Here is a 72089-nt window from a genome sequence, read left to right as displayed (position 1 = left end):
AAAACAGAGATGACACAAAACGGCCTGAGGTTACAATGGTCGGGCCCTGGACGGCAGCCCAGTTCTAAATTAGTGTTGCTGAATCTGAAAGCATTAACCGTTTAATTAAAGCATTTGGTGACTAGTAGAGGACCAGACCCCTTCACAACGGGATGGATTTGGAATTATTTGTTACTATTTTTGGCCTGGTTGTACTTGGGTGTCAATACTACGCTTCAATAAACTCACTTTCACTTGTTTTTCATTGTGCAGGGTCAACAAATCAGTACAACATAAAAGGGTTGAGGGATAGTAGTCAACCTGAGTAAATACGGTGGGTAATACATGTTCCTCATAAGATATAACTTACGTTTGGTTCACACCTGCCACGAACCCTATAGACTATAATGGGGTCCGCCTGCAACTGAAATGGGGGACGGTATCCCCAAATGGTCACCGAGCGTACATGTGAACCTAGCCTTAAAGATCCCAGGCGTCATATCGTGCCTAGGTATGATGACTTTGTGTGTATATAGCTATAGCTCGATGATCCCCTCAAAGTAGGACAAAAGGAAAACCAACACCAAGCCAAGGTTCGCAAAGTTGTTTGATTTGGCCCAATTTGATCTTTACTATGGGTACACCACTGAGCTTTGGTATTTTGTATTAATGTATTAATTATACATCTACAGTATCCCTCATGTGAACCAATGATGTAAATGGGACAGTCCGGCCACTATATAGGCCACGGTGGCAACTGCTTCATACATAATGTATAATATGAGCACAAGAAGTGGCTACGCACAACCAAATCATGTGGTGGGCACCTGTTGACTTCAGGGATCAGATATTTATGGCATATGCTAAGGACAGGCCATAAAAATGAAGTCCTGGCCAACCCCTTTAATTTTTAAATCAAATTTTTATACTGATGACCTATACTTATAGGTTATCTCAGTATGTGATCTGTCAGGGTCCGGCACTCTATTCACTCATATGGAGCTTCCAGGAACCCAATTTCCAGAAGCCTCATAGCAGTTAATTGAGCATTGGTCATACACACCAGCACCTTTTTCACATGGAGTACAGAGGGGGACTTTCGGGTCACTTTCTCTTGATTGCTTATGGTCCCAACGGATGCACCTCCAGTGATCTGACATTTATCCCCTATGCTGTGGACAGGGCATAAGAGTCTGTAATGATAAAACCCTTTTAAGGGAGGGACTTTTCCAGGGCTAACGTGCGCCACAAGTCCCCACTATGTGCTAATGTGGGGACATCTTGGCTCAACAGATTTATTATAACTCACATTTTCCAGTGTGAATTAGAATGTATATCTACACCAATTCTTCCCTGGCATAGATTTCCATTCTGGGGCATGGACAGTTGACAGATTTATAAAGAGCCCATATCTTCTTCATAAATCTCCTTTGCCTGCGCCAATTGGGCTCTTTATTAAGACTGGTGTACAATATGCCAGTCTTATAAATTTACCCAGTATTTAGCAATGCAGTCATACAACTGTATCCTCACTGTGGGACTATGAAGGAAGATTTTGCAACTGGTGCTCTGAAGCTGTAGTAGGATTAAAGTTACACAAAAGACTTAGATATATCAATGATCCTCTTAAACCTTACAAAATAAGAGTTACAAGAACATTAATCTCTCAGGGATTTATAGATAGATGCTATTATAAAGTGGTCATATAACATCTTTTATAAGCCCAAATCCTTTGAATCTACTGTATAAGACTTCAGTAAGCCATTGCATGCAGTAAATAGCACCTTGGAAATATTTGCCCCTTCTAGTAACCTTTTGCCATGGCTGGCACTGTTATAGGGAGCACTGTGACTTTCTTGTTTGCACTGTTATAGGGAGCCCTGTGGCTTTTTTGCTTGCACTGTTATTAGGACTACCGTGGCTTTCTTGCTTGCACTCTTATTGGGAGCACTGTGAAGTGATACAGAGCACTTAGCCAACCTCAATATGAAGCCTATGGTTCTCTTGCTGAAGCGTTATTAATGGCATCACACACTAGCTTGCACTGTATGGTGGTCCTGCAGCTGGGACCTATGAGATCTTGTTATCAGGATGGTATCTCATGGTGCAACTGTTTAATAGTTAATATCTATGTATGTAACCCCCCATCACCCAACACACACCCCTTGCCAAAATCCTGTGTATGCCCCAGTTACAGAATTAACAACAGACATGTACAATTATATAACTGTATACACATGTGGTGATATTATATACAGCTGACAGACTACAATAGGTCACGCAAAAACAACATGCAACTGATAGACTGACAATACAATATAACATACAAGCATCGAAACACAAATGTGGATAACAACATAAGGTTAAGATAATTCTGCCCACAGGGAGCTCACAATCTGGACATACACATGGAAGGAAAACACATGGTATTATCAGCTGAGAGATTGGTAAAAATCCAGAAACCTGAAGCTGAAGAGGTGTCAGGTGCAATTCTGTGTGATCAGGATCCTCCAGGGAAAGATGAAGAGAACAGGATGTCAGATGGGTTCAGAGTCATTAAATGCTTGTTAGTCAAGAGGACTGTGCCATATAGCATGCGAGATCTAATAAGTACATAGCAAGTCACACAATGTACCGCAATACTGCTCAACGCATAGGTTACACTGACGGACGGATCAATTTCTGTATAATATGGTAGGTCTAGAGAAGCGAAACAGCGAAGAAGTGTCACAAAATGACGTGATTTAGCTGTAAAGACAATGGGAGGAACATAACACATGCTAGAGGATAGATTACGATAGATAGATAGATAGATAGATAGATAGATAGATAGATAGATAGACAGACAGCAGTTAGTTTTGGTGCCTGATGTGCTATTTAGGCTCTGTAATGTCCGAAGGGCGGAGTCAGGCAGGGGGTGTGATTCAGAGCTCCAATAAGAGGCAGCCAGTGTCAGAGCTCAGAATCACACCCCTTGTCTGCTCCTGTCTGACTTCACCCTCCTGACAGTACAGAGACTAAATAGCATATCAGGCACCAAAACTAACAGCACTGATTGTTCAGAAACGGTGGGGACTACTGAAAAGATTCCAACTGTGCCAGAATCAGTGGAGCAGCCGCTATTAAATAATGTTAAGAATTGGACTTGGTGGTGGTGAAAGATTCTATTTAAGTCCTCAATGTTGTTGCTGGCTCTGTGCCTTTTATGAGACATATCATAGCAGCTCCTTCTCCTGCTCTCCTCTCCCTTCCACTCTCTAGCTTAATCCTTAATTATGAATTTAATTATGAATTTAATACACATCTTTGTCACTTTTCCAAAAAGTCAGGTCACCGTTTAGAAACGATTCTGCCTCGTGAAATACACAGAAGGAAGTCGAGAAGTGATGTCATGCCTTCCTCACATGTATACACAAGATAATATACAACGTCTGCAACTGTACACTGGGATTTCCATAGACACTGTATGTACAACCTTTGTCCTCTTCAGTAAGGAGCGGTGCAGTCAATAAGTAGTCACGCACAATACTAGGTTACACTTAAAATATTTATTGTTGGCTTTGAAGAATACAGAGACTGAGGCACAACGTAAGTGTGAACAGCACATATATGACAATATCCGCAGAGACACAAAGCATTCATTTCCATACTGTGAAGGCTAATGGAAAGCAATACAGTTGTGTAACTATACATATATACTGTATGGCAATTGTGGTGTGAACAATAATACAATTAGAGATTTACATACTTAAGATTCACAGAACAGGCAATTATTCTTATATACAGTAGAATAAACATATATATATATATATATATATATATATATATATATAGTATATATATTCTGTATGGCAATTGTGGTGTGAGTAATAATACAATTAGAGATTTATATACTAAAATTCACAGAAAAAAAAAATATATTTTATATACAAATAAAATAAACAGAGTATAAAGTATAGTTTATATATATTCTGAAACATATTGAGTTAAATTTTGTATACATCATTTTACCTGCCATGAATAGGGTCTTATGGGTGCTGAATTATCATATTCTGGTTGGTCGTCTATTTCCTCTAGGGAATAGTAAAATAGCAGTTTCTACTGACACCTAAGAATGATAACTTTGGTACTCACCTTTTAAAAACATGACAAAAATTAGAAAATCATTGGAAGCAGAAAATATTTTTGTACAATTTTTTTTACTCATGGTTGCTAACAGGGGCACATGCAGCAATTTTTCAACGGATCTGTAAGTGCCAAAATTCTTTAGTATTACAGAGCCTGGACTGATAAAATTCAGTCTACCTTACTGTGTCAGTATATACTGTATACACTACTTATTAAACTCGATCAGGGTAGTTTCACATTACTGGTTTTATGTCCGTTGTTTGGACATTAAAGTTTCCAGATTGACACACAGAATGAGTGTAAAACTAGCCTGCAGTGACATCACAGCCCAAGAGAAAAAATATGATGATGTCATCATGCAGATAAAATGAACACATGATATCACAGCACAGGGATAATACACAATTAACAATCCTTCCATTGTCCATAACTGCACTTTATATCCGAGAATGGAATGGGCCCTTTAGTTGTTGGGCCCCATAGCAGCTTCTCCGCCTGCTACTCCGGTCATTGACCATTATGTACTGTAAAGCCATCCCTGCGAACCCTTCATTCTCATCTGTATCATGTCGCCATAACTCTGCATATTAAAGTTAGGGTCACTTGAATCAAATGGTGTTTTCCCCCTTATGAATCGTTGGCTCTATTGTTGAGATATCGGCTTTTTTGTCAATATGCAAATGAGGTGTTTGGAGCAACAAGGGTGTTGCTTCAAGGAGTTAAACAGTCTGTTTCTGCATATTGATAAAACCAGTGATATCTCAGCAATGGAGGCAGGCATTCACAGGGGGAAACACCATTTGATTCAGGTGACCCTAACCTATCTGTAGGGCTAGGTTGATATGCCACGTTCTTATGACTGGTTCCCTTTAAGATCCCCTTAGTGGTATGTCTATACAGGGAATTTAAAGCACTAAACATTTTTCAGGCTACATTCACATCTGCATTGCAATGGAGTCAAAAATCGCAATTTAAAAGAATGGGCACCCAATGGATCCCATTATAGTCAATGGGATCTGTTGGGCACTGTTGGTGTCCACTATTTTAGAAGTCCGTATGTCCATTGTTCCTCCGATAGATGAGAACAATGGACACAGCGGTGAAGATTTGAACATAGCATCAGACTCGATCAATGATCACAAGTCTACATCTGTGCTTGGTGACCGTTCTGGGATTCTGTCCCCTATTCCGCTTGAAAAATTTGCTTGTAGGATTTTTCTCTCTACATTTTTCGAGTGGAAACGGGACGGAAACCCAGTGGACTCCATTATAGTTTATGAGGTCCGTGGGTAAGCACTTTTTATGCAGATTGGGTTTCCATTATCAGGTCCCCAAGCAAACCCAAAGAATGGAAATCCCAAGACAGGTGTGAACCTAGCGTCATATCAGCTAAGTGCAGACGTGGTATTCCTTACTTTTATTACCGTCATGCCAATAACAATTCCTCACATTTTAACCACTGCACACTTGTAGAACCTGTTTATCTATTTTATATCTATGAGTAAAGTTCTGCAGGTTGTTTAGTGGACAGTGGTGAAATAAATAGGGACAGCAATGGTGCAGGAAAATAACAAATTTTACTGAGAGTCCAACAGCAACAGTTCTCCTCTGGCACGGAGGTGGGGTCATACACACAAACTCCACATTACCAGGACTTCAATGGACCTAGATGGGAGCATGTATGTTCTACTAGATGGTAAATCTAGCCTTTCATATGACACCTCACATTACACAAAATTGTTTATACACATAAGATACAATGGTGGAAAACTAAACATAAAGCACATTTTTATAATAAAGTACATTTTTACAATTTGCTATACAGTGAACATAAGAAAAAGTTATATTTGGCACAGAAAGTTTATTATTGAGAGTCCCTTATACAAGGCTATAAAAGGCATAAGAAATTTTATAAGGATACATGCACACAATCAGGATTACATGAAGATCGCAGTGTAGAATATCCGCACTATAAACCATTAGCATTATAGACAATGAGAAATTCTATTTCACATGCACATGATCAGGGGTGTAACGATCATGGTTGCAGGGAGTGCAACCGTGACCGGGCCCAGCAAGGTACATGGTCCAAGGCTAGCTGGAGATGGCCAGGGCCCAATACCACTGTGACAACAGTTGGGGAAAGCCTGGACCGCTATACAAATTGTAAATGAAAAGGGGCCCCGGCATGGGGGAAGGGGGGCACTGCTGGGCATGTAATACTGTGTAGGGAGGACACTGCTGGGCATACAATACTGTGTAGGGGGGCACTGTTGGACATATAATACTGTGTAGGGGGGATACTGTTGGGTATATAATACTGTGTAGGGGGGCAATGCTGGGCATGTAATACTGTGGGGGGGCACTGCTGGGCATATAATACTGTGCGGGAGTCACTGCTGGGCATATAATAATGGGGGACAGTGGTGGGCATATAATAATGTGGGGGCATTGCTGGGTATGTAATACTCTGGGGGGGGCACTGCTGGGCTTATAATACTGTGGTGGGGGCACTGCTGGGCACATAATACTTTGTGTGGGTCACTGCTGGGCATATAATACTGTGGTGGGGGCACTGCTGGGCACATAATACTTTGTGGGGGTCACTGCTGGGCATATAATACTTGGGGGACACTGGTGGGCTTGTAATAGTGTGGGGGGACACTGCTGGGCAGCACTGTGGGGCCACCACTGGGGGAAGGGGGGGCGCTGGGGGGGGGGGGTGGAGGGGATAAAAGTTTGCACCCGGACTGACAAGACACTTGTAAAGCCACTGCGCATGATGCAGATTTCTTTTCCATGTAGAAAATGGTCTATAGTTCAGATTTTAAAGTTAACAGCATCTCAATTTATGTATTTTTCTGGCACAAAAAAATGGCTGAAAAATTCACATGTCAAAATCTGCAACGAAATCCAGACGAGCAGCTGATACAGAATTTCTGTGTGAATTTCCACATATATGCAGTATTTCCATATATATGTAGATTTCCCGCATGGGAATCCAGTTTGTGTGCGTGTATCCTTAGGGTATATTAACACTGAGCTATTTGGTCAGGCAGAAAAAAAAAAATCTTCAGCAATTTGAAGTGGATTTTGATGTTGATTCTGAAAAACCAAAATCTCAAATTTCAATGAAAATTTCAGGCAAAATTCACCTGAAAACCACGCATGATGCTTCTATTGTTTATATACACCTGCAGCTACAGTCATCAGGCTGGTATATACAGTATGCCAGTATATCTCTACCCAAGTAGAGGAAAAAAATATATTAAAAAAAGAAAATAAAGAAATATAAGAGACCAAAATATAATTTACATAACAGGGGCCTGTCATTAAAATACATACTTCTATCTACAGCCAGTATGCTATAGAGCAGGAGGAGCTGAGCAGATATATAGGTTTTATTCATTTTTTCTGCTCATTCTAGGAGTCCAATGGGCGGTCATTGACAGCTGTCTCTCTATGCACACTGATGCAGAGAACGCTAACAATCAATGAGTAGGACCGCACAATAGACTCCTATGGGTAAATTCACATGGAAGAATCAGCAGAGTCTGCGAATTAGAAGCTGCAGCAGAAAGCCCTGTTATTGCCATCCCATCACGGCTAGTCCGCGGCCAAATACGGCAGAGGAAAAAGAGTAAGGCCGGATTCACACAGGGTATTTTGGTCTGGACATTGAAGCAGAGGCCGCCTTAGTTTCCGGACCATAAAACTGGTAGCTGCGACTGGATGTCGGTGCACTTCACTGGCATCCAGTCGCGCACTCCGCCCTGAATTAGGCCCAATGAATGAGCCTAGTCAGGAGGAGGGCGTGTCTTCATGCAGATTTGCGAGGCGAATGAGCTTGTCGCTCCTTTTTTCTGGGAGCCGAAATAAACAAATTGATGACCGGCTCCCATTGATTTCAATGGGAGCCATCTTTTTGGTCAGGATTTTGAGGCGGATACGGCCTCAAAATCCTGACCAAAATACCCCGTGTGAACTCAGCCTAATTATTCTTCATTTTCCATCGTGTGAACTTACCCTTAGCCCACAACCATCAGGAATTTAAACTAAGTCATATTCTTTATCAGTCCATATATCATTTTACTCAACCCCTCCTATGGTATAAAATGCCATTTACAGACAACACTGAATATTTAACATGCTGGGGCTCCTTTAATACAATGTACATACCATAGATAATAAAATAAATCACAGGACCGTCTGTGTATGTAATGTAAAACTAAAAGCAAATCATGTCAAGTATAATTCCTTTTATAAATTGTGTCGGCATTCCCTCATAGTGAGATGTTTATGACTACATGGCACATTAATAGCCCCATTCAATGTCTGCAGGGCAGGATCGGAAGGCCCCATTTACACTTTAATATGCTACACCATAACCAGAAATTAAAATCCCATTGACTATATAGAAGCTGGGGCCCCATTTTTCTGGTATAGCGCTGAAAAGATCTGGCAAAGACATAAAGGCACATGATAACATTCTGGGTGTTGGTAGTCACCACTAGGAGGAGTTTGGGAGTTTACTTCATACCCTGTTACTTTTTAGCCTAAGGTCTCGCATGCTGCGTTTTGCAGTATAAGCAAAGTGAATAAGATTTTGGTTAACCTTATCCACACATTGCACGAAAAAAAATGTTGCAGAAAAATATATAAGAACTTCCTGTATATTTCCCATTCCTATTGTAGCCATTTTGGACTTTGGTTAAAAAAAAACGCAGCAAAATCTGCAACAAAAAATTCTACATTTGCGCAACTTGGGCCTCAGCCTACATAAGGAGGAAAAAAGCAGCAAAAATGCAATGAAAACCTCTGCTGAAAAAAATTGGCTGCATTTTCACAATTTTTTTTGGCTGCGGTTTGGTACTTGGGGCTTTGCATTGCCGCCGCGTTTCTTCCTGCAGCGCCTTTTTGCTGCAGAATGCTATATGGAACTGTAGCTTAAGGCTGGGGCCCCACGTGTCGGAAATGCTGCGATTTACCCACGGCGGAACTGTCACACAAAATTGCGGTGTTTTATAGTAAGTGCAATGTGGATGGGATTCTTGCGAATTCCATGCCCACTTTGCGGTAAAAACCACGGTGCGGACATTCCAAGATTTCTAAAACCGGCACGGTTTTGGAAAGCACAGCGTGTGAATTATAGCTACGGAAATGCTGGCGGTTTCCCCATAAACATAATTGTAACAGAAAGTCAACGGAGGAAAACTCTGCAAACCACTGTGGGAAGAACCGCAATGCGTTGCCGCTGCGGTTTTTCCTGCAGCGCTTTATTGCTGCGGGATGTTCCTTGGGGCCTTAGCCTCAAGGGGTTTTCCCGGCTTGAAATGTAGTTTTGATACTGATGTCTGACACCTGGATCCTGCACAGATCAGCTGTTCCAGCAGCTGGTGCAGTGGACGGGGAGCACGTGCAGGTTGCTCCTATTCAAGACATAGGAGTGGCGCAGCAGCCCCCTCCACTGCATAGTGGTGGTTTTATGGAATTGCAGTGTTATTCCTATTACTTGAATAGGAGCAGCCTGCATACACTCCCTGCCTACTGTACCAGCTTCCAGCCTCCGAGGCTGCTGAACAGCTGATCTGTGAGGGGTCACCTAGTCATAGTCATATAAAATTTTGCCAATTTTATTAAATGTATGAAAATGTCTAGTTTTATGAACCCTAGCTATGCACGGGAAAACTGATCTCCAACAATATTAATAAATAAATTAAATAGTATAGAATTTTGGATTCTGGTGATGACGGTCGGGCATGCACATTGTTCCTTACATTATATTATATACAGTAATTGTACAATCTGTGTAATAGACTCATTGTAGTAAAGTATCATCCCATTGGCAATGGCTTTATAATATCTCAGCGTGCTGGGCTCTAGGAAGCACTGTCACTTTTTCTTTCTTTGAACAGAAAGCATGTTTTTTCTTTACGGGATAGGTGGGGAATTCGGAAGGGATGGGCGGCATCATCCCCTACCTTCTCTTTGCAGGACGAATTCCTCCTTGGTATTGAATGCTCTCCCTAGAACGAAACATTTAAGTAAAGTAAAAAAATATAATAATAAATGAATAAATAAATTGTAGATGTATAATATCAGCAGAAAGGTGAGGTCAAAGCTTAAAATCTCCTCTTTGGATGCAACGCTACTATAAGGACATTGTAGTCATGTCTTCACACCACCAAGCACACGGAGGAAACTCAAATCTCATCCACATACTGCCGAAATTTTTTTTTGGGGGGGGGTAATATCTGCAGCAAATTTGGAACTAAATCAATGACAAAATTTTCTGGAGTATTGCAGTTTAATTGCAGCAAAATTTGCATCAGGTATTTTCCTTCCCATGTAGACATACCCTAAGGCCGGGTTTGCACCGGATTTTTTAGCCCAGATTTTGACGCAGAATACGCATCAAAATCTGGCTCAAAAAAAACACCTCCAATTGAATTCAAGCGACATACCCTTTTTTCAGGCACAACACTCCCTCCCGTCTAGGACCACTCATTTGGCACTGTATGCACTGCACCGGCATCCAGTCGCGGATAGCCATTTTTTGGACCGGATTCTGAGGCGGCCTCCGTGTCAAAATCCGGTCCAAGAAACTCCTGTGTTAACCCGGCCTAATAAAGAACATGATGCAACATTTATCAGGAGCTGCTACTTCAGTTAAAGGGCAAAAAGGCCCCACCTAGCGAGCCAAAATGGAATTAATGGGATTAGCCAGAATTTGGTCCAGTTTGCAGGTAATGTAAAATGCTGTGTTTTTGCAATGTGGGGCGCTGGCCTGATGCTTCCCCCAGTCATCGACCTACCTCTATGAACACTATATAGGTCACACAGAACTAAAAAAACAGCAGCATATACAGACAGGTTGAGCGTTTTTTCTTTGGACTTTCTTATATACAGACAGACCCTGGTCAGACAGAAACCCTGGATAACAGGTAAGGCTGAGTTTACATCTGCGTCATTGCAGTGACCGTCGAAAATAATCTGACAAAAAGTGCTGCAAGTCCAACTTTTTCATCCTGGGGGTGTCAGTTTAAAGGAACAAAAACCCGACAGATCCCATCATAATCAATGGAATCTACCGAGCCCCATGTGTCTGTGTTCTGTTCCCGATAGACCATAACAATGGACAATGGGGCTCATATTTGAACATAGCATAAGTTTAGGGGAGAACTATATGATTATGTATGAGTCAGTGTATTGCACTGCATAGCAATGTTTATATGAATACTATGTAACATTATTACTATTGTATGGCACTAATTCGGCACTGTATGACCATATCTGGGTGCATTTTTTAACTAGACATATTGTGACACTATCCAGACACCATTGGCCCATATATCTGGGCACTACATTTTTTTTAGATTTTTGTAAATTGGCTGCATATATGAATTAGACAGTGAGACAGATAGATACAATAATAATACATAAAAAAAATAATTTCCTAATATAACGCCAAGCAATGTACAGTATATAGGACATATTATAAATGAATGTCTCTGACACACTAACATTTCCAATCTAAACAAATTGTGACAGCGCCCACTTGTGTCCATTGTACATACAGCAGTATCTTTTACCAAACCTAGGTACTTTAGATTAATTCTAGCTATCTCTCTAAGGGTCCGTTCACACAGAGTTAACGCGCGCACATTTTAGCATAATACGCATGTATAGAATACACGTGTAAAAATAACACTCTCATTGACTTCAATGAAAATTTTTACACATGTAAAAAACGCGCCACAAAATGCGCCCGTTTTACACGTGTAAAAAATGGCATTGAAGTCAATGGGAGTCTGATTTTTACACGTGTATTTTTTACACGTGTATTTAGCCATAATCAGCTCGCATTTACTCCATGTGAATGGCCCCTAACAATTAGGCCCCGTTCCCACGGAGTAACCCGCTGCTCATTCTGACACGTAAACACGTGTCAGAGTGAGCACTTCAAAACAGAATCCCATTGAAATCAATGGGAGGCTTTTTAACCCATTGATTTCAATGTGTTATGCACGTTAAACAGAACCCATTGAAGTCATAGGGATTTTGTTTTGAAGTGCTCACTCTGACACGTGTTTACGTGTCAGAATGAGCGGCGCGTTACTCCGTGGGAACGGGGCCTAATAATTCTAATGGAGATGAACTTCTGCTTCATAAATTTCCAACATGCTTTGTTTCAGACAATAAGCAATAATATACATAATTTCCATGGTTTGTGGTTTATGCTTTTCATTTTATTCACCTTGCAATGCCCGGAGTATATTAGCAAACAGTTACATATGGAGATCTCTACAACATTGCTATCTCTTATTAACATTACAAATCTCACCAAACCCCCCAGACAGCAATACCAAAGCTCATACATAGTCATCTAAAAATTAAAAAAATAATCTAAAAACGGTTGCATTCACTTGTTTGTTTCTCTGTTCCATTATAGGAACAGAAAAATGTAAATCTGGATAGTGATGGATCTGTCATTAGATGGACTCAAGGAATCCCAATGAACCCCACTTATTATAATAAGGTCCATCAAGTACCCTTTATGTGGGTGAAATGGGGTGCATGCAGAAGTTTTTCGTTCACTATTTGTGATGAAATCTGTGACAGAGGCTCTTACTTGTCCTGACCCAATGACAACTGTATATAAACCATATCCGGACACTGTATGGGACTACTGAGACACTTGTATGGCACGAGTTAGAGGCGCTTAGTCTTTCACCCATCCAGAATGATTGAAAACATTCTCTGTACTAGTTTCATCAGCAAAGGTCGAGTCAAAGGCATCAGGCAGAAGCTAATAAATCTATTACCAGGAAAACGACATGCTGAAACAAGAACGGGTAAGTTGAAGTGTCACTATATGGGACTTTTAGGGCAACTGTGTATCGCTACATGGCACTATTCATAGGTCCTCCATCCATACAAAGTGATTGACACCATTCTTTACAGTGTAGTCAGCAACTCCAACACTTTACATAGGCCCTACTCCACTGATTCCAGCACAGTTATTTTTTTCTGTAGCCCCCACTATTCCTGAGCAATCAGCTTCAGTGCCTGATATGCTAACTAGGCTACCTACTCTTAAAGGGACAGTCCTAGCCTGGAGCAGACAGGCAGGATCTGACCACCTGACAGTAGGGAGTCAAATTAGCATATTGGGTGTTAAAACTGACAGCACTGATTGCTCAGGAATGGTGGGGATTAGAGAAATAATTCCAACTGCACTGGAATCAATGGAGCAACAACTATTGAAGGATCCAAAGATCCAGAGTTAGTGGAGGTCCTCCTGGAGAGATTGTTCTCATGCCAATGAAGATCTAGATGAGATAGTCTAATTCTTAGTCTATCACTTTGGGGTATTGGGATATTCTGGACCTATTGGAGTTTTGTGAAGCCTCCCTACACAAGTTGCGAGCTGATTTTGTATGGGAATGTCACATTCGGTCAGATATTTACCCTGCAGCATACACTACAATGTGACAGGTATCGCTACAGGTTATATATCCAGACATGGTACGGCATAGCCAGATATTGTATGACATTATGTTGACTTCCAAGAAGTATAGTCCTGTTTTGCCCTTGGAGGGTGGAGTACATGGACCGGGAGAAGTACATCTAGGGGCCATCAATGTAAAGGTGGATTCTTACAACAAATTATCAGTACTTACCAGAGAGGTGGAGCGCTTGGTCCGAAAGCGCAGCTGCTTATCAAACGATTCTGAGAATTCTTGTATAGAATTTGACCGTTTTTTCTGTCCCTTGCTCTCAGGCACTGAGGCTTCAACTGAGAATATTTTACTTAACTTGGAGTGGTTGTTGCTTTTGGTGTCTTTATCCCCATGAGGCTCCTTGTATCCCTTCAAGTATACAGGAGATGGTGCCTTGGAAGTCGAGTGAAATCTGGCCACATGCATGGCAGAGAGCTGAGCCTGGAAAAAAGAGGATGAAACTTTAGCATCCATAAATCAGATATAACCAGTTCAGGCCACCAGGGCAGAAGACCTTGCTCTATTGTGCCTGCCCAGATGCACTGAAGCTGGCGGAGAGACGCTAGTCAACCATAAAAGGTGCAAAGTCCTCCAAAAGGGCTACTGCTAAGGACGTTGCTGTTCTATTCATGTGAAACTGGTTTAGACTGTTTTGCACCGTTCTGACACTGGCTAGTTGCCCTCCTCATCTTTGTACTGGACATTGAGTATTTGCTATCCCATTTCTGCTCTGGGTTTCTAGAAGATGGAGAATTTTAGTGATTTCTAGGAACCCTGAGTTTTTAACTTTCTGTCGAGTTCAGACCTTAGCTAGTCTTAGATGAGGAAGTTAAATTGTGGAGGAGTACCATCAGGACAGGTTCCCTAGGTGGAGTTAGGATAGGCCATCAATATTCGACTAGGGAGGAGTCTGAACTCCAGCCAGGACTTCTGCAAATCACTACAATAAAGGGATCCTTGCATTTTACTTCCTGGGGCAGTTACAGGGATTTCCACTACCAAGAAATTTTGACGAAATTCTAAAATAATAAAGGTGCTAAAAATTACAACATTTAAGTCATATGATTCTAGTAACTAATAACATTAATATCTGTAGGATAGGAATGACCCAAATGGCCTCTTCTTGTCAAGCTTCAGCACTGGATGTGTTTCTTCAGTATTATTAGCCGGATTACTTAGTATGATATATTGGACTGTAACTTCCTCATCTAAGACTAGCTAAGGTCTGAACCAGCGCTGCACCTCCCATGAGGCGACCTGAAGCGACCGCTTCAGGCGGCGCTATGCCAGGGCCCCAGGGAGGGCGGCATTTTTGCTTACCTAAGCCCGTCCAGGACAAGCTGTCCTGGACTGGCTTAGCACCGAGCAGTGGATTGGGGAGGCCGCTGGCCTTTTTAGGAGGGGGGGGTCTATGACCAGCCACAATATTAATGTATAGAATCTCCCATAAAATAGTGCAAAAAAAAAAAGATTTAAAAAAAAATTAAAAATAAAAGTTCTAAATCCCTCCTTTCCCTAGAATACATACAAAAGTAGAAAATTACTGTGACACACACACACACACATTAGGTATCCCTGTGTCTGACAGTGCCCGGTCTACTGAATATAGGGGATCTGAAGTGCTCCTCTTCTGTCGGGAAGGGGTTCATAGGAGCACTGCAGATACCCTATATTCAGCCAGACTGAATTCCACGTGGGTTAAGAAAAACAGTCCTCAAGCTCAGGGAAGAGGCAGACAGACAACCAAAACACCCCCTCCTCTTCCCCATCACCCAGCAACTACTGCACCCAAAAACTCCGACCATTTTAATTTTTTAAATTTTCCAGTAGCTGCTGCATTTCCCCCCCTTGGCTTATACTCGAGTCAATAAGTTTTCCCAGTTTTTTGTGGTAAATTTAGGAGCCTCGGCTTATATTCGGGTCGGCTTATACTCGAGTATATACAGTACTATCTCTTCTGTATGTCAGTAGTGATACAGATTCCTCTTGAATATATGTAAGTGTCCCTCTCTTGGTCTTCCAGCTTATAGACCCTTCAGTACCTGCCAGGCTCTGCCATTCACTCTAGTCACTTACTAGGGACCTCCTTTAAACTTGTGCCTCTGTTACTTGCTAACTCTTTGGTTTGGGACCTGGTCACTTGCTGTTCCCCAGGTTGGATTTGAATGGCACGCAGGTGACTTTGCATCACACTGACACTGGGAAAAGCCTTCGATTCAACACAAGGTCCTCTTATCTTCAAGGGACTAGAACTTGTATTCTCTGCTCTGTGTAGTAGTGGATTACACTACACCTGTGGTACAACAGAACCATCTACTGACCAACAATGGTACTGCGCCTTAACAGATTAATACAGTAACATTACTATAAATCACAATATATACTTGTTTACTGTCTATCCTCCAAGAGAAACAGAAACATGGATATATACATATATACAAGACCTTCCCATAAAGCTATCACATTGCTCAGTAACATAACAACTCTCACATGACGACCTACTTGTATTGATAAAACCAGAGACATTAACTCCAATTCACTGAACTGCAATCCAGTTCACTGGGACCTATAGGGGCATTATACATCATAAGGGCCGTCCATCATGTTCAACCCAGGAGAGGCACTTAAAGAGACTGTGTACATTTTGAGGTGGATGGTCCTCTACCACCTTACAGCTGGAGCTGGAGAGAAGTCTGTATAGGCTTCCCTCACGCCTTGCTCTTGGGCAGTTTTGCAGTTTATGGGAGCCTTCACACAGAGTAAACATGCTTGTATTTTTGCAAAATACACATGTAAAAATACACATGTAAAAATAAGACTCCCATTGACTTCAATGATATTTTACAGGCGTATTTTTACAGGTGTAAAAAATATCATTGAAGTCAATGGGAGTCTTAGGGAGCATTCACACGGTGTAACGTGCCGCGAGATTTGGCACGTGTACGCCGCGTGACCCTTTGCGTGCCGTACACGCTCCCATTCATTTCAATGGGAGCGGGGAGCGTATGCGCCGCGCTAGTTTGCGGCCGTGCATTTATTCACGGCCGCAAACTAGCGCGGCGCATACGCTCCCCGCTCCCATTGAAATGAATGGGAGCGTGTACGGCACGCAAAGGGTCACGCGGCGTACACGTGCCAAATCTCGCGGCACGTTACACCGTGTGAATGCTCCCTTATTTTTACACATGTATTTTTACATGTGTATTTTGCAAAAATACAAGCATGTTTACTCTGTGTGAAGGCTCCCTATGAGTGCAAATTTAGACTTTGAGGAGAATTTTCATGGAGTCTCAAAGCAATTGACTAAGCCTCGCTAAGCTCTGGCCAAGCCTAGCTCTAGATTTTTGGATCTACACTTATGGTAACTTGGGTGTTGTAGGTTGAGAGGAGAGAAAGTGCACTTTCGTAATAAAACAGGGTACAAGTTCTGCTCTCCTTAAAGAGTAATATCTCTGACCCCAGACAGTTTTATGTGAAAATCTTCCAATATTGGAAGTGTTTGTAACCTGTTGTACCTACTGACTAAAGTAAATAACTGAAAGTTTTATTGCAAACTACTCCTGTCACCTGCCTAGTCACCCCTAACATCATACGCCAGGAGACATCACATAGAATGTGCCCCAGGGAAATAACAATGACCATCACCAGCACTGCTGTCCCCCATTACTCTGTCAGCCATGGGAATATAGGAGAACGAGTAGAGTGAAGCTACACCACTAAAAACACTAGTAACTCCCCACTACCCTGACACTACCTGTACCCCTTGTTTGCTGCACATGTAATTTTTTTTACACTTAAAACTATGTTGCTTATATCTATTTTTACATGTGCATGCCCAAAAAACAATGGCCATACATGCATGGCTAGGGTTTCATCATACCTCCCAACTTTTTAAGAACTGAAAGAGGGGCAAAGTGTGCGGCGCTACGCGCGCCGCAGCGAATTCAGCCCCGCCCGCTTTATGTTGACTCCGCCCATTCTCATTCATTTTTCATGTGCCCCAACACTGTATAATCCTCCTACAGTCACCCGTAAATTATATGTCCCCCCTCCATCTCTCCCCCAGTTTCATGTCCCCCCATCTCTGTCCCCAGTTTCATGTCCCCCCTCCATCTCTGCCCCCAGATTCATGTCCCCCCATCTCTGCCCCCAGAATCATGTCCCCCCATCTCTGCCCCCAGATTCATGTCCCCCCCATCTCTGCCCCCAGATTCGTGCCGTTCCCCCCTTCATCTGCCCCCAGTTTCATGGACCCCCTTCATTATGTTCCACCTCAAAAAACCACTTATACTCACTTTTTCCTTGCTCCCCCGCCGCTCTCTCCACAGTTTCACTCACAGAGTTGTAAGCGCGATGTGACATCATCACATCGTGCTTACACAGCCACTAGTTGGAGCGCCGCGGCAAAGCAAGGAGCTAAGCTGTGACAGCTCCTTGCTTTAGTCGCAAATGTATTCAACTCAGATCGGCGTCCTCTGGACGTAGATCTAAGTTGAAATCGGCACATACAGTACCTCCCGCCGCTGCGGCAAAGCAAGGAGCTGAGCTGTGACAGCTCCTTGTTTTAGGCTTAGTTCACACGTGAAAAAAGCCTAGCTAATTTTGTCACTGATTTTTCAGCGTCGCTTTTTTTGGACACTGTTTTTTGCATTGGACGCTGTTTTTGACACTGTTTTTGACGCTTTTTCGGTTGCTGTTTTTTTGAAGCTTTTTTTTTTGCACTACAAAAAAGTACATGATAAAAAAAAACGCTAGTTTCAGTCGCTGTTTTTGCCAAAACAGCTGCAAAAATAAGCGACCAAAAACCGCTAGCGGTTTTTTCAGCGCCCCATAGACTCCAATTTATTTTTTCAGGCGTTAAATGCCTGAAGAAAGGTCATGTCGCTTCTTTTTCTGTTAGCAAGATAGCAGAAAAAAAAAGCTAGCAATTCACATAGGGCTACATTTTATGGAGGCTGATTTGGCCGCGAAATCAGCTGTCAAAATCAGCGTCCATGTCCCCATGTAAACTAGCCCTTAGTCGCGTATGTATTCAACTCAGATCTGTGTCCTCTGGACGCAGATCTGAGTTGAAATTGGCACATACCTCCCACCGTCCGGGACCACGGGACAGGACACCGAAATTGTGAATGTCTCACGGAAATTGGGACGGTTGGGAGGTATGGCTTCATTATGATTAGATGGCAAGTTCAACCATTCTAAAACAAGGGTCTACCTAGCAAAGGTGCAGCCAATGTGGGTACTGTAGGGTGCTAGGAGATGTCCCATACTGGCCTACATACAGTATAATTTCTCACAGTATCCCCCCCACACACTATAGTATCCCATAGTGACCTCACCACACAGTATAATGGAACCTTAAGTGTTAATTACAAATATTTCAAAACTTATGGGTTTGTCTGAATCCGAAATTGGGGGCCTTCAAATCCCATAGTATAATAAACAGAGATGATCATAAAAACATAAAAAATAGGCCTAAAAAACAAATGGCTGACTCATAGAATTAAATAGGATCCACGTAGACCTATCCCAGCCAGCTAAAAATTCCATACTTCAGTCTTATTACCTTGTTTCCTACTATATACATATATATGTATAGAGAGAAAGAGGGATAAATATAAATATATAATATAGTACATGCATACGTTACAGGGTTAATCTATCTAGATGCGCCCAGTAAACCGCAGCTCTCATGAAACAATGGCATGATTTTAATCTGATAAATTGTATTCTCTTACTTTCAAAGCCTAAGTATAATACATAGGAAGAAAGAACCGAAGAATGAACCGAGATCCCATTGGTGCTGTAAGTGGAGCACCACAAGATTTACAGATTATCCTCTTTACAGATGACACTAAACTGTAGAGTGATAGAAATGCAGAATGTAATTTTTGTTCTGCAGGATTTAGTGCACTGGGACATGGCATTCTGTCATAATATCTCAGCGATATAGAAGCTTAATAGCACTAACACAGAGAATGCTTTCTCCAGGAAGACTGCCTGATAACATTGTCACATTACGGGAATGTAACAAATGCAAATTTTGGACGGACTATCGGGGTAATTATTGTGGTATCACAGTCACTAATCCCTTAAACTTCTCAGTTTCCAATCAAAGCCACATTAAACTGACTGGTCATTTAGGCATCTTCTCTGTCATTTGGATACTGTAGGTCAATTTACTGTATTTTGTCTCAGATTTATTTTGTTTTTTGGGTGGTGTTAATTTTTTTCTAAATGATTTTTAAAGGGAATCTGTCAGGATAATTTAGGCAAATCTGTCATGGTGGTTTCCTTAGGAACCAGGGTTTAAGTGTCCCAAATCGCCCTGTTATAACAGAATCTGTGGTCACATTAAAATTTAAAAAAAAACTTTATACTCATCTATCACCTGTACTCCTTGTGTTGCCTCAGTTCTTCAGTGAAGCCATCTTGGATTCAGTGCACATGTGCTGGGCCTTTGGCGCATGCGCGGTGAAGTCAAGGTGTACATCTCCTGTTTCACTGAACTGGCACCAAGAGCACCAAAGATATATCCAATGAGATGTATCAGGCTCACCTCTAGGTAAGTATAAAGCTTTTTTATTCTAATGCGGGGTTATAACAAGATGATTTGGGATACTATACCCCTGGTCCATAAGGATTTGTCCTAAACCACCCTAACATGCTCCTTTTAAAGCAGATCTGCCATCTTAACACGCTGGGCTAGTAGCCACATGGCTAAAAAAAATTGTTGTGTCCTTTGGCTGCAGTAGACACATAAGGATTAACTTACTATTTATTCTACGCCAAAAATTGCTGCAGATAGGCGTAGTTGATCTTTCTGCAACCACTTTCAAGTGGTGTGAGGATGACTTGACCCAACAAATTTACTAGAACTCACACCAAAAATTTGAGTGAGTTATACCTAAAAGCTATGCCAGTCCCTGACTGATGTAGATTTTAATTCTGGCTCACAGAAACCTCTTAATAATTCAGGCACATCTTGCACCAGAGGAATTAAGACTAGTTTATGAGTCTCATTCATAAGGAAAGAATTTCCAACACTTCTACAAACCTCCATCACCTGACAGCTGAGTGGAGAAGCAGGGGTGTAGCGATAGAGGGTACAGCGGTGGCAGTCACTACCAGGCCCTGGACTCTGAGGGGGACCCAAAGGTTCCAATGGAAGGTAAAATATACCACTATTCTAAATAGCACAAGGTAGGTAAAGCCCCATTACAAATTTTGCGCTGAGGCCCAGGATTCACCTCCGTAGAGAATGATGTGGATTGCTCTTACGGTATCACAAAAACTTCTTCTAAACCCCTTATAGGCTGTGGTAGAGGTGGTGTGCCAATTGCCAATTATTATTTTGTAGGCTTTGATGTCAGCACAGCCCACATGACCAGTTACAGGCCTCAATGTTGACACAGAGCATATGACATCAATCAAGCCAGAAGAGGACCATGAGGGACCTTCATATTCTGCAAGGATGCCCAAGAAAAGTGAGGCAACATGGTTCAGGCTGAAGAAGCTTGGACCAAAACAATTCCGAGAGCCGAACCTTACAACTATTTGTCAAAAAGAATGCAAAATTGCACTTTCATACAAAAAAACATGCATTCACCTTGCCACTGACCAGCCCTACAGCAGCGTATAAGTGGTGGCAGACTGTCTTTAAGCAGAGTGATCCACTTTAATCACTGTTTATTTACATTGCGGATTGGTACTGTAGACCTCGCCATGTAAATGTCAAACTTGCAGATTTTGCAGAAGGTTTGTTCTGTGGCAAATTCTTGGAAAATTTTTCACTGCTAAATTAACATCTTGTCTGGATGTTAGACAGAAGCACTGACTTAGGTGAAGTTCACATCTGTGGTAGAGACTCCGCTGCAGAAACCACCAGAAATTGGCCGACAGAAAAGACCTGCAGTCAATGGAGTCCATGGGTAACTGCTATTTTAGTGGTCCGGCTCTCCATCTTTCAGGTCCTCCAGTGGACCCAAATGACAAAGAACCCGGATGTGAGCCTAGCCTCAGTTGTTTTGTAGCAGTGGAGTCCTTGGTTATCCATACAAGAGTAACATGAACATGGAGTTTATTCTTCTTCCCATGTTTCCATGGGCTTTCCTGTGCACCCTCACACTCCAAAAACAAACATACTGGTTAAAAGAAATTAACAATGGGGATAAAGGCCAAGCGATGACTATATTGATAAATAAGCAAATACTTCTTGTTGTTCTATCTCCAGTACTATAGAATGGCAGACATCTTGCTATCACATTGACATTAGAAGTGAAGCTGCGTTTCTGTTAGGGGATGTGAGTGGCTTTATCAGATATAGATGTGGACATGACTATTGAAGCCCACTCTGTCTATGCTACACAATTGGTACTCTGGGCTTGGCTCACTTTCGCCTTCTCTGACCCAGCCAAGGAATACACTCTACTCACAAAGGCACATTGTCAACAGTTCTTACTGAAGTGTTTGGCATTACATAGGTTAATGTTAGTTGCTCAGTAGCACGAAACAGTCAGGATCAACTTCAGAAGTGCACTCAGGAATAGTGCAGAAGTGCACTCAGGAATAGTGCACAGAGCAACTGCTGAGTTCTCACAGAGGTTTGTGCTCAACACCAACAATGACCACTTCTCAAGCTCACAATGGATTCACCAAACTAGTCTTCGGCTCAGCTCCGGCATCGCACCGCACTGAATGGATGCAAAGATGGATCAGTACCAGGTAAGGTCTGAGCAGAAGACCTGGAGGCACAGGGTAACCTCAGGAAAATGAGGGCCCTCCTTGTCCGATGGGACTAAGTGGCGTCAAGTCGTAGTGCACCGAGAGAGACACTGCCCACTACACAGTCAATGGCACAACCAGATATCTCCTGTTTGGTAAGACATTGTATCGCCCTCTTCCCAGCAGGTAGACAAAGTAAGTACACAATTGAAATGACAGTATAACATCGTACAATGCAATAAGTCATCAATATATTCAGTACAATACACATAATAATATGTACAATAAGACACATACAGTACAAGCATATTATACAACACAGCTGCATAGACCAATCTTGGGCAAGGACCTAAACTGATCTCCCACTTAAGGCCATTTTCTGACAGGTATTGCCCCTACCACCTCACATGCCAATGGCTTATTGTATGTTGTTTAAAAGTAGCCCAAATATATTGTAGCCTCCTTATACCAAATACTAAATAATCCATTATGGCCCCTGTATGTCTCACTACACCATATTTTTAATTCAGTTTCCCATTGATTGTAAATGGTTTATATAGTAGATAGACAAGAAGTAATTTTTGGATTCTGACCAATGAAATTTATACTAAAACCTATTCCAAACAGAAATAAATCCAAATAAAATAATTAGAAAATTACTTTATTTTACAGTTATTATTATCATTATTATTATTGACTCAAGTAACAATTTTACCCAAAATTATTTAAAACTTTTATTGTAACTCAGGGCTTATTGGACCTAATACAAAATCTATAACCGGGTCCTGCAAGTATGACATCATGTATAGTGCTTGTTTCCTTATATGAGGCAAAGGGACATTTTGGATCTCCCCAGACTCCAAGGCCCAGTAGCCACTGGAAAGATCATTCACGATGGCCAATGGCAGACAAAAATGGGATCTATAAGGGTGCGTTCAGACGGAGTAACGTGCCGCGTGACCTGGCACGTATACGTCGTGTGAGGTTTTGAGCACCGTATACGCTCCCATTGATTTCAATGGGAGCCTGGATCGTATACGCCGCGTTATTTTGTGGCCGTGATTTTGCGGCCGCAAAATCACGGCCACAAAATAACATGGCGTATATGAGACTAACTCCCATTGAAATCAATGGGAGTGTATACGGCGGTCAAAATCTCACACGGCGTATACGTGCCAGGTCGCACGGCACGTTACTCTGTGTGAATGCACCAGGTTGGAAAATTTCATCCATGGTTGATCGAAACTACACGTGTGTGTCATGATCTGCCGAATTTAGACAACCATTTGCCACTTTGAGCTAGCCCATAGAGTCATTGAGGATTGATCACCCAAGTATCAGCTTATGAACTTTAGGACTTTTTGATTCGTACACCATTCATATTGTCACCAGGAGTTCAAGTTAATGGTTCATAAAGATGAAAAAAAAAGATAATAATAATATAAAGTGTGTCCTAAATCCTATATAAATCCTAGGTGCCACGTGATAACCTTTCACATCAAATTTATGAATTCTTATAACTTTCCCTAAACTTCAAAAGTAAATTGTATATGAAAATTCCTATAGGTTCCCTTGGATAATGGTGTTTTACCAAAAGGTTTATATAACACCCAATTCAGCCTCCCCCCTATACGATTATTTTGTCCATTATTAATCCAACTACAGCTCTTTGTATCAAAAACTGCTTTGTGTGAATGTGACCGTATTCTCAGGACATTTAGTGATCCTTTACATATATTTATCCTCTACTTTATAAAAGTTAGACACAACATACCGGGCAAGGAAGCGATGCTCTCCTCTCTGACAGTGCACGGGATTGTCTTTTCCTATGGCTCCTGAGATCTTTCTCACTTTCTTCGATTCCATTATGCCCCCAGAAGCTACTCATCCATTTGGCAAAGAGAATGTCATCATCGTCTTCCTCGTATTCCATGTAAGACAGTCCCAAATCTGGGATTCTCCCGCCGGTGCCGTGAAAAGCCAGGGCAAGTTGTTGAGTGTTTCTGTCAACTACAGAGCAGCTATAGCTAGTGAAAGGTTTAGATCATTTCAAGCCGCCCCCCTCTTAAGCTGACTTTAAGGAAGGGAAAAAAAAAAACAACAAAGCAGCAGTTCAAGCCACGGTTTTTTATATAAGCCAATCCCTTGTAATCTATTTATCAGAGGGGAAGGGAGAGGTCTTTTAATCTTTCCATTACATTGATTCCAAAGTCACACAGCCTAAAGGGTGCTAAATGCAAGTGGCACTGTGTTGTCCGGCTCCCCTGCTGTCTATTGCATCTATCTGTCAATAGCTGTCAGGTCCAGCAGACAAGAACATGCCTTCTAGGTACAGTATGTGCTATGATTTCAATAAGGCAGCAGCTATGAAAATTGGAATGGACATATTGACAATGGCCAGAAACTGGCAGACTTGTTATGGAAGTTTAACAGGCGCAGATGAGTTCTCGGCCAGGGTGACAGCTATTACTGGAGCGGCTGCTATGGGGCTCAGAGGCCTTTTCCCTGCCCTATCCGGACCAGCATATTATATCACTGAATGCTAAAGTAATTGATGCTGCACAGTTTGTTCGCTCTGTATGTGAAAAATAACTTATGTGAGTGTCTGAGTGACAATTCACACTAGATATGTGCATAGTGCAATTTATAGATGTGACTAGAGATGAGTGAAATGAACAATTGGCTGCCATGACATGCATTGTGGTAAATTGTTATACTTTGGGGTCTCTTCAGACCCCAGAGTATAGTGGGGAGGCCCAGGAGACGTGAAAAATAAAAATAATAATAATTTATATTAACCTTCCCTCACCTCTTTAAGTCTTCCTCGTAGCGTCCAGTGCTCTCCCGGTGCCATTATGCGCCCATGGGCACACCAAGTGTCCACCTATTATAGATTCACTTCTGCTTCTATCTGTATTTGTCTGAAATGAACCCCTGAGCCAGCCGAAGCGGAAGCAAAACTAATCTTGGGAGGGTCGTCCATCTGTAGATGTCACTACATTATCCTATACTTATATATTGGAGAAAGGCATAGGCATTGCAAATATGTTCCTTCCCTTTGCAATGACGAATTAATATGAAACAAATAACATAGTACTATAGTACCATATGCAAGCCCATCCCCAGAAGGAAGGAAATTGTCTCTATAGTGAGGGGTAGTTGTCCTGTAAGTCAGTGTCCTACCGATAGACCAACTAGTAACCTGCTCTTAGGGGCAAGAACCCCAAAGCAGCTGTTTCCTTGCGGTGTTGAAGTCCTGGGCTTGAATCCAGCCAAAAGCAACATCTGCAAGGAGTTAGTATGGTCTCCCGGTGTTGGTGTGGGTTTCCTCTGGGTACTCCAGTTTTCTCCTACAGTCCAAAGACTTACTGCTTGGGAATTTAGATTGTGAGCCCTGCTTGGGACAGAGAATATGAATCCCTAGTCACGTTCCAAGGCTCTCACTATAGCATTGGGGTTTCCCTTCTTTGGGTCCACTTGGGGACCTTAAAAACAGAAACCCAATGTGCCTAAAAAGTGGTTATCTGTTCCCACGGACCCCATAGACTATAATGAGGTCTGCCAGGTTTCCACCTGAAATCGGTGGAGAAAGAGGTCCTGCTCGCCGGACTTTTCTCTCCGTATATATTACGCGAAATGGGGAACGGAGTCCCCCAACAGTAGTGTGAACCCACCCTTACAGACTTTTACATACGTCAGATTGTTCACAGGTTTATAAATAAAACTGTAGAGAATGTGACTACTGCCACTTTCAATAGTATACATAGAAGTACACAAATTTGGCAACAAGTGTTCGAGCTATGTGTTCAGATTATAATCTGTATTCATAACTATGTTTTACGATAGAGGTTTATATGCCTAGTAACACCATACAGCGAGAACTAGCAGCTCATAAAACATATGAGGGATTGTCCTCCTGCCTCTTACATTCTCTCTTCTTGTTATTATAACCGTAAAAATGACAAACATTACATGACTGGGGTGGAATTTACAAGGAATTGTGAGCTAAATAGATGATCCCAGGAATATAAAACATCTGGACTAATGTCTGACGCTCCAAAACTTCTTCCTGTGCAAGAGAATTTACAGTGCACATTCAGTGTATACACCAGAAGACTATAGCAATAAGTACGACCCTGTTATAAATCTCATTAAGAGATGTCTTTATACTAAAAAGTATAGTCTACTAGCATAAAAAAGTAAACCACAACATGGCCAACCATACTGTATTAATAGTTTACTTTTGCAATTTAACAAAATTTCCCTTTGCATTCCATCACGTCTTTTTGGTACACTTGCAGACAGTTTTGCAAGGAATTCAACAGGGAGGTTGTTCCAAACATCTTGGAGAACTAAGCTCAGATCCTCTGTAGATATAGGCTTGCTCCAATTCACTTCTTTTTCTTAATTGACAAAATAAATTATTCCTACTTCCTGAAACTATTCTTATTTTACAGCATTTTTCCACACGTGCCTAAAACTTTTACACAGTATTGTATGCCAAAAGCACCTCTGACTCCTTTGCCAGTTGCTAATGTCCCCTGAGAACAAAAGGATCAGGCATGTTGCAAATGAAATGTTTCCTCCGAATTTGATGGGTTTTGCCAACATTAAGGCTTGAGGGCCCATGTTGCATAAACGCAACTTTTTTTGTTTCAGATTTTGCTGTGGTTTTTTAAGCCAAAGCCAAGAGTGGATTAAGCAGAAGGTAGAAGTATAAGAGCTGCCTATACATCTCCCATTTCTTTGTAGCCATTGATTCCACATCGTGGGGCTTTAGCCTAAAGGGGTTTTTCAGCTTCATCGAATTGATAGCCTATCCTAACAATATCCTCCACCAATCTGATATTGATGTCCTATCCTGAGGAATTGCAATTTAGTAACACAGTAAGTACATAATAATAATAATAATAATAATAATAATAATAATAATAATAATAATAATAATAACTAGAGATGAGCGAGTAGGTATTGGATCGAATACTATGGTATTCGAAATATTTGTACTCGATCGAATACTACTAGCTTATTCACAGTAAATATTCAATTCAGAGCCAGCGTTGACTGGCCGAATGCTATACAGTGTATAGCATTCGGCAAATCAATGCTGGTTCTGCAGCAGACTCGTCTTTGCTAGTCAGGAGAGTTGGCAGCTTGCTGTTACGAGGGAGCTGACTTTTTCTCATAGGAATAAATTGACCAGCGTTGATTGGCCAGTGTACAGCATTCGGCCAATCGACGCTGGTTTTACTGGAGGCTCATCTGTGAGGAGGCGGAGTCTAAGATCGGACCACAGCAGTCTCCATTGTGGTCCGATTTTAGACTCCGCTTGCTCCCAGACGAGCCTCCGGCAGAAGCAGCGTTGATTGGCCGAATGCTGTACACTGGCCAATCAACGCTGGTCAATTCAGTCCTATGAGAAAAAGTAAGCTCCCTCATAACAGCAAGCTGCCAGCTCTCCCAACTAGCAAGGACGAGCCTGCTGCAGAACCAGCGTTGATTTGCTGCAGGCTCGTCTTTGCTAGCCGAGAGAGCTGGTAGCTTGCGGTTACGAGGGATCTTACTTTTAATCAGCGCAACTGCAAGCGCTGTGCAGTTAAAGCGCACGGACCCCATAGACTATAATGGGGCCTGTTCACTTTAACTGCACAGCGCTCCTCCTAAACACTCTCCTCCTGCTATTTGTGGACTTGGTGACTCTCCTTTAGTCGAATAGTGGTTTCCCCTGAAACAAGCATTTTTTCCCATAGACTATAAATGGGATTCGATATTCGATTGAGTAGTCGAATATTGAGGCTCTACTCGAAACGAATATCGAATCTCGAATATTTCACTGTTCGCTCATCTCTAATAATAATAATAATAATAATAATAATGTGCTAATATTACGCACATAATAATAACATCATTCTAGTACTGAGTTTAGCCTGAGCTGCAGGTTACATGTGACCCAGTATCACAATTCGGCCTTCGTACGGTCTAGTATCAGCTGGAATTCTATCACATACAGAGTGCCACATAAACAGTGATAAAAGATATGCTTGTTGGCACTTCTCATGCCATACTGGAATGCAAGGGCCAATATCAGTGTGTGACCTCATGTGTGAACAAAACACAACTCATCTATATAGTTCTTAAAATAACTTGTGTTATTACTTAAGTTATGACTATATTCTTATTCAGAAGTATAAAAGATCTCTAGCATGTACCCAATGTCTTAGCTATAGAGGTCACTGCAGCTGCAACCTACCAGGTCTCTAGGTGGGGGGAAGGAGGATTACTTCCCACACTACTGCTGATGGGCAGAGTGATAGAAAGGCCTTACACAGTCCTTTCTAGCCTTTCTTTGCACCCATCTCTATGACCAATACAGATTGAAATTGGGAAGTGACAACCAGGCCATGGAAGTAAAGGGAATAACCACTGGAGACAGATATGACGCTTTAACCTTTCCATTACCGCATACCAGTATCAACATTAAAGGGATCCTATCATCGGATACAATTTTTTTCTAACACGTAGGAATAGCCTTAAGAAAGGCTATTATTCTCCTACCTTTAGATGTCTTCTCTGCGCTGCCGTTCCGTAGAAATGCGGGTTTTCTTTGATATGCAAATGATATTCTCTCGCAGCACTGGGGATGGTCCTCAGCACTCAAACAGCACTGGTGGCGTCCCCAATGCTGCGAGAGAAATCTCCAGGGCCGCCTCCATTTTCATCTGGAACGGCCTCTCCCTGTGTCTTCTTCCGTCCTGGGTTTCAATCTTCTAGGCATGCGCAGTCTGAAAAGACCCCCGAGTATAATAATAGCAGCAGTGGGATCGCGGCTGGGGCTCGGGCCTACTCACTGCCAGCCTCCGCGGCCTATAGTATAAGGTGACGCGGGTGTCGGCAGTGAGCAGGCCCAGGGACAAACAAACATTAAGTTCTCATACCGACCTCGCACTGCTGCTCCCGCAACTGCTCATCTTCTCCCATGGCTGCTTGTCTTATCCCGCAGCTGCTCCTGCGTCTCAGCGTAGGGGGCGTGATGACGCCGCCTGTGCTGAAACGCAGTAAGACGTCATCGACATACGCCAGGTGCGGGCATGAGCTAACGTGGCCATGTCACCCGGCGTGTGTTGTAGCCAGGGGAGGAGGCCGGGACTGGAGCGGAGGCCCGCTGCAGCGAGTCAATACAGTCGAGGCAATTACCATATTGACTCGAGTGGTAATTTCACTGGTCCGCAGTAAAAGACATCTGTGGGAGGCCGCTGGAACAGCGCTGCTGCCGATAGGTGGTCGGTGAGGCAGCACTGTCTCCAGGGCCGCCTTAAAATGTTTCCAAGGCAGAGAAGATGCTCTGGAAACATCTTGGGGCGATCCTGGAAGCAGCGCTGCCTCACCACTCACCTATCGCTGCTCCAGCGGCCTCCCACATGTTTTTCACTGCGGACCAGTCATGTGACATTTTCAATTACCATATTGATGCGAGTATAAGCCGAGGAGCACTTTTTCAGCACAAAAACTGTGTTGAAAAACTCGGCTTAGACTCGAGTATATACGGTAATTTAAATTAATTTATTAATTTAATCCCCTGCTTGTTCTTGAGTTAGGAGTCCAGTGGGCGGTCCATCCAAGTGATTGACAGTCTTCTTTACATCAGAGTGCATACAGAGATAGCTGTCAATCGCTAGCGACTGAAAACTTAACAAATCTGAAACATAACTGATATCTTACAGATTTGAAAGGATGTGCATTATATCATTATGTGGGTAGCAAATTGTCACAAGTCCAGACCACATCCCAAATCTGCAGTGCGTGACTTCAGCATACTGCTTCTAAGGCCAGGGCCCCATGGGACGTAAACGCCGCGATTTGCCCGCAGTGGAGACGCTGCGGGAAAAGTCGCAGTGTTTTACAGTGCAAGCAAAAGGGATGGGATTCATGTGAATTCTTCCACTTTGCGGAAGAAATTGCAGCGCGGACATGCTGCGATTTGCAAAGCCGTTGCAGCTTTGCAAATCACAGCATTTCAATTATATCTACGGAAACACCGGCGACTTTCCCGTAGATATAATATTAAGAGAAAGTCCGCAGAGGAAAACTCTGAACTTTCTGCTAAAAGCGCTGCGGAAAGAACCGCAGTGCGCTGCGATTACGGCCCGTGGGGCCTTAGCCTAAGAAAGTGTTCTCACGTAGGAATTTGACACTGAATTAGTCATGCAGAAAATTTCTGCTTCAAGAATTTGAAGCAGATTTTTTCTGCTTGTCACAAACTGATGAGGATTTTGACACTGAATTTGAAGCAGAATTTGGAGATGAGTGCCACAGTATTTTGCCTTTATTGGGAAAGGCCAAATTCTAAGTTCCACAAGAAGATTTTGACAAATTCGGTTAGTTTGCACAGAGGAAATTTTCCTTGCTGAGAATTCAGCTTCAGGAATTTCTGTGTCAAATTCTGCACCTATCAGGCTGGTATTTTCTGCCTTCCATTCGCTTCATTGGCAGTTATCTGCTTAAAGATTGAGTATAAGGGTAAGGTCACACAGGGTTTTTTGGACAGGATTTTAATACGGAATCCACCTCAGAATCCGGCTCAAAAAACTGCCTCTCACTGACTTCAATGGGAGCTCACATCTTTTTTCTGCGAGTGGGCAGCAAGCTGTCTTTTCTTGCCATGGATTCCGTGGCTGAATCAGACGCGGGCGTCCTCGGCACGACACACCCTCCCGACTAGGTCCATTCATTTGGGCCTAATCCAAAGTGGAATGCCACTACTGTCAGAATGCCACAACAGTCGCGGCTAGCTGCAGGAGGCGTTTTTTGGACCGGATTCTGAGGCGGATTCCCGTGTGAATTTATCAATTTTTCCGATGGCTGAAAAAATATTGTCAAATGAATGAAAATTGGTTTCAGGCAGAATTTGAAGCTGATTTTGAAGTGGAATGCACCTCATATTCAGTGCCAAGTTCCTCAACATGAACATACCCATTCTGCGTCCTAACCCGTATCAGATTCCGCTCCAATGGAAAAGGTGTATTTTCTTTTTTTTTTTTTTTTTTTTAAATGTAGATTGTGAGCCCCACATAGAGCTCACAATGTACATTTTCTCCCTATCAGTATGTCTTTTTTGGAATATGGGATGGAAATCCATGCAAACACAGGGAGAACATACAAACTCCTTGCAGATGGAACTAAAATATATATTTTTAAAATTTTGTGTTCCACTATTTCTCTAAAATATTGTCTGCTCCATTTCTAAATAAAAGACCCCAATGTCTCCACGTTTCTCCTCCACACGCACCTCATTTTAGTTTTGAGCATTCCTTATAGTCTTGCTGGTCCTCACTTTGCAGATGTAGTAACACTGGAGTCTTGTACCTTGGAGCTGTTACTGAGTACACTGGTGCGATCTGATTTCTGTGACACTGGAGTCCGGGCCTCAGACATGTTCTGTTTATTCTAGCTGACAGCGACAGTCTATTTTTGTCCGCCACTTTCTAACCCACATCTGAGAGGCCTTTTGTGAATGGGAAAGTATCTATGCTTCATATGGATTTCTGGAAACATATCAATTAAAATAAAAATGCTAATTATTGTAAATGCAAATCCATACATTCCTTTATAATATAGAGGTTAGGTAGGGGGTGTATCACTAACTAGGGACAATATTCCAGCTCCCAATTTGAGGTGCAAATAGACAAGTCTGATTGGCTGGAAGGCAGTACATGGTCACAGCCACAGCGAATTGGGCAGAGAGACCCTTTAGGACATAGAGGTAAACAAACCCATTATGTAAGGTGTGCAGATGTACAGGGTTCTTGCAGGGAAGGGGGATTATAATGGTAGCTACTAGTAGGTTACACGTTAGGCTACAGCATGGTTGCCAACAGCCCTAAATTTGTTTTTTCAGTAAGAATACTGACAAATGTGGTCTCTCCAACCCAACAGAGGCACTCCCAACTGGGTGGAGTGGTACCAAGGCCACAGTTTAAGAGGAGTCTACCACAATCTGAACCATATTCAAGTGCCACCACCATGTTACAGAGCACAGTACAGTGATAAATAAGATACCTTTGCTGTATAAGTCACGTATGTAGATTTGGAGAAAAACAACTCTGAATTTCATGCAAATGATGCAGTTGGTGCACTGGGGGCGGGCCTTCAAATCCTGGAGCACTGCACTTGCTGATCAAGTAGGATCATGGCATCATGTGCAGAGGGCGGCAGGAGATGAAAGGGGCCTGAGTGGAAAGAGCAGTGATCCAGGGTAAGGCCTGGTTTAACCCTTTCATCCAGCCCCCTTTCCACCCCAAATCCCATTCCTGTGGTACCCCATCCTCTCTCTCATTTTAATATTGCAGGAGAGCTATGACACAGCAAGAACTGTAATACCACCATGGCTCAAAGTAAAGTAACAAATAGGTGGTATAAATGTAGACTACGCAAGATGCACCAGATTTATCATCCAACATCAACCACCGTGGGACATTGTAAGACAGTCTAGAACCAGTTTAAACTAACTACCGATACTAGTGCATCTTAATAAATTAGAATATCATCAAAAAGTTATTTTTTTTTAAGTAATTCAATTGAAAAAATGAAACCAGTATATTATATTATCATTACAAACAGAGGGAACTTTTTCACTTGTTTCTTTCTGTTAATGTTGATGACTATGGCTTACAGCCAAGGAAAACCCAAAAGTCATTATCTCAGAAAATTAGAACATTATATAAGACCAACTATAAAAAAAAATATTTAACACAGATATGTTGGCCAAATGAAAAGTCTGTCAATCAAGCCCAGTGATACTGTGGTTATTAAACCAGGTCTTGGTGCTTTTGGCGGTGTGGACAGGGGCCAAGTCCTGTTGGAAAATGAAATTTCCATCTCCAAAAAGCTTGTGGGCAGAGGGGAGGATGAAGTGCTTTATAATTTCCTTGTAGACGGCTGCGCTGACTTTGGTCTTGATAAAACATAGTGGATCTATACCAGCAGATGACATGGCTCCCCAAACCATCAGTGATGGTGGAAACTTCACAGTAGTAAAGAATAAAAATTGTGTGGAAACCACCCTGGAAGTCCTTTCAGTAAATCATAACAAAAAATAGGAAAAGAACTGTCGTGAACGTTACTTTATTTCAGGTACGTAACCTAGGGCATAAAATTAACACTAAAAACAGCTATTGAGCGCTGTAATGTATATACATATGCGGGGTTGTGGTTTTCCGAACAATGGCCTTAGGTCATAGTATCATATGGGATATATTAAAAGTTATACCCCATGTTTGACCTGCATTATGTATATCTACCACATATTAACCCCTAGGGGAACTGACAATGAACGTAGGTGATTGCAGCTGACCTCAGATCGCATCCCCTGTTCCCCTTTCTTGCGCTCACAAAAATAGTAAACCCAGTAGCTGTTATGGCAAGGGTTACCTGGTACAGCAAGTGTGAATAGGGGTATTAATGGAGGAAAGAAAAATCCCCTTATTATAGCCCCCCAAATGAGGACTAAAGCTACCAACACTCCATCTGGGGTGGCTAGTAATAAACTGTGGGTGATTCCCTCCTCCGATCTCAATCAATGCATGATGCCTAAATAGCAACTATGTTGCAACACAGCTGTTTGCCACATGTATACTGCCTGCACGCATAAGACCTTATACCCTTACACACTATTGCGGAAAGTCTATCCCTCAAACTACCCCATCTAGCCCTACGCGTTTCACTAATCTAGATATCTCATCAGGGGCTCCAAGTAAAGATAGAGGACAGAATTAGACAGGCAGCAGGTGACCACCGTCTAGTGTCATCTACTCGCTGTCGGTGCAGGTACCATAATGACCGCAAGGCGCGGCCGATACTTGTGCGCTTGATATACCTAGCGCTGAATCGAAAGTCTGCCCATCCAGGGGCGTGGCCACTGCGAGATCAGCCAATCACAGGCCCTACCATCCAACCGCATTATCGGGCCCTAGTGCCGTCTCGTCTCATCCAGTGTCCAGACCCCCGTGCGAACATAGTTGACAAGAGAATACGGCGGTAAGTATAGAAGAGGACGAGGATTACAAACAATCCTGTCAACAGATGATTCGGGGTAACTTCAAGATTAATGAAGGGGTTTTATCTCCTGTATCGTGGTGAATCTGACTCTATTAACTTGTCATATATTTGGCAGTCTCTACCAACGCTTCTTAGCATTGCAAATCTTGTCTTAGTTGCTGCATGTAACATAGAGTGCATTAGTATAAATGCATCTCGTGCTGGAACTGCCATCAATCACCATATGAACCTGCATCATATTGCGGGCCTTTCATTCATTGTAGATATCACCGCTTCTCCATTGACACTGCCACCCCTCCCGGCTATCACCCAACAAAACCGCACCATGTGATTCCGGTACTATGTTATACTTCTCTATGGTACATAACGGTGAACAGGTCTACTAATTATGTTGTGCACACTCAATCATAGAGGCATATTATTCAGTACGAACTGGAATATCCAGCTCACTGTTTGTATTTCTCTATTTACATAAGCGTGTATCATCATTATCCCAATACTGCATATTAATGCCGCAGCATATGAGTCAGTCCACCACCTGATTTTGGCATTAATATGCCTGGTGCTATGACCTGCTTATTAAATATTCCGGGAAGTGACCATATGGATTCGCAGCTCATCACTGGTCTAAGGGTGCATTCACAATGAGCATACGCTCAGCTTATTCTGAACGTAAAACATGTTCAGAATGAGCGCGTACAAAGCAGATCCCATTCATTTCTATGGGAGACGGCATATGTGTGCTCCCCAGTGAAATGAATGGGCTGCTTTTTTCCCTATTCCTTTCAAAGTCCATAACTTTTTGGTAATATTCTAAGTTATTGAAATGCACTAGTATATATTAGTAAATCTGAGCCAATGTTTTTGGGGCTCCATCTCTATTCATCAGAGAAGATTGTGATCTGAACGAATGCCAGGGTTTTTGTGTATATTTGTGTGGCAGATGGAAGAAGACAATAGCAAGAGATTTAATAAGAAGATGTAATCCCAGCAATACACAAAGTCCTCATTTTACATCCTGATCGGAAGCTAATCTCACATCTCATCAGAACTGGAACATAATCTACACTGATAATACACCAAACTACAACAAAACACATCCTGCTTACAATGAAGGAGACAGGATTATCTATAAAGTGGTGTATGATATACAGGGAGTTTATATCAATGTACTTATACTTGTTGCAACCAGTGTGTCCAGATACTGTGAATTGCCTGATCAGCAATTTTGGTGTTTTGTTTATCTAAATCCGTTCAGCCATTCCAAAGATATAAGCCCTTATAGTGTTGATGTAAATTAGGGTATACTAGCCAAGTGGGCAACACCACTACATAACATAGAGGCCGCAGTGTTACTGCCCACTTGTCTAGTATATCCTAATTTGCATCAACAATAACAGGGCTTATATCTTTGGAATGGCTGCCCAGATTAGGATAAACAAAACACCAAAATGCTCAGGGTGACAGCGCCGATCAGATGATGTATGTCAGTAGACTTAGACTTGTGGTGACAGGTCCTCTTTTGGTATGTAAGTTGCAGAACAAATTGAGCTCCTTATTATGAAGTCACACACGTGGGTCACAGACTATATCAGCTGTCGTTCTGGTGCTTGCGTATTATTTCTATTTAGCCAATCAGTAAGGTCGGACAGGCGCCATCTGCATACGCTTCATATGGCCGTACATGTGTGTGTTAGTGGCTTACATTAAGTGGATTGTAAATGTCACAACTAGTGTACAAAGCAGAGCAGATACCTTTAAAGCAATGTTACGCAACTGGACAGCTCCATAAATCTACTTAGCCATAGCTTCAACAGGATTACATATGGTCAGGCTGTCTTAGAGTGTATGTGTCATTAATACAGAATCTACTATTATGTAATGCTAATATACAGACAATAATACACTAAGCAAGCAGTAATATACACCCAGCACAATGCCTAAAGAGTCAGTTATGTACTGAGTCCCTACACATGTTTCTACCTTGATATACAGATAATGGTGGTAAGAATCTGGGCTGAATAATGCAAAGAGATTGCAAAAATTGTTACAGACTATAGCTACACCCCTAGACACAGCCTGCAAAAGCTGCATGGATAGACATATTGTACACTTATTGCAAAAATTTGCAATATATTCATATGCTGATGGTTTTTTTTTTACACATATAGGCCATGGCAGTTATATGCAGTTTCACCCTTAGGGTGCATGCACACTACGTAACGCCGGGCGTGTATGAGAGCCGTACACGCCGGCATTACAGCAGACTGCCGAACACTTCCCATTCACTTCAATGGGAGCGCTCGTAACAGCGGGGTTTACGAGCGCTCCCATTGAAGTGAATGGGAAGTGTTCGGCAGCCCTGCTGTAACGCCGGCGTGTACGGCTCTCATACACGCCCGGCGTTACGTAGTGTGCATGCACCCTTAGGTAGTTTATGCAATTGTCTCTCTTAACTGTCTCCATATTTCTCTTTGTTTGTTTCCTCTTGTCCTTCCATCCATCTACATACTGTATTTGTCCAAAACGATGCTCCTTTGTACCAATCAAAGTGGTCTTCATGAATCCTAGTCTCTCGGATACAGGATGTCCCTCACATCTACATAATCTTCCGACTTAAGGCTGAGGCTTCGTGTTGCAAGAACACAGCTTTTTTTGTTGCAGATTTTGCGGCATTTTTTTGAGCCAAACCCAAGGCACGTGTCATCAGCCATCTGGGTGCACTCATCACTGTGGAAGGCACGATGGATCAACACAAGTATGCATCTATCCTTGCGGACCATGTTCACCCCTACATGCGAATTGAAATCTGAAATTAATGACCTATGCTAAAGATAAGTCATCAATGTCCTAATATCCAAAACTTTTTTAACCAAAACAACAGAATAACCTCAGTAATATACAATACATCTCCCACTATAATAAAACTTACATTGAAAAATTGTGGCAAATACTTTGTCTTTAGCTAGGTTCACACTTGCGCTGTGCTCTTTGTCATTGGGGTCCGCTGGTGAACCCCAATGATGGAGAGCCTTTCTGCTAAATCAGCGGGTAACCAAGGACACCAACAGACCCCCATATACTATAATGGCAGAGAGAAAAGTCTTTTGTGGAATCTCCAAGACACCGACACTATGATAATATTTGTACTTATGGAAATGTCCATCAGGTACCCCATCATGATAGGATCCTGTTATCAATTATTACCATCTTGTCAGTCCCTGAGATTATATTAGAGATGACAACAGGTAAATATGCCAACATAAAAGCTGAAAGCCATATGTTATGTTTAATGTACTTACTATTTCTACCATTGTCACCTCACAATCCAATCTGCTTTACAGATTAAATTGTTAATCCAGGACAGCACATGCAGCAAAACCTGCGTATTGTGTCTCTGCTTGGAACAAGATTACATATAGTCAATGGTATCAGTAGTATACAATAGTATCTAGGAAAAGATCTGTCGTTGTGTAACTTTCTGGTTTTGTATTACTCAATATATATCAATAAGTGCAATAGTAAAAGTGAAATAGAGAAGTAAGGCCTCATGCACACGAACAAGTGCGCAGGCCGAGGCACTTCCAAGGGGAGTCCGATGCTCGGTTCCTATCCTGCTCTATGAAATTGCAACAGAACCCCCCTCAATGGGGAACAGAAGGCATTTAGGTGATACTCGGATTCTGCTAAAAAAGAAGCACCAAATATCCTGCATCTGCACCATTGGTATCCTGCAATGCTGCTACATTCAGGAACAAATGTGACATGGACAAAGGTTGTCACATAAATCGGATGCATGATATATATAGAGAGAGACTATATTGCCATGAGTGAAATTGTCTATTGTTGAAACTAGCCTTAAAGGGAACCTGTCACGAGATTTGGGACCACTGAACCACCAGCAAATCTTTATGTAGATGGGGTCTCAAACCAGCCACTATTAATTTCATGTGCTTCTTTCGAGGTGGATTGTCCTCAACTTCAATGGTGCAATCCACAGACGCAGGGGCCCCCAGAGATGGGTGTGGACTCTTCTCCAGCAAGGTAAATGGTACTAAACTTTAAAACAAAGCGGCAGATGAAACTGATATTGTCAGGTTTGGAACTCTAAAAACCAGGGGCATAAGGATATGCTACTCAGGTGGCCCCAAACCTGGTTCACGTTTTCCTTTCAAGATGGCCATACACATTAGATTAATTTTGACCAATTTTGACAGGAGATGTTTATAGAAGCGTCCGAACCCTTCCAGGATAACAAAATACCAGCTGGGTATTGGACTTCTGGAAATAAAATGAAAAAACCTCTTTTGTATTGAATTTTGTCAGCTACATGCGCTCTCTTGTTCCCTTGTTCTCCACCTCTGGCTGGTGCAGCAAACTGGGGCTCACTAATGATCTCATCCACAAGTAGGGTCTTGCGTGTCTTGCTGCCTCTCTGCCTGTCTCTCCTGCACACCACTACAGCATTGCAGTCGCTACATTGTTTCAGAACCTGCCATTACAGTCCCAGCCAACTATAGCATGGGCACGGATGGCAATAAAACAGGGCTATTTAGGACACTAAACCCTTGGTACAAATGGACCTGTTGGTGGTTTAGTATCCTAAATTGCCCTGACAGGTATCTCCAGGAATAAATACATTATAAAAGAAAACCTGAAGACTCCACGTTGCGAAAAAAAAATGCTTTTTTTTTTTGTTGCAGACTTTACTGCGGTTTTTGGAGGAAAAAAAAAGTTTTTCTGCAAGGTGGAGTCTTTTTAGCTGCGTTTTGCCATGTGGGGCCTCAGCCTTAGGACACTTTTACTCAAAGGTGGTGAAATCCACGTCAGTCAGGAACAAGGCGCAGCTTTCTGGGGTGACTTAGGCTAGGGCTACATAGTGTCCATGGTTGCCATCGCCGGCTCGCCCTTGGACTCCACAAATGTTAGTGAATGGAGTTGCTCTGTGACCCCAAGATGTGCAGCATCTTTGGCGCAATGAAGAAGGCCATTTGTCTCAGATGCGTCACATATACACTGGCATAGATGGGATAGTACATTTCCCCCAATTCCCCCATTCTTAGTAGATGAGTATGGGAATATCTATCATGCATATAATACACTTTCTCACAGCAACTACATCAAGTAAGTCAAACTCTGCTAAGTATTCTCCAAGAGTGCAGTGCTCTGAGACAAGCGGCAGAGGGCGCTCCAGCACCGTCCTGACCACTCCCGGAAGTAATCCCCCCACCTGCCGGCTCCCAGGATGCATCGCGTTTCCGGCATTCCGCCTCCCTGTCTTTTCCCCGTGTCCGCAGCTGCAGGGACGGATTAATGATGGCCGCCTCCAAGCCCGTGGAGCCGCAAGGCGGACCCGGGATCCCGCACTGGAAGCTGGCCCTGGCCGTGGGGGCCCCGCTACTCCTGGGAGCCGGAGCTGTGTATCTATGGAGCAGGCACAGGTCGAGCAAGGGAGACAACCAGAGGAAGACACCGGAGGGGAGGGCGAGCCCGGTGCCCAGTACAGGCAGCACCAACCCGGAGGCTGCACCGCAGCAGGAGCTGGTGAGGATGAGGGCGGTGGAGGGGCAGCCTGTGCCCTGTGTACATGGAGAGGGCATGGCCGCACATGCTGCAGTCAATGTCACCTCCACAGGAGCTGCAGGGGCAGGTAGGGATGTGCCCGGGCACCAGCAACACTGACTGTCCCTGTGCACACAGCTCAGTAACCTGCACCCCTGCAGCTGGGTCACACTACAACCCCCAGCATGCCCCATCCATCATAGGAGGTATTCTGAGCATAGGCAAGCCAGTGTGCATGCTGGGCCTTGTAGTGTCACCACATGGGGTCATCAGAAGACATGAAGAGGCCGTACAAGGTTAGATAAACATGGGGGATGGGGGTCATCATGGTTATGCAGCCATTGTGGTCTTAGCAGTAAGTGGTGGTTGTGCGCGGGTCAGAAACGGGGTGGGCCATGACCCCTACCATATTTATCATCATTTACCCTGCAAGCAGCGAGTGTAGATTTGCAACTGGATGTGAGGGCTCTGGTTGTTCAGGGATGATGGACTCGGGTTCGAGCCATATCCTAACCCCCCAGGTCATGTGCTCAGATGCAGCGACCTGCCCCCTCCCTCCTCAATTTTATTGCTACTATGGGGACTGTCTATGGTAAAGCAGGCAATTACCGGAGAGATTGACGGAGGGGGGCAGAACGTTGCTTCAAATCAAGTAATGTGGGGGTCATGACGTGGCTGGAAACCCCGACTCCATCATCAGTGATCCCTGGACCAGGTGAATCAATAAGAACTCCACGATAACTCCTTATCCGACTGCAAATGCAATTTTCCTACTGATGACTTATCGGCAGAATAGCTCATCGGTATGTGATCTGTTGGGGTCCAACACTCAAATCCTGTGTTCTAGCATTCTCTGGGTGCTGTTAGTGACAGGCGGCACATGAGACACCGCTAGTATTCAAGTCATAGGAGCGGTGCAGCTGCATAGTGGTGGTTCTGCTAGAACAGCTGATCTGTGCAGGGTCCAGGTGGGTGTTCCTGACAGATCATACTGGTGATCTATCCTGCGGATAAGTTTTTGGATAAGCACGCCCTCCGCAGGCACAAGGGGGCATTGTAAGATGTTAAACACCCAGGTCTTGTTGAATCTCTCCATTGTGTTTGTTATTACACCTCTGTCTATTCACGTCGATGGGAATTCACTGCAATACCATACACAACCTTTAGACGTGTGGCGCTGTGCAGGTTGTACTACTGCAGTGGGCCAGTTAAATCATGGCAAAGCCATAGCAGGAGATTGGTCTGATGTGGGTTAAAACCTTCCACTTCACTATTACTGTAAATCACAGAGGGTTAGCTGCAGCAATTCCTTCATTGGCTAATCTGCAAAATTGCAACGTGTGGCCCCTGGCCTTATGACTTTTTGTTGGGAGGGGGCAGATAGTTTTTCAAGACTCTATACATATTAATATAATACTGCTTTGAAAAAATGGCGCTAGATGCATTTATGGTCATGTGACACATTGTCTGACTCACCACCTACTGTGTTTAAAATTGCGGTTGTCAGATGCGTCCTGCTCTCCCGTTATCTGCTGTGCTGCTCTGCTATAGGTGGCCTCTGTATGTTTCCATTTCTACAGTCACAGGGTCATGTTCTTTATTTATTTGCTCTATTGCGATGTCCCTACATATTGACTAATGAGTGTATATGGGGCAGAAGTAACACGGGTGTGAACCAAGCCTAGGTGTCCACATTCCCATCCTCTACATTTAGAGAGGACCCATCCCTTCTCCTAACTTGTCTGTTTTAGGGCTAGTTCATACGGGGCTTGTGACTGTGTATTTTGGTCCTGATTTTGATGCTGGAAGCCGCGTTAGAATAGGACCAAAATGCGACTGTCGTGGCTTCCCGCTCCCGGAGTAAGCCCAAATAAATGGGCCTAGCCCGGAGGGTGCTGTCGTGAGGCGGAGGCTGAATCAGCCACGGAATCCACCTGAAGAAAGGGCAGCTCGCTCCTTTTTTCCGTGAGCGCTCACAGAAAAAAGGAAGCTAGCGGTCTCCATAGACCTCTATTGTGAGGGGTCGGATTCGGCATCAAAATCCTCCCCCTCTTGCCCTGTGTGAACGAGCCCTTAGTAAATACATTTCCCATAATTGAACAATTCTGCAGCATCTTTTATTTGCGCACCGTGTCATGCTTTTCCTCTGTCGTTCCTCCTGTAGTAAATGAAAACAGTGACAGCGGGGTGTTACCAGTTTGGGGTGAGTCCTTATATAGAAGCCACTGTCCAGTCAGTGAGACCTGTGCCAGACTGTAAGAACATAGCCCTGTGCCCTATAGAAATATAGCGAAACCTTACATATAAAAATCAGAGAGACCTACTAGAAATCTTTCAATGATGGTGATGGGCTTTTATTTAGGGCTGCTCTCACCTTGTGCCTAAATGAGCAGCTTATCCTGATACAGGTAAAGGGAAGAAAAGAACATGAAGTGCTGTCCTATAGTGCAGAGAGGCGCACTTCAGTTCACACTTGCGTTGACGTCTCCGTTGTTTTGGTCCATCGTTGGACTGCTACTACAGAGTGAGTCAGCTGAAACTCCCAGACCAAAAAGTCAAGCTTGCTAGACTTTTTGTTCTGGTGATTTTGGATGCACACTACAATGGAGACTGCTACGCAGATGGGAAGAGTTTGAGCACTGAAGTGACAATGCCGATATGTCGGATCCCCCAGCCAAGCGTCTGGTTTCAAGATACAGATAAGACCATGTTGTATCCTGAGGCCATTATAACTGAAGGAGCACTGTATAGTCCTACGTATCTGAGAGAAATGGCACAACACAGAGAGCCAGGAAAAGATGCTCCAGGTTTGATATTACATGGTGGATTTACTAAACCTGTGAGGAGAAGTGACCGCTCCTCTAACCATTCAGTGTCTAAGCAGGTTCATGACATTGTCGCGCTCTTCTTTCCCACTTATGGGCTGGTAAATACGGCCTGTACATCAGTCACATCTATCAAGCATCCTAGTGATGTATAGTGCTGGAAGTCCTTGCGGCTCTGCTGCCCCTTATTACATACAGATCACTATGAAGATAGGAGTTTCGGTCTCCAGACCACGTTAAGTCTGGGGAGTGTCGCTATTATATGATCTGGATTTTCCAGGCCGTACCTGCCCATGTGCATGAAGCCTCAATCTCCCTGCAGAGATCACAGATGGGCGCACTACGGCTTTCATGAACTGCTTGTTGTTTTATTGCCAAAAATCCATGTTGCATCTAGCAAATCTGTAACTGCTATATCTAGAACGGAAGACTTGTTCTTTATGTGATCTAACTTATATTTGTGGGACTACCCCTTTAAAAGTAAAATGTCAGTAGGGCAGCCGCGTGATAATAGGACATGAGGCAGCGTGCACACGATTGTAGTGGTCTGTGCTGTCCACAAGAAAACATGTCCTCATTGCATCAGTATGGAATCTGTGATGGATATAAAAGACTTCTGTTATCCCCTCCACTTGTATGGGCGAGTCTGTTCTACATATAGAGAAAATAATAGGACACTGATCTGCAAAAAATACAGATTTGTCTATTGGGACTAAGATGGGTCCATGTAGTAGCGGACAGTGTACGGAAAACGACGCTGGTCATGTGTATGACACCTAAGTATGAGGCCCTAATACTGTTATGTTTCACCCATCGGTCAGCCCCTTCACCCCGAGGGTGACATCTTTATTTTTCCTAAGCACCTGTGGAGTGTAGATCATAGAAAACCTCTAGAGATTGAAGGGACCATACTTCTGTTTCACTCCATACGAACAGTGGTATAGTAGTATCTTTCTTAGACGTGGCTTACAAGTGCTATAACCGTATGACTACAGATACAATGTGATCACTGGGACACTGGTTTAGGCCCATATCCGTGTGGGTGCAGATCCGTCCTCGGGCTGTAGTCTCTCACAAGTCTCCTGGCTGCTTTCCTACACAGGAGCGTGCACCTTTCAGATGGGGGCAAATTCCACAGTGCACGAGGGAGCTGAGCTCTCTGTCACCTGTACAAACAGCCCTCCATGTTCTCCAGTGAGGCGCACTCTTTTTTGTAATATGGGGTATAACACTTATATTGGAGCAATGTCACCTGTACAGGTGTATCCACACAGGACGTCACCTGCAGTCCAGACTTGCTACAGATTTCACTCTAAGCATTGTGAAGGGTAAAACCTGCAACTTAAATGGCCATGCTATAGATCAGGGCAGTTTTCCTTTGTGGGTTTTTTTGATTTGATGTTTGGTTTGATAAAGGTAAAGACTGATATTACCGGTGAATTAATCTGCTCGCTCATATAAGATTCATTTTGGTAGATTTCATAATCTTTGGGGTGTATATCGAAACTCCATAATATAAATTGGCCCTTGTGCAGACTTCAGATCCGCACCATGTCGGTTTATGATGCAGAGTTTCACTGAATTTTTCACCCTTTAAAATGCATAGGGTGAAACAGCAAGAAACTTACATTTTGGTGGGGCCTTTGCCAGAGATAACCATCAAGTATCATACGACTAGGGCCATTTTTATACCAAAATGGTCAGAGCTGCACCTGTACCCAAAATCTTATGGGGGCTTTCTGTAGGCTCTCTGTTACCACTATACAAGTACTCATAATACCGCCATACCATGGTAGTTTACCTGTCCTTGGGCCGCCATTGTCTGCTGGCACTGAGACTCGCACCACTGGAAGCAGGCAGGCTTACGTGACTTCTGTGACCAACCAGTGGCCTAAGAGGTCACTGGTAAGGAACAGGTGACATGTTAGTGATGTCACCATTCCCTCTTCAGCAGTCACATGATCTTCATGGTCTCCAGTGCTACAAGCCCCAGCACACGACGGAAAGGGGGCTGGGAGCAGGCGGCGGAGCAGCAGGGACAGGTGATTTATCCTTTTCTTTTACACCCACCAATCTACTCCAGAGGCTGCTGCAATTGTATCCCCTATTCACAGGATAAGGGACAAGTGTATGATTGGTGGGGGGTCCTGCTGCGGGGACTCTCAGGGTATGTTCATACGCCGGAAACCTTTTCTGCCTTGTGAACTTTCCGCATGGCATCCCGCTCCTGAATGAATGGGACTAAACAGGAGTGTGTCTCAAGCCACGGATCCCGTGGCTGACTTAGCCGTGGAATCCGCAACAAGATAGGTCATGTCGCTTCTCTTTTCCGCTACTAGCTAGCGAGGAAAAAAAAAGCAAGCGGCTCCCATTGAAGTCAATGGGAGCAATTTCTGCAGCTGGATTCTGCGTCAAAATCCACCTGCAAAAAATCTGTGTGAATATACCGTCACTGATCACAAGAATCTCAGTCTATAGTGCCACAGTATGAATAAAGTTACATTGGAGCTCTTGTGAATTGTGGGAGTCTGACGTCTGGGATTCTATAGATAGGTAGTATGTTCATTTTGTGGTACAATGGTTATTCTATAAATATGTCATATAAGTAACTTGTACCTAATTTTATCTTATATATGGTATATATAATGCTGAAAAATGGTTCTGTGGCCGTCCTCACACTGCTTCTTATCTCCTCAGAGTCCTCTAGAAAAAGCACAAGCTGCAAAGAACAAAGGAAACAAGTATTTTAAAGCTGGGAAATACGATCAAGCAATTCAGTGCTACACCGAGGCCATCAGTCTGTGTCCTCCGGAGAAGAAGGTGGACTTATCTACTTTCTACCAGAACAGAGCTGCCGCCTACGAGCAGTTGGTAAGGAATCTTTTGGGGGCTTTTCACCTCGTTTTATTTATTTAACTAGTTCTGCATATGTCATTTCTCTTTGTATATTCTTATCGTCGGGTAGTGGTAAGGGTGGAGGTGCTTGGGATGGAAACCACCTGAATTCCTCCCAGCACCAGAATTTATTACTTGAGGATATGTCATTGGACATCACTAGAGATGAGCGAACACTATGCGGAACAGCCGTTTCGAATAGCACGCTCCCATAGAAATGAATGGAAGCGGCTGGCATGCAGACTTTGCCTGCGGCTGGCCGCTTAACCCCCCACGTTCCGGCTACGTCCATTAATTTCTATGGGAGCGTGCTATTTGAAATGGCTGTTCCGCATAGTGTTCGCTCATCTCTAGACATCACCCCAGGAAAGCCACTTGGGGCAGGTGAATTATCGTGTAAATAAAATATACGGCCTCATAAAACTTCCCTTTTTACACACAGCACTCCGTTACACCACAACTTACATTAGACACAGCAATTTAACATTTGACAAATCAGACCCGGTGTCACCTGTGCCACATCCCATCGTATAGCATGTGTAGCTGGCAAGTAATTGCAGTGACCCTGACCTCTATGTATGAATTGGTGCATGCTATTTTTTCTGTTCTGTAATATGTTTGGTATTTTTCCTATTTTAGCAAACATGGAAAGAAGTTGTCCAAGACTGCACCAAAGCAGTGGAATTAAATCCCAAGTATGTGAAAGCCCTCTTCCGACGGGCGAAAGCACATGAAAGGCTTGACAACAAGAAAGAGTGCTTAGAAGGTATGTTCTTCTCTACCTTGTTATTAGTGTCCGCAGTGGCTGCCCCTAAAATAGGCTTGTTTTTCCACCTTGCACAAGAAGGGTTTACCTTAGATGAAACAGAATCATGTCTTCAGATGTGACAGTGTGGCACGTTTATTGAGACTGGCGTTTTGTACACTAGTCTTACTAAAGGCCACAGCTGGCATAAGGCACATTTGATTTATGAAAAGGCACTGGTGTAAATTTCCATTATAGCACACACCAGAAAACTGGCTTGAGTTCTAATGAATATGGTGGCTCAACTCCCCTTCCCACCCACGTTCTCACGGTGTGGCAAGCGAGGTGCAGAATGGAGTCTTATGCCAAACGTGTGCCACAATATAATTAAAAGGAAATCTGTGACCATGAGTGGACATGGTAAACTAAGCATATAGTGATATACCTTAGTCAGCAGAATCTGACATTGCTTTCCTTTGCTTAGTGGGATTTTCATTATCGGCGCATGCGCACAACCAGTCCTTGCTCTTCAGACAGGTGCGGTAGTAGTGAGCATGCGTCCATAATGAAAATCCAGGGGCAACCGCAAGAGTACAGAGCCAGTTGAGACTTTGGTATCTCTGCCTGGCCCTGTCATTTTCCTATTAATGGCAACACAATTTGAAGTACGTGTGAGCAGCTTGGAGTTTGCCTTGCTTCGTGCTGGTATTATGTCCCGGTCAGGTAGACAATGTGCAAAAACAACATACAAAACCAATAAGGGGAGCAAAGAACATGTTTGAAAAGTAAGGAAAAAATCCTACAGAAATGAGAAAGATTTAGGGTCAGGAAGAGGGGAGACAGAATAGGTGCTTGTGACTATCTTGACCATGGTGAGATGATAATTTAGGGTCAGAAGAATGCAGGTAATAGCTCAGAAATCATCCTAAGGATCCCGGACACCACTGACATGTTCTAGTTGATTGTTCTCCCTGGCTGCCATATAGTCCATATTTAGGACGTCCCTAATTCTTCTTTCAATGTAAGGCTATGAGACATGTAGCAGCTGTGGAACCTTACTAATCACATTGTGGCTTGTTCGGAGGTGTTGGAAGCAATGGTTTCACACATACACATGGTGACCAGGCTCCAGGTGACCTCGACAGATCACCAGTAGGGAGGACTGTATGATCTGCCAACAAGCAGGAGCAGCTCCCAGTTTTTTGGTCACCACCGAGACCTCAATGCTGGTGCGGTGATCTGTGGATCTGCGGCCATATGTGTTACCTCTCATGGCAGGGCTTTCATCTGGCATTTTTCAGTAGGATAATGCTCAACCCCACACTGCAAGGGTATACCCAGGAATATGTCTACCAGACTACCATACTATATGGGCCTGCCTAGTCACCATGTTTATCAGTTGAGCATTTATGGGACGCCAACTTCAGTGGCTTATGTGTGTACAGCGTCTACGGAGCCAGCTGTGACATCTATGGGGTGATATGCCGCAGGATACCGCACAGAAACTGTATGCTCCATACCTAACTGTATCTCATCTGTATCCAGGCTTAAAGGTAGCCCAACAGGGTACTAGTGCCTCTTTTAGTTTTACAGCTTCACCCCAATAATCTTCACTTTTTGCTCTATAATATTGTCATCTTTTATGTATATTATCATTACATTCAGACTGAGAGTTCTTGTCAGTCAGTCCAAAAACATAAAATCCATGAGACATTTAGTTTTTATATGATCATATAAGTTCCCTTCCCAAGGTTCCTTCATTTTGCTACATGTTTAAGTTTGGAAGTTATGGCACCGCCCGGGAACGTAGATTGTTATATGTCAGAAATCTGGCCTTTGAGGAAGAGGAGTTGTCCAGTAAAAGTTGTTTTTTGCGTCTTCATTTTTATTTTATTTATTTTTTTGTTATAATTTGCAATTGGGCCAGGTAAGGTGGAAAAAAAAACCAAAAAACATATTTGCCTGTCCCTGGTATCTCCCAGCGTGGTCCAGCTCTGCTGCTCCCGGGATCTTCTTATGGCAGGAGTTCCTGCCGCATGTGACTGCTGAGGTCAGTTAGCGGGCTAAGGAAAGGACATGGGACGTCACTACCTATGATGTGCCGCGTCCTTTCCTTTACCCACATACACTGGGGACTTAAACCAAAACTAGATCCTAGAGCAGCGAGAACGGATCCTGGTGGGAGACTGAGGACAAGTGAGCGTGGATTTTTTTTTTCACCTTCACCAGCCTTCTTGCCAAAAACGAGTTATCCTGGATAACCCCTTTAAGGTAAATGCATTCATGGGGCAGGACTGTCGGGACAGTCAGGGAACCAAAACATGAGTAAAGGGCCTGGGAGTGGCAATAGTTTTAACACCATCACATATTAGATGGCCAGGTACACCAAGGACGGAAGCTTTTGCCCTCCTTCATCTAATGTATGTGGTCCGCAGTAGTGACAATATGCAACTCCATACATTGATGACTGGTTATTCTGCCCGTGTCCAACTTTATGAAGGTCAAGGAGCAAAACCCTGTTGATGGGGGTTGATTTTCAGCTCATTGGGGTTGCCATTTAGATTTGACATGGAGTTGTTCTTGGTTACCCACTTATCACCATCTATGGCATAGTGACCTTAGATAACATTGATGCTTCCTGAAGAAACGTGAGAGCATTTGGTCTTAACATCTTTTAGGATTTGATTTCTTATGCATTTCTATCCCGTCTGTCGGGGGACAGCCGTCTCTACTGGGATCAGTAAAAATAGAAAATGAAAGTGAATGTGGAGCGAATGATGGCGGTTTTATGTAACGTCGTACTTTATGGTTCTAGATGTCACTGCAGTCTGTATCTTGGAAGGCTTCCAGAACCAGAACAGCATGCTGCTCGCAGATAAAGTACTTAAGCTGCTCGGAAAAGAAAAAGCCAAAGACAAATACAAGGTATTTACGGGATAACTGGTGTCATGAGCGTCCTAACTAGTGGCGTGTACACATTCTGGGCGTTCCTACTGGTACGGTTGGTACATTGGGGTCATGGTACCATTACGTACAGTGCAGCAAAACTTCCTGGTGTTATTAAATCTACTTTAGCCCTGCAGCTCTTCTTCTGATACATTATTAACTCTTATTGCTCTTCTGGCATTGTCGATTAAATAGATCAAAGCTTCTCCTTAGTGCCAGACAAACTACTTTGATGAATTCTCCTGAGCTTTGCATATTGACTTAAAAGTCTGGCCAATAGCTCTCTCTCCCAACCCCCTCTCCATTCACATATTGTAAATTAGGAATAAGGTGATTCATAGGATGAGAGTAACGGACTTAAACACCAATACAGTGACTGATGCAGATAGAGCTCCGTCCGTCTGCATTCAGGAAGCTAATAAAATGGTTAAAAATCAATTTAAAAACCTAAAAATTCTAATCGCATCCCTTTTCATTCTGCTTTCTCAATGTTTTACTATCTACACGTGTAGCTTTAATGTCTTCTCTTGCTGCTTTTAGAACAGGGAGCCACTGATGCCTTCACCGCAGTTCATCAAATCCTATTTCAGCTCCTTCACCGACGATATCATCTCCCAACCCCTGCACAAAGAAGAGAAGTCAGATGAAGATAAGGATAAAGAAGGAGAGGCGGCTGTAGTCAAGGAGAAGTAAGTGACCCCTGCTAATGTCTCCATTGCCTCAACGCTGGTCATACACATAAGAGATCTGACAGCTGAACCCATTAATATATATTCGATAGAGGAGATGAAATCCAACATACCTAATACTTGTTTCCAAATTCTGGATTCTCCCATAGACACCACATGTGGGCAGATCCCTGAGCCATTTATCAAATATGTATGGGCAGCTTTAATGAGGACCTTTCATCAGATTGGGCACAGGCAGTTTTATATACTGCTGGAATGCCGAAAGTGCGCTGAATTCAGCTCACTATCAGCTTTCCCGATTTGTGCCCCGGGTAAAGCGCTATCGGTCCCGGTATCGTAGTCAGGAACGTCCTTCTCCACAGCAACGCTTATCGTGCTGTACAGTGTGAGCGGGGAGGAACGCCCCCTCCCCTCCTGATAATACTCGTCTATGGACAAGCACTGTGAGCAGAGGGAGGGGGCGTTCCTCCCCGCTCACCCTGTACAGCGCAATAGGCGCTGCTGTGAAGAAGGACGTTCTTGACTGACTGTCAGGAACGCCCTTCTGACTGTAAAGCGATACGGTACTGGGACTGATAGCGCTTTACGCCAGGCACAGATCGGGAAAGCCGACAGTGTGCTGAATTCAGTGCACTGTCGGCTTTCCAGCAGTATATGGAACTGCTTGTGCCCAATCTGATGAAAGGTCCTCTTTAAAGGGGTTATCCACTTTAATAAATTTGTGAATACTACAGCTGCGTCTCGTACTCTGATGTTGTGACAGAGATGGGGTGTGAGCACTGAATCTCCTGACTTGTGATCAATGACGCGAGCCCCTGGCGATCTAAAATTAATGTCCTATTTTAAGGCTAGGCCATCAGTTTTATTAAAATGGCTATACCCTTGAATGACCCAACATCTGAGTTCTTCCCTTTTCCTTTGTAAGTGAATGATTCAAGTGAATTGTAGAACAGATGCTTGTGTAGGCTGGAATCACACACATGCAGTTTTTTTTTATGCCACTTTGTGACTTAAAGCCAGAAGTGGACCCAGTAGGAAGGGGAAGTATAACTAGTGTCTTTATATTCCCTATTCATTTTATATCCACTTCTGGCTTTGGCTCAGAAACTGTATGTGTGAGTCCAGGCTTACAAAGTTATTGCAACAACATGTGGGACAACATGGTTGCATCGCTGAGGTCTTGGGTTTGAATCCAGCCAAGGACAACATCTGCAGGGAGTTTGTATATTCTTCCCTTCTTTGTGCAGGTTTCTTCTGGGTACTCTGGTTTCCTCACACACTCTAGTACTGGTAGGGAATGTAGATTGTGAGCCCCATATTGTTAACGGTGTTGACATTATCGGTAAAGGATACGTTGGTGCTATAAGTAAGCAAAATGGTAATAACCGAGAGTCCTGCATAATGTACTCGCTGCATATAGTTCTCAAACACTGCTTGTTCTGTCCCATAGTGTTTCATATTCAGTCTTGCCCTGTGTTATATAGGGACAGATTGTTTGCAAACATTCACAATGTTTTGCAAATTACATATTGATGCATATTTACCAGGTATTCTTCGACCTGTCTTGAGTTACGGCATGTAAACCTCTAAACCCCATAGCGGCATTCAGAAGAACATAGACTTTATGTGATGAGCGTTTGTGTTAGTAATCCATGCTGCTGCCTTCACTAGCTATCTTATGTCACTAGTTGTGATGCTGAGAAGTGTGCGATTCCCTCTCCCCTCCCTTACAGAGTGTCAGTCACTTCTCTCCTCTCTCTTTATACTAATACACAGCCTGTGTCATCCCCCACTCTTTCCTATTTAGTGGGCTTTCCTTTACAGAATTTTAACCATCTATATAGAACATTGCTTATTTTTGTATGCAAATGAACCATAAAAATAGGCCTGGTTATTATGACCTAAATCAAAATCGCAATTAATCAGGCATTTTACCTCAAATTACAATTAATGGCAATTTAGGTCACACCTCTTTACAGTATGATTTAGTGTTGGGCGAACCCCACAAAATTAATCTGAACACAGCCAAACCAATACTGTTGTTGTTATAATGTGGGGTCTGTTCAGACCCTAAAGTATATGAAGCCATAGCCCAGCAAAGTGAGGAAACATAAAAAAACAAAAACTGTGTTACTCACTGCTCTCACCTGCTGTGTTTGGTGCTTATGGCTGACATCAGGGGCTGTTGATTTCGTCTGTGCATTATAACGCCGTGTGACGCTTGGCCCAAGGGTCACGGCACCACTTGACATAAGCCAGAAGCACCGGAGACGTCAGGGAGATGCGCAGGAGAGGTGAGTAACATTGTTTTTTACTAAGTGCACTCAGTGTAGTTTACTACATATATCTTTGTGTTTGACATAAAATAGATTTTCAGTTTTTCTCTCTTTCTCTCTTCAGATCTGGTTATTTAAAAGCCAAACAATATATGGAGGAAGAAAACTATGACAAAATAATCAGTGAATGCACAAAAGAAGTGGAGGCCAAAGGCAAGTACATGGCTGAAGCTTTACTACTGAGAGCCACCTTCTACCTGCTCATTGGAAACTCTGCTGCTGCAAAACCCGATTTGGATCAAGTTATTAGCATGGAAGCCGCTAATGTCAAGGTAATGAATGTGTGAAATTGAAATAAACATGTCCCAGGTATCACTTTTATTATAGGACCATCTTACCGTATTTTACGGACTATAAGGCGCACTGGACTATAAGCCGCATTGCCCATGAGCGCCTTATAGTCCGTCTCGGTTCATATATAAGGCGCACCGGACTATAAGCCGCAGTCCGGTGCGCATTATATCTTATTGAAAGCGGCGGCAGGCAGACTTTGCCAGCGGCCGCTTAACCCCCCGCGTGCCAGCCGCTTCTATTGGAAGCGCTCGGCAGGCGAGGAGGGGCTCTATCAGCAAAATCATGCTGATAGAGCCCAACCGTAAAAGTTAGATTAAACTATGGCCATCCACATAATCATGTGCAGAAAATGGAAAAAATACATGTTTCACTGTCAGGTAAAACATAGAGGTGATACATTCCCTTTAAAGAGGACCTTTCACCACTTGGGGCACATGCGGTTTTATACACTGCTGGAAATCCTACAGTGTGCTGAAGTGGGCTTTCATGTTGTGTGCCTCGAGTGAAGAGCTATCGGTGCCGGTACCGTAGGTCTTCACTGTCAGAAGGGGTTTCTGACAATCAGTCAGGAACGCCCTTCCTCACAGTAGCGTCTATAGCACTGTACTGTGACAGCGGGGAGGAACGCCCCCTCCCCTCCTGATACTTATCTATAGACAAGTACTGGTGGGACGTTGCATGTGCCCCAAGTGTTGAAAGGTCCTCTTTAAAATAGAAAAGCAAGTCTTAAAATGTGCTAAGAATATACTACAGTAGAGCAGCCATGATACCTATAGCATGCTGTACTACAAGCAGGACACTCGTGTGCCATGTTCTTCTACCTTATTTGGTAGTTTAACTGGAAATCTTGAAGCCAAATGTTCACCTTTAATCGCCATTTTCCAGTTCACGCATTAGTTAAATCTGTGTAAGGCTTAGGTCCCACATTGCAGAAATGCAGCTTTTTTGTTGTTGTAGGTTTTGCTGTATTTTTTTGGGCCAAAGCCAAGAATGTCTACAAAAGGAATGGGAAATATATACTTTCACTTCTCCCTACTGCTCAATTCACTCCTGGCTTTGGCTTTTAAAAAAAAAAAAAAAAAAACGCAGCAAAATCTGCTACAAAAAAAGCTGTGTTTCCGCAGTGTGGGGCCTCAACCTAAAAGTGTGTGTGTGTGTGTGGCTTTGCATTACTTCTGTTGCACTGATCCTGCATTACATCCTCCATTGCAGGGATTTTCCCTCTTTGGAAGATCTGAACCTGTTTGTCATTTACTTGATCCAGTAAAGTTATGTTTACGTATAGTGTTGGCGCCACCTGGTGTGCAAAGTGTATAGCAACGTGTGCAGCCACCTGATGAGTAAGTGGGGGGCGGGGGAGGTTCTGTACATGTTTAGGCTGGGCTCACATTTGTGCCGGACTCTCCTTCGTTCAGGTCTGCCGCGGGACCCAAACGACAGAGTTGGTTCACTAAAACAGTGATTACACACGTGGTCTTCTGTGCAGAACTTTAATCTCTGGTGGACTCCGGTTCATATGTGAATTTAGGTTGAAAAAAAACAAAACTTGGGTTTCTAAGCATAAAACAAGGAAATGTAATGGACCCAAGTTGATGCAGAGGAAGGCAAAAACTACTGGCACAGCCTGGCAGCAGCACCAAGGAGGACACACGGAGTCCTGCGATAGCATGGAATAAAAAGGCTATAAAACCTGCCAGTTACTTTGATACAATTAAATAGCCTTCCAGGACTTCTGCTGTGGAACAGATTCATGGAATCATTTTTGCCAAATTTGCTTATGAGCTACTTTATATACATTCAAAGAAAAACTGTTCCTTTCATTTATTTTCCTAGTTACGGGCAAATGCCCTTATTAAGCGGGGAAGTATGCACATGCAGCAACAACAGCCAATGCTGTCTACTCAAGATTTCAACATGGCTGCAGACATAGATCCCCAGAATGCAGATGTGTACCACCACAGAGGGCAGGTAAGCGTGGCTATATTAAGGAATTTTTCAATTAGATCTATCTAGCTATCTATCTATCTAATAATCTCCTATCTATCGATCTCTATCTATCTATCTCCTATCTATCTATCTATCTATCTGGCTCTCATTATTCTAAAATGAGAGTGCTTTCAGCAACAGAAGTGTTAATAGTTTATCAATTAAGTGAATGAAGAAAAGAGAAATCTAAATCTCATCAATATTTGGTGTGACCTTTGCCCTGTGGAGGAGGAGTCCTGGAAGTGATGATCCGGCCCCCACCGAGCCCTGATCTCAGCATCATCCAGTTTGTCTGGGATTACATGAAGAGACAGAAGGATTGGAGCAAGCCTACATCTACAGATCTGTGCTTAGTTCTCCAAGATGGCGGGAACAACCTCCCTGCCGAGTTCCTTCAAGAACTGTCTGCAAGTACCGAGAAGAACTGATAGAAGGCAAAGGGCAAAGGTCACACCAGATATTGATGAAAATTAGATTTCTTTTTTATTCATTCAATTAATTTTATTAATTGATAAAAATAAACTAACACTTTTTCACTATTTCTGGACGCATTCTCACTTTGCAGCATGGTTTTCACACCTACTAAACTTTTGCACTTCACTGTATGTGTAGGATTATATTCTGGTTGCCATATTACGTTTAGGATGTGGTTCAAGTAACTGCCCCTTTTATTTCCAGCTAAAAATCCTACTTGACCAAGTGGATGAAGCGGTGGCAGACTTTGATGAATGTATTAGATTGCGACCAGATTCTGCTCTCGCTCAAGCACAGAAATGCTTTGCACTAGTAAGTATCGACATGTACCGGTCTCACCAGTGTGTGAGGCTTATAGAAAATGTGAAATTATTAGATTGTAATACTGATCAGAGCCGTGAACCTGATGTTGGGTTTAATAGAATTAAGAAAGGGTTTGTCTAAGGATTTACTTTTCTCCTATTCATGTGATGAGTGTGAAATTGGTTTGGGTCTCAGCCACTGTTACCCCCCCCCCCATTAGAATGGCGGCTCCTCCTCTTCCATCATATGAATGAAGTGGCCATACAGTAGCAGTACAATTCAGTAGTATATAATAGTCAATCCCTGACTGCCCTGTACTGCTGTTCCATTTATACAGACAAAGGACCCCAATTATTGTGATCAATGGAAGACCCAAGAGTCAGACTCTCACAAGTTGGACACTTCTCACCTGTCCTGAGGATAGGGGATACATTTACAGCTTTATCAGGGTATTCCTTCTACATCTAAGGCTCTTGTCTTGGCTCTTTCCAGCATCTACTTCTATATTCAGCTGCTTCAAGCCAATTTGGGTTGTCAAAGGTGACACGAGTTGCCAGTTGGAGGGTCCCTAAAGGTGAAATCCACCTGTGGGCACGCGAAAGTGATCGCTGCACAAGACTGTTCTGATGCTCTGCTATGGTAATCATATAGTAGGTTCTACTCTGCTCCGTGAAAATGGATCAGAACAGAACTTAATGGAGGAGAGAAGGTCCTCATATAACAACCAGATGTCACCCAAATGTCATCAGAGCAACTTCCCTTAAAATATCGGAACTTGGTCGTGTGCCTAAGGCCTTAGCTTTCCTAAGACCCACACTTTTTCATCAGCTGCCCCGATCTAAAGGAAGGAAAAAACTTCCATTATAGATATTACTATTATTTCATATACAATAGGTTGTAAAGACATTACTAATGTTCTTCCTGTCTCTCCTTTCTAGTACCGTAAAGCGTATACCGGTAGCAATCCGCTGCAGATCAAAGCTGCCATGAAAGGGTTTGAAGATGTTATTAAGAAATTTCCGAAATGTGCAGAAGGTTATGCCCTTTATGCCCAGGTAAAGCAGATGGTGTTGTCCTCTTTTGTACTATGGTGATGTAGGCCTATGACGTGAAGATTATTCTTTTTGCTCTGGTCCTAGGATACACTTTGTATATACCTACTGCAAATATGGAGTCTGTGCTATGTCTATAGAGATTGGTGCAAGAATGACTGTAAACAATTTAGTATATATAGTAACTGCGCAGGATATATATAGCAAAGCTTAGTGTATCCCCAGTTATGTGCAAGGTTGCAGTGGGAAAAGATGGTGGTCCCATATCCTGGATGTCTGTATGACATGGAGGCAATTCCTCTGTTGGTACAAAATGACTTTCGGCAAGTGAAGGTCATGCACATCAGGCTAAGGCTGGCCAGGTCAGCTGAAAATCTAATGTGTATTGTACGTTTGCGTTGGAGAATGAGATCAAGCATGTTGACTTTCAGCATGCACAGTCCTGAGATGCCTGTCATCATATTATTCCCTTCTCCGCATCTAGAACAACTTCCAAGCACAGCATGTGTGTATGTGGGGTATGGAGATGAAGCCAATATATGGATTAAACACCTAATGTAGTCAAATAAACCCATTATAGTTATCCTGAGCTTATAATCTAGAAGACACGGCATAGTGGTCACGTTCTGCTGGTACTTCCTTTTTAATGCATCAATGTTTGGGAACAAAGCTTGGTTACCAGAAGCAATTATCTCAGCCTGGACAGTCAGCAGCCACTGTATATCACATGTCATTTCTGCATGGTTTTTAATTATATTATATATTAAACATGTTTTTAAAGGTTTATAGAATGTTTAAAAAAAAAAAAAACTAAATAAAGATTTCATTTTAATTGTATAAAAAAAATTGTGCAGGTCAGACTCTGGCTAGTAACCTATGCAATATACTGACATTCTGTACATTTTAGTATATTTATAGGTGTGTGTGTGTATGTATGTGTGTGTATATATATATATGTATATATATATATATATATATATATATATATATATATATATATATATATATATGTATGTAATTTTGTGTGACACTTTACCCTGTAGATGACATTCTGTACGTAGGTGAAATAGAGGGTCTCTTGTAGTTCCCCCTGTAAGAATAGAGAAGAGGATGAAATATTTCTGTGAAACCTTTATCTGATGATCACCCACAGAAGAAGCGACAATGGTACTCGCTGTTCTGTTCTCCCGCTCCGCCATCTGTACGCCAGGTGTATAGTGTCAGGTTTTGCTTATGAGATGTCATTTTTATCTCTGATTTGGATTATATGAGAGCTGCTGTCTCCTGGGATACGGCTACATCTTGGATTCAGAAGTATTTTTTTTCTGTACCCGCTCTCGTGTTATTCTGCTTGCAGTATACAGTATGTCTAGCAAATGTTTTGTGAAGTGTAGGCTTGGCTGTTTTTCCTCCAGATATCAAAAGATGATAGTCCTTTTAACCCTATACATTCATCTATTAAAAAAAAAAAATCATGAGGGTAGCATCTTCAGGAAAAGGGGTGAGCCGGCACCAAAAATGCCATTTTCATCTTTTAGTGGCATAGCATTAAAGGCCCATTCACACAGTGGAAAGTGAAGAGTAAACAAAGCTGTTTTCCAGCTTCCCGCGGCTGAGGGCATTCAGTCATGGCCCAGATGATCAGCAGAGACCACGGCATCCATTGCAAGATGGAACAGGACACTTATTTCTTCAGCGTCCTGCTGCAATCTTTGACTCCCATTGAAAACAATAGGGGGCAGCATCAGTTGGCCTAAAACTGAAATTGTGCAGTATTGGAAGTCTGGTTATTCCTTGTACATCATTATTAAGCCTGGGGTTTTCTTCTTTGTATAGGCACTAACAGATCAACAGCAGTTTGGGAAAGCCGATGAAATGTACGATCAGTGTATAGATCTGGAACCAGACAATGCCACAACTTATGTCCATAAAGGGTAAGTCCTTACTAATCCTAATAAATCCTTGGCATAGTGCAGCATGGGAAACCTTGGACAGGAGAAGTTAAGTTCCTTCGGTTAGAATTTTCCCCTTGGAGCACGCTCTTGTCTTTTGCTCGAGGAGACACTAAGGGCATAATACGGTATCTTATGGGGCACCTGTCAGTGACACGAGGGCTTAGGACAATTCAGTACAAACAATCTTTCTGGGAATGATCTGGTAAATAAGATAAGAATGAACAAATTATCCCTCGAAAGAAGGACACATTTTTGGATGACAACTATGGAATGATCAAACGTCTTTCCAGAGCAGGAGTCTGTACTTGGTGGGATAAAACAATGAAAGGGGTTTCCGTAGAATAACTGTCTGTTAGCAAAGTTGTGGTGAGTTCAGGCCAAGAACCTGCGGGAGTTACATTTTAGAGAAAGGTTCGGGTCCCAGAGGTGGGATCCGTATCTACCAGACATTTATGGCGTATCCTGTGAATATGCCATAAATATCTTTCATGGAAAAAGCCCTAAACTTTATGCAATGAACAATTGTACATGTCCACTTGTGCCATTATGGACACTTACCCCCATCTACAGGATAAGTGTCTGATGGCTGGGGATCCGAAATCCGAGCTCTCGGTGATTAGGAGGTTATCTAGTCCCCATAAAGCCTCCTTCTGAATGGGGCGGCACTCGCATGACAAGTGTTTCCAGCGCCCTGGCCTTCAGAAGAATCTTCCTGGTCACTGGTGGACCCAGCGATTGGACAATCACCCCCTGTCCACAGGACGGGGAACCATGTCCATAATGTCACAAGCACTGTAAGGCCACTGTCACAAGCTCATTATTTGGTCAGTACTTTGCATTAGGCAGCTTGAATCAGAATTGGTCCAACACACACAAGTGGTGAAAATCTTTCCATTTTACATTACCTTGTGAATTTTGGCGTATTATGTGAAATGTTTGGACTTTTATGCGCTTTATTTTTCCGTTTTCTCTCTAATTTTACGGTCCGCTTTACTTTTTAGCTTACTTCAGCTGCAGTGGAAACAAGATCTTGATAAAGGCTTAGACCTCATCAGTAAAGCCATTGAAATAGATAATAAATGTGACTTTGCCTACGAGACCATGGGGACAATAGAAGTTCAAAGGTAAGCTCTGGTGCTTTTAAAAGGGGTTGCTCTGGGCTATGAGATTGAGCTCCATTTGTTCTTGGTCACTCCCATTGAAGTAAACATGGCTGAGCTGCAATACCAAGCACCAACACTGTATGATGTACAGCGCTGTGCTTGGTCAGTAGAGGAGAGGCCACCGCAATCAATATCCTAGTCCCTTTCATTGGGGTTTCTATAAATTGGACATGCGTCAGCCAAGCCAGCCAGTCACAGATGACTATCTAATGTGTATGGGCACCTCCTGCTCCCCCTCATGTGTTGGGAAAAATTATTGATCTATGGGGGCTTCTGATAAATCTGTTCCGATGAGTCGGAAACCCCCATGGATGTGAATCCTCACTGTACTCCGATGTCATCAGACTATGTGGGGAAGTGTGTGCAGTGAACACACGTCCCCATATCTGAAGCCCACTCAGTCATGAGGCATGGGGCCTACTGTTTTTACATGGACTATTCTTTGGTCTCAACCGTACCATTGTTTCTCTTCCAGGGGGAATCTGGACAAAGCCATTGACATGTTCAATAAAGCCATCAACCTGGCGAAGTCTGAAATGGAAATGGCCCATCTGTACTCACTATGTGACGCTGCTTATGCCCAGACAGAAGTCGCCAGGAAATACGGCTTGAAGCCTCCAACACTGTAAATGGACTCCCAGCAATGAGCAAATGTGATAGCTACGAAATACCGATCTTTTAAGACAAGTAATTTCTCCACGGAGAGTTTTGCATTCAATACAAAAAAAAGTGGAATGGCGGACCCTTGTTTTTCTGCTTGTGGTGTTGTCATTCATCCCTTCTGTTAGATGTTTTTGGTATTGTGGGATGAGGGTGTCTGGGATGAATTCCCTCTGACGTTGTCAAGGGGAAAGTAAAGGCACCGCTGCATGAGAACAGGAGGACATAGTTTGCCATGCAAATAAAACTGCGGAGTTGAGTTCATTTCTGTTGTGTCTGGGATTGGGCGGATATCGTGTGAGCAAATTTTCTTAAATTTAATTTTTTTAAATGTCTGATACTTTTTACATTTTGTTTTCTTGATTTGCATTGCTGTTGTACGTCCTTATTCCTCTTGTACATACCTGATCACACAAGACTGGTTTCTTCCTTTTTATTAGTGAAAACAAACTATTCTATTTTTTTTTTAAGTTTCCCATTGTAAGAAATAAATGGATCCTTCGCATGCACCACCTTTACACCGCCTCTGAGTAGAAGGGGATTTTTTTGTTTGTTTTGGATGTTTTTAAATTGGCAATTTACTTTGTGTTGGGACTGAGCCACGAGGAACCCCCCCAATGACCCTATCATGTAAAAATATCCAACCACAAATAAATGGTCTCCGAAATTGTATATTTGTTATCCAGTTATGCGTTATTGTCATCCAAGAACAATGGATTATTAGCTCTGTAGTTTTAAAGAAAGGCCGGGCCCCTAAAAAGTTTCCAAAAACATTTCAAATCAATTGGCTTAGGTTTTGTATTCTTGCTGAGATCGATATGTTCCTATGTAGGTGTATTGAGGGCATCCCATATGTTGCCTTTGCTCCGTGTACATGCATCATTTTTCTGATCCTTTTGGGAAACTACACGGATGGCACATGGATGATATCAGTGCGCTGTCCATGCCCACCGTAGACCCCGCACTCATTTCATATATTAAGCTCAGGCCACAAAACAGTAGGACCTGTCCTGAGATTTGTCATTGAGCTCATCCCCCCTACATGGACCTGTGATAATGTGTATAGGGCCGTAGAAAATAATGGGTCAGCGCGGCTAGCACATTGACGAGGCACATGGCTGTCTGCATGGAGCCCAACTTGGACTTCCTATAAGCACTGTAGCTAATAGACAGTCACAGAGCTGAGCACAGCCAAGGAGTAGCAACTCGGGCGTATAGATAGTGTAGGCACTGGATTATTATTTTTATAATTATTATTATAGCATATTGACCGGACAGCCACTTTAATAAATATATTCTGGGAGTTCTCCTTTATAGGTGTCATCCAGAATTACAAAACATGGCTGTGTTCATTTACAAAGGACTCTTCTTCCTCTTCCCAGGAAGTGACATCACGTCCATTGGTCACATGACCATGCTACAGCTCAGCCCTATTCAAATAAATGGGACAGAAGTTATGTCACTTCCTGAGATACATAAGTGGAGCTCTTCCTGTAAGAAAGCAGCCATGTTTTCTAATCCTGGATGACCCCTTTAAAGTTTCTTTAAAATAAAATTGTCCTGTTTGTTCAGTTCCACGATTATACTATGCATAGCAGGTAACTACATGTCACTGTGTAGCCCTAAACTGTGCAAAAAAGGAGACCCCTTCCTAATCTGGGGACAAACAAAACCACATCCGTTTTTGGTTTGTGGATGATATTGCACTTAGGGTATGTTCACACGGCAAAATTTGGCACCAACTTTGAGATAGATTCCACCTTGTATTTACCTCCCATTGTATCTAAGCAAGATGGGGATTGTTGCATTGAAATGTCAAGATTTAGACTCTTGTTCACACTAGTCCCAGGGCCATTGTTTATAATGAGCTATGATCCCTATACTAGATCCTGAATCACGGTGATCTTCCTTTGGGTCTTTTGCAATTTTTGCATATGACAGCAGGAATAGCATTGCATACTGGGCTATTTTTGCCTTCAAAAATTATCCAAACACAAGTGTGAACAGAGCCTTACTCGAACACAACACCCTTCACTAGTCCAGGATAGTTGGGCCTCGGTGTTGCAGGAAGTTCTTGATCAAAATGTCTACCAGCAACAAGACATTCTTCTTTGATTTCCCTTCCATGGGTTAAAACCTATATTTTAGACCAGCGGCTGTGTGAGGGTGCGTGCAGAGTCGTCACCTGTAACCCTACAGGAGATTCGTGAAGCCTGGTGCTATTTGTGCAGTTTATAAAGTTTCAGTTGTCGGCCATATTAATGAAGACCATTTTTGTACAAATTGCAGTTCAGACAATGCCACGAGTAATGCAGTAATACATAGGTTGAGTTGGTGGGGTTTTTCATATATTGGCCTCTATTTCTACACAGGTAAAGCTCCAGCTCATGAGGATAGTTCAGGTACTTGGTCATGTTATGAATTGATGGACTATCTTCTCATGACTCCATGTTCTACCCTCAATATGGCAGCCTAAGCTATGAAACTTTTTATATTTCTCTACTCGATGCTTGACCAGTAGAACATCTTTGGGTCTCGTCTGTCTGAGAAAAGTTGTCCATAGTCCTTAACCCATTCTTCTCGTGGAAAACCCAAGACCAGCTTTTCTCCAAGACAGTGTAGTAGCTGAGGCCTGTAGTCTTTACCTCTAAATCAAAAAAAAAAAAAAAAAGGGCTTTTGAGAAATGTTCTCCATTGCTTACTATAGAGCATTTATGGCTTCAGACGAGATCTAGAGCTTGTAGATTTTTATGATGTTTTATTTGCATGGCTTCTAACAATGTTTGTGCCATTCGGTTCTCCCATAAGTAGACACAGCATGAGCTGCATCCAGCGTGCGTTCCGGGTCTCAGACTGTTTGCCTGCTATTTGAAAGTGCACTAAAACAAATATGTCTGTATTTTTCTTTTTTGTAAATGACCTCCCCCCCCCTCCTGATAACAAAAAACAAATCCACACCAATAAATATTACAACAAAATGCTTGGCTTGCATTGTGTTCTTTGGCTCAGGAACTTGCTGTACTAGGTACAAAGGCTAACATCTTATGTGTTATCTGCCATTAATAATAATCCATATTAGATCTATCATGTAGCTAAAACCTCCGCTGTCAGGACGTTAAAGGGAGTCTGTCAGCAGAACCTTGTGCATCAACCCAGCCCCTCAGATTGGTAGGATATGGTCACCTGAATCCAATAGTTAGAGATGAGCGAGTACTGTTCGGATCAGCCGATCCGAACAGCACGCACGCATTGAAATGAATGGACGTAGCCGGCACGCGGGGGGTTAAGCGGCTGGCCGGCGTCAAAGCGGAAGTACCAGGTGCATCCATTCATTTCAATGCGTGCATGCTGTTCGGATCGGCTGATCCGAACAGTACTCGCTCATCTCTACCAATAGTGTTTTCCCCTTGCGAATCGCTGCCTTCAAAGCCAGTTTTGTCAATATGCAAACCATAAACTCTTTGGAGCAACAAGGGGGTTGTCATTGCTCCAAAGAGCTAATTTGCATATTAACCAAAATTGCGTTCTCAGCAATGGAGGTACCAAATCACAAGGGACAATTCAGGTGACTCTACCCTATCAGTCCGCAGGGCTGGGTTGATAGTAAGACTCCCTTTAAAGGAATTGTCTATAAGGCTGAGTTTACACAGAGTTTTTTGGTCAGGATTTTGAGGCGGAATCCCCCTCAAAAGCCTCCTCCAAAAGACGCCTCACCATACAGTCCTATGTAATCTGCTTCTAATTTATTTCCACTAGCGGACAAAATAAATTCTTCAGGCATTTTCCGCCTGAAAAAATCAATGCAAGTCAATGGGAGGCGGAAAATCCGCCTCGTGGTTTTTGGATGCGTTTTTGGAATTGTCAAAAAAACGCAAGGTGGATTTTCAGCCTCCCATTGACTTGCATTGATTTTTTTCAGGCGGAAAATGCCTCAATCACCACATTGGTGATTGGATTTTTAATGACCAAAAAACTCAGTGTAAACTCAGCCTGAAATTCACAGTTTTATGGACCAGAATTAGACGCGGAGGCTGCCTCAGATTACGGTCCAAAAATCGGCTAGCCGCACCTGGGTGTCGCTGCAGTGCAACTGCATCCAGTCGTGGTATTCCGCTCCAGATTAGGCCCAAATGAATGGATGTAGTCGGGAGGGAGGTGTCGCGAGGCGGATGTTCTTGGCTGAATTAGCCGTGGAATCCGTCTGAAGAAAGGACAATGACGCTGCTTTTTTTTCTGTGAGTGGGAACAAACCGCTTGTGGAAAAAGGAAATGACCAGCTCCCATTCATTCTCATCATTGGGAGGCGGTCTTTTGACCAGGATTCCACGTCAAAATCCTGACAAAAAAAACCCATCTGAACCCGGCCTAACAGGTCTTATGGTCCCAGATCCTCTGCTCTAGTTGCATCACCAGAATATGTGGCAGAGATTCTTCCCTCTCTATTACTGATATGATGAATGAAGTCTGACATTCTGTCCCTACATTGATCATCAAGAATGGAAGACCGGTCAGAACCCCAAAGTAGATGTGCTGGGCAGGAAGACAGGATTACCTGATATGGAAACATTTTATTTCCCTTGAAATTTCCTTTAAATTCTTACTTCTACTAAATGACTGAAAGTATGTGAACCTCCATCAGAATTACTAAAGCGATTTTCCCACTAATATAACTTTAAAGGAGTTATGCTGGGTTCACACCTGCGTTCGGGTCTCCGTTCTATGGTTTCCGTCTTCTGCATACCAGAAGACGGAAACCACAGATCGGGTCCGGCGGTGAGCGTTTTATGCTCTCTGCCGCGAAACCGTTTTTTTTTTAATCCGGACACAGAGTACTGCATGTCCGACTGTGTCCGGATTATAAAACCCGGTTTCGCGGCAGAGAGCCTAAAACGCTCACCGCCGCTCATGGCCGGACAGCTTTCTCACCCATTCAAATGAATGGGTACGAAAGAGTCCTGCAGGTTTCCGTCTCCTGCTCTGTTTTATGCAGGAAGTGGAAACCGGAAGTACAGAGTGCCGGCACAGATGTGAACAAGCCCTTATCCAGCTTCTAAAAATTAGCTGTAACTACATCCACAGCATTGCTAACTTCTCACTGTTCCCTTGTTCACCCTTCGCTTGGTTATATTGCTGCTCCTTAATTTTACATGCAGTTTATCTATGTACAAACTACATTTCCCATGATTCATCTGCCTACTCTCACTCTGTGCACCCCTCTCTTCTCCAGTCTCCTTTGCAATGAAATCACAAATAATATATCACACCCACATTTGAGGTCACATTCTATTGTGATGTTTCGTTCACAAGCTCACTATCCCGTCCCCACTGTGAGCAGCAAACAGAGTGAGAGCAGGCAGATGAATCATGGGGAATAGAGTTTGTCCATAGATTCACTGCATGGAAATAAACAGTGATACAAGGAGCAGCAAGTAAAAATAAAGGCAGGAGTGAGGATAAAGCCCTGCTGGCAATGTATGGCCAGATAATTTTTGGAAGCTGGAGGGAGTGTCTTCAGGCCGAATTGCAAGGTGAAAAAGCTTGAAGAATGAGCATGTCGCTTCTTTTTCCAGGAGCCGGTTTGTCCGGCTTCTGGGAAAAAAAAAACTCCTGAGCGGCTCCTATTGATTTCAATGGGAGCCATCTTTTTGAGGCTGTATCTGTGTGAACTTACCCTAGAAGTCGGCCTTCTCTCCATCCAGGAGAGCGGATACATGGCAGAAACGTTCTAGATGCATACCTGTGCTTTTGAAAACCAAGCTCCACGTTGTTAAAATAGATTGTTGCACAACATGGGGCTTAGCCAAAATAATTTTTTTTTTTTTTTTTTTTTTTTTTTAAATAACCTGTTCAGTGACATTTTATGATCTTCTGATGGATCACAGTAGCAGATTAGGTGTGGGGACAATGCAGAGTGTGACAGGGTGTAATGGAAAGAATTCTGCAAAATAAACCCGCATTTAAAGACTCACCAGAAAATACAGATTAGACAAAGTCACTAAAATACTTTAATCGCAATATACTTAGACTGCTCCACGAGGGAACATCACAGACAAACATAGAAAACAAGCGCTTTATAGCAAAATCCACAGTGTACTTAAAATAGGATCAGAACTCCTGAGACTCTGCAACTTTAGGTCCTTTTGCAGTCTTCTTTGGCAGTAGGACCGCTTGGATATTTGGCAGGACGCCGCCATCAGCAATGGTGACCCCATTAAACAGCTTGGCCAGTTCATCATCGTTCCGGACAGCCAGCTGGATGTGTCTGGGCAGGATCCTGGATTTCTTGTTGTCTCTGGCTGCGTTCCCTGCCAGCTCCAGGACCTCAGCACACAGGTATTCCAGGGTGGCAGCCATGTAAATGCTGGCTCCAGATCCAATCCTCTCAGCATAGTTTCCCTTCCTCAGGAACCTGTGGATACGGCCCACTGGGAACTGGAGTCCTGCCTTGGAGGATTTGGAGCCCTTACTAGTGGCAGCTTTCTGGATCTTCTTACCACGGCCAGACATTTTTATTATAACTGCTAAAGAAACATAATATACAGTAATTATTGTTATTGCACTTCCTTTACCTTACCAGTTACTGTAGTCCTAGTTAGGGGTGCAGGCTTTATGTATGCAACACCCACGCTGTGCTCTGCAGGAGGATGAGGCCTAACAGAAGGATCTCCAGAATCTAGACTGGGGCTTTCCAGAAGGATAGGTCAACTGCCAATAACCCCTTAATACTTCAACTAGTGTCCATTTTTTTTTTTTTTTTTTTTTTTTTTTTTTTTTTTTTTTTTAAGGTTTTTCTAGTTCCCCATCACCAGACATCAGTGCATGGAGGTAGTAGAGAAGAGCAACATTAAAGGGGTTATTCAGGAATGATAAAGCTTACTATACATTCCCTGCACAGTTTGAGCTGTATAGTATACACCTTAGTCCCCTGGAGCCCATTTATTTACTTTGTATCCCATTCTGACGCTACCACTTCCCCTCCAAGGCCATAGATTGGAGTCACAGCTTCAGCCATACACAGCTGAACAAGAATACCAGCCTCCCCAGGTGCCCTCCATAGAGGTAATAAACAAGGTTCCAGGTGATATTCAGAATAAGGCTTAACCAGTGCCAGGGAGGCACCTACCAAAAATGAATGGAAAAGGGGTCCCTGAGCCCCCAAACTGACAGCTGAGCTCTGCTATTTAGATCCATCAGACATCTACACTCCAATAAGACTCTTCTCTGTCCTCATGTAGCGAGGAGGATCGAGGGTCTTGAAATGCTCATTTTAGTGATCAGTGAGGGTCCCTGCAGTCTGATGCTCTCCACACATATCCATGTGATAAGTTGTGGTCCAACCCTTTAGGAATTATTAGCTTATAAGCATCATATACACAATATACTCATCTTTAAAGGGATTTTCCAGTCCCAAATTGACTTTTCACACTGGTGACCCATCATAAATTAACTACAGTATAGATCCCAACAATAGAGAGTAGCAAGCCACATACAATTAACATGATTAGTAACATACCCTGTAATATTACTCACAAAGGGCTCGTTCACATCTGCGCCCGGTCTCAGTTCTGCAGGTTTCCATTTCCTGAACAAAACAGAGGCAGGGGACGGAAACCTGCCGACATGTTTCAGTCCCATTCATTTGAATGGGCTTGAAAAGTGTCCGGCCATGTGCGCCAGTGAGCGTTTTATGCAACTTGGCATGGCAGGTTTCCGTCTTCTGCATGCAGAAGACGGAAACCTGAAAACGTAGTTCAGGCACTGGTGTGAACCCAGCGTAACCTGTCTATGATGCCCCATAATAACATTGCTGTATACTCACCAAGTCCACTCTACACACAGTCAGATCAGGTTGGATTGTTCTCCTGCCCAGGTCACTTATATCTGCTAATTACACCAGCTAATACTTAATTAGCAATCACACAGAATATCACACAGGGCTGAGGGAATGATCCAATACTTAAAGCTAGCTGTATGGCTGAGTTTACATGTTCAGGTTTTTACTTTTAGATGTTTTTTTTTTAAGCCAAACAAGGAGAAAAGTAAAGAAAAAGAAATAAAAGAAGTCACAAAGTAGCGTCTGAGCTCTATATCTTCATCCTGTTTGTGATTCACATCCATAATTGCATCTGAAAACTGAATATGTGCCTTAGTCCAGGTATATAGCAATACACACATGGTAAAAAGCTGCCTTAGCCTAAAGCATTGCGGAAACGCAGATTTTGTTGCATTATTTTGACCCAAAGCCAGAAGTGGATTGAGCAGAAGGTAGAAGTATAGGAACTTCCTATATATTTCCCATTCCCTATGTAGTCATTCTTGGCTTTGGCTCAAAAAACCGCAACAAAATCTGCAACAAAAAAAGTAGCATTTCCGCAACATGGGGCCTCAGCCCTAAGCAGTCAATTGATCAATAGTGGGATCATTTGTATGAATTGGCCAAAAAGTCTGCGGTCAGCTGAAAAATTGTTAACAGTAATTTTTTTTTTTTTTATGGCCAAGATTGTCCAGTTATGCCAACTAAAATCTAATGTGCATGGGCCTCTAAGACATAAGGACACAGGATTATATCTGGTGTCCACTAGTGACTGTCAGTGACCATTTACACCAGATCTCTCACGTCTGTTATTTTTCGCAAACACAAAAATACGGGGTGCAGGACTTTTGTGTCCGCGAAAAATAACAGTTTTATGACGGACGTCAAGAGTCCATTATTTTTTATCCCCTTCCCGCCAACAGCATTTTTCTGTTTTCGTTTTTTGTTTTTGACTCCCCTCCTTCATAACCCCATAACTTTTTTTATTTCTCCACTCTCAGAGCCATATGAGGTCTTAATGTTTGCAGGACAAATTTTTCTTCATGATGCCTCCATTACTTATTCTTTATAATGTACTGGGAAGCTGCAAAAAAAAAATCAGAATGGGGTGGATTTGAAGAAAAAGTGCATTTGTGCGACTTTCTTACAGGCTTTTTATTTACAGCGTTCACTGTGCAGCCAAAATTATGTGTCCTCTGTATTGTCACAAGGCTCCCAGCTGACATGCCAATGGGACGCCAGCCCCAGAGCTTGCTCCAGGTGCCGGTTATCCCCAGCAAAATGGCGCTTTGGTCAGCTTTGATGGAGGTGCCAGAGGGGTTAATGCCCACAATTGGGGTGGGCCTTAGCGCCAAGTGTCTGCTGTATATAACAGCAGACACCTGGCAGCTATGGCAGCCACCCAGCTCCCGAGCAGCCGCCATCTTTAAACACCTGGCATCCACGGTAGTAGTACGGCGGATGTCGGGAAAGGGTTAGCATTAACCCATTTATGGCTAGAGTTCCATTATTGGAACGGCAACCTCATAGTACACAACTCAAAAATTTCAACCACCGGCCTAAATGGGTTAATGTCAATTTGGTAATGGACAGTAATGGATGGGCATTCGTTATTACTGTCCTTTTTTTCTGCACATGCTCAGAAAGCAGGGAAGAAAGAACAAAAAGAGGGCCAGTAACTGAAATAACTAATGCTAATGTGTCATTTTTTTTTTTACCTGATCTATTAAATGGATCAGTTAAAAAATGGACACATTACAATCAATCAGTGTACATTAATGTCCGCAGAATGAAGATGATGTTTTTGATTTCTTAGTTCATTCTATTCACTTACAGTAGCATATTGCATCTGAGAATGATGTGATCTTAAGTCAGGCTTCTGTGTGTTCTTCCTCTTACTAATGTTTTAACATCTAATTTATAGCAGGGCCTTTTTGGACCATCAGCTGTGTCTCCATCTTCCTTACTGACACAGATCACTAGTAGTGATGTAACACCTATTGAAAAAGCTCCTAGTCAGGAGGTGACATGAGGAAGAACAGGTTCTATCTCTTGGACACCATCATTTCCCTGAGTTGATGCAGGGGGAACTGGAGGAGGATGAAGAAATAGGTGAGGGTCATTGTGGTGGAGGACCTAGGACTCCCACACTATAAGAGCAGGATCAGAAAGACTCTCCTTTGGATGCAGAGGGGCACCTTGATATGTCAGATGATAATGATGGTGACAATGACTACACTGGCGAAGACCAGTTGTGGCATTCCTTGGGTCCATGCACACACTTGTATGTATGTCAGGTTATCTGCTTTTCTGCTTACACAGTGACAAGAGTATTATTAGCACCAAGCAGAGGAATGAGGACTGGAGGGCAGTGCTTTTACTTTCTTTATAAAGCCAAAATAAGGAAATTCTTCCCTGTCACTCCAAGGGAAGACAAAATCACCATGTTATCAGGATAGGCTGTATACACAGCTTCACATAGAGAGACCACTGCAAGTGCCAGTTGCATATGTACCCAGGAGGCCTTTGCCCGCTCCTGGTCCACTGCACACAACCAGTGCTCCACCTCCTGCCACAGCCACAAGTATCAGGAGAAAAGCAGCAGCTCCAGCAGCCAGTACAGTATCTGGAACATGATGGAGCGGAGACACAATAGGCACCTGACATCCACCAGCTGCACCAGTGCTCCTATATTCCAGCACGTAACTTTGACCCCATGGAATTCTGGGCCAATACAGGTTCCCTGTCGTCCTCAACAGCGGCACAATGTGGGGTATTTCTGCCCCTGTGTGCTGGTAGGACAGGCGGATATTTAATTAGCCAATCAAATGCGTGGCAGGCCCTATAAGAGGGCACAAGAACCTCCCCTCTGCGTGTTTTTTTCTGTCCTGTGTGGACAGAGGACAGGTGGGAGGACTTGTGTCCTCTTAGAGAAGCTCAGCAGGATCACTCACCTCCTGAGCGGTTGTTTTCTTCTTGTCACCTTCTGTGCCCTGCGGGGAGAAGGTGCTTGTTAGCCATGTGTGGCTACCCCCCTCTATCCCCCCTGCCCCCCCCTCTCCTCCGCTTCCCCTGCTCCTTGTGACTTACCTGACATTTTGGTGAGAGTCCGGGGACTCCGCATGCCGCCTCTGGTGGCCACGCGGACTGCCGGCGGGTGGAACCACACTGTTGTGTATCCTGTTCCCCGCCGGCCGCTGTAAGCGCGCACTTCCGGTTTCGCCGGAAGTATCATAGCGCCATGGCAACGGCCTGGCGCTGGCGGCCGCTCACTCAGGCTCACTCAGGCTCATTCAGGCCTTATTAAAGGCCGGAAAAGACGGGGAGATGTGGGGGTAAGTGCCCGTGTTAAGGGCCTCTTGGTTGGGGGGGAATGTATATCTTTGCAGACCCCTGATTACAGGGTTAGTTGTCTGGGCAGGTTGCCTCACCTGCTTTGATTGTGGCTCCGCCCACTTCCAGCCGGCCAGAATTAAGAGGCTGGCTGGCCTGGTGTCAGAGACCTTCCTGCAGTATCTGCTGAAGGCGTGCGATTGTGGTGTTCATTGATCTTGAACTCTTTTCCAGTTTGCAAACTTTATTGGGAACCGGCTGTGATGGCCGAGTGGTTAAGGTTTTGGACTCGAAATCCAATGGGGTCTCCCCACACAGGTTCAGATCCTGTTCACAGCGCCAGCCCGGCTAGCTCAGTCGGTAGAGCATGAGACTCTTAATCTCAAGGTCGTGGGTTCGAGTCGCACGTTGGGCGCCAAGTCACCTCTCTGTCCGGTCTACAGGACCTGGTAAGATTTACCCTTTTTTTAAAAAGCTGGTATGATGTCATGGTGACAGTGTTGCATGGTCTATTATCTCTCTCTGTAGGATATGTCATCCTCTACTACCCCTCCTGGGGATGGCAGGAGGAAAACCTCTTCCAAGAGGAAACATCTTTCCTGCTTCGATTGCGACACACCGCTCCCTGATGGTAGGTAGCGGCTTGAAAGGTTGTGCCCTGCGGGGTACT

At 43.2% G+C, this 72089-nt stretch overlaps 3 protein-coding genes and 1 non-coding gene across 5 annotated transcripts in view; 2 read left to right on the top strand and 2 right to left on the bottom strand.

The window, feature by feature from the left end:
* Nucleotides 1-24432, bottom strand: part of LNP1 (leukemia NUP98 fusion partner 1) — a 29266-nt gene extending 4834 nt beyond the window's left edge. The window contains exons 1-3 of one of the 2 annotated variants that reach the window (XM_075263658.1): nt 24109-24431; nt 13791-14051; nt 10089-10133 (exon numbers count right to left, since the gene is read on the bottom strand). In XM_075263658.1, coding sequence (XP_075119759.1) covers nt 10089-10133; nt 13791-14051; nt 24109-24267 — 465 coding nt within the window. In that variant the 5' untranslated portion in view covers nt 24268-24431. Of the gene's footprint in view, nt 1-10088; nt 10134-13790; nt 14052-24108 lie in introns of both variants that reach the window. The other variant, XM_075263659.1, reaches the window with a different exon arrangement.
* Nucleotides 24433-39635: 15203 nt separating this feature from the next.
* TOMM70 (translocase of outer mitochondrial membrane 70) lies at nt 39636-63251 on the top strand. The gene is made up of 12 exons (XM_075263672.1): nt 39636-39932; nt 45473-45646; nt 46310-46436; nt 49231-49340; nt 49902-50050; nt 52451-52658; nt 54514-54648; nt 55345-55452; nt 56382-56498; nt 58332-58429; nt 59452-59574; nt 60089-63251. Exons 1-12 carry the CDS (start codon nt 39702-39704, stop codon nt 60240-60242), a joined length of 1734 nt encoding a protein of 577 aa, XP_075119773.1. The 5' UTR covers nt 39636-39701; the 3' UTR covers nt 60243-63251.
* A 3127-nt stretch (nt 63252-66378) lies between these two features.
* On the bottom strand, nt 66379-66780 carry LOC142193626 (histone H2A, embryonic-like). Its single transcript, XM_075262615.1, has one exon. It carries the CDS (start codon nt 66778-66780, stop codon nt 66379-66381), a length of 402 nt encoding a protein of 133 aa, XP_075118716.1.
* A 4896-nt stretch (nt 66781-71676) lies between these two features.
* Nucleotides 71677-71758, top strand: TRNAS-CGA (transfer RNA serine (anticodon CGA)). Its single transcript has one exon. It is a non-coding gene; the product is annotated as a tRNA-Ser (tRNA).
* The last annotated feature ends 331 nt before the right edge of the window (nt 71759-72089 follow it).

The sequence above is a fragment of the Leptodactylus fuscus genome, chromosome 2 (genome assembly GCF_031893055.1).
Source record: "Leptodactylus fuscus isolate aLepFus1 chromosome 2, aLepFus1.hap2, whole genome shotgun sequence".
In the NCBI taxonomy this organism is placed as follows: Eukaryota; Metazoa; Chordata; class Amphibia; order Anura; family Leptodactylidae; genus Leptodactylus; species Leptodactylus fuscus.
Note: the sequence above shows the minus strand (reverse complement) of the source record. Positions and strands in the feature narration are given on the sequence as shown.

Coding starts and splice junctions, on each gene's coding strand:
- TOMM70 (XM_075263672.1), top strand. CDS start 39,702: ATGATGGCCGCCTCCAAGCCCGTGGAGCCGCAAGGCGGACCCGGGATC. Junction 39,933..45,472: donor CTGCACCGCAGCAGGAGCTG/GTGAGGATGAGG, acceptor TTATCTCCTCAG/AGTCCTCTAGAAAAAGCACA. Junction 59,575..60,088: donor GGGACAATAGAAGTTCAAAG/GTAAGCTCTGGT, acceptor TTTCTCTTCCAG/GGGGAATCTGGACAAAGCCA.
- LOC142193626 (XM_075262615.1), bottom strand. CDS start 66,780: ATGTCTGGCCGTGGTAAGAAGATCCAGAAAGCTGCCACTAGTAAGGGC.